Source organism: Hibiscus syriacus, unplaced genomic scaffold (genome assembly GCF_006381635.1).
Source record: "Hibiscus syriacus cultivar Baekdansim isolate YM2019G1 unplaced genomic scaffold, ASM638163v2 tig00110505_pilon, whole genome shotgun sequence".
NCBI classification, from domain to species: Eukaryota; Viridiplantae; Streptophyta; class Magnoliopsida; order Malvales; family Malvaceae; genus Hibiscus; species Hibiscus syriacus.
This window is the reverse complement of record NW_024062765.1, coordinates 2622226-2683173: the sequence shown is the minus strand read 5'-3', so window position 1 is coordinate 2683173 and position 60948 is coordinate 2622226. Positions and strand designations below refer to the sequence as shown.

Below are 60948 nucleotides of genomic sequence, written 5' to 3'. Positions count from 1 at the left end.
GGAACATTTTAGTCCCTTTACATTTGAAAAGTTAACCTTTTCATCCAAAGCACTAAAATTATTATTATTTAATTTAAATATTTTGATTTAAACACTCTTTAAGTCCCTCTCAATTTTGAACTCAAACAATTTAGCCTCTCAAATAGAAATATTATTTTGTATAAAAAATATTGAACACTTATGAAATTTAAGGGCAAAATTAATTCATATTTTAACTTCAAACTCTATTTTCTTCACTTACAATAATATTACATTTAAAAGTCGAAGCATAAAAAAATATATTTAAAATGTTTAATTGAAAAAATATATACATTAGATTTTCTTAAGAGTTTTTAGATTTGAGTTGAGGAGAAGGGTTTAATTGAAAAAAATGATATTGAAATCATAAAAATATTTAAAATTTCATTAAAATTTAAAACATATATAAAAAATATATCAATATATTGTAAAAAAGTGTTTTTATTTTAATTAAAAAATCATCCAATCCTAGTTGAACATATGTCATGTATTAACAAAAAAAGGTTATCAACGTCATAGATCTTCCTTATTTACTCACTTTAAAGATGTACATTGAATAAATTGTGCTCCTTTTTTCAAGAGGGATCAAATTGTTCAATTAAAAAATTGGCATGTAATTAAAAGATATTTAAACAAAAATATTTCAGTCAACTAACTATAACTTTAAATTTTTTGACTAAGCTATTCAATTTTCAAACGTACATGGATTAAAATAAATCAGAAAGGCTGATGAATTTAATGTCTTTTATGTTTTCTAAAACTACTGTTACGGTAATAGAAAAACGTCAAATAATCGAGCGAGGGTTTAAATTTTGTTTATTTAAAAAACATTTTATTCAGTTTATTAACCTAAAAAGGTTATTCATATTTTCATTTATTTTTTTAATCTTGATTTTGATATTCATCTGGAAACAAATTGCTGCAATGTGGTTTTCAATTCTGATAAAGCTGACTGTGATGGCGGTAATTGAGTAGCTGAGCAACCAGCTTGTCCCTACCATTCATTGTATTTTGAACCATTCCTATTTAGAGGAGGGGAAAACAAATTTTATTTTTAATAGATATTGTATCTATAATTTAGGAGAAAATGAAGGTATCAATCGAAAAAATTTTAATCATTTATTTTACAGATTGATGACATTTATTTTGAAGTACTATCTACGCTCTTGAATGATAAAGCATGGAATTAAAAATATCAAATCAATATAATTTATTTAAAAAAAATTAGGTAAACAATTCATAATTATGACATAAAATCTCAATTATTGCTTGGATGATTATATTGGATAGACTGCCAACTACAGGCATGTTGGCTCGAATGGGAATTGATACGGATGAGATGTGTTGTTTGTCTGGAGAGATAAGGGACCATCTTTTCTCGGAGTGTTCCTTCTCGAGGGTGTGGTGTTTTGCTGATTTGTAAGCTGAACTTGGTTAGCTTGGTTGGACCGAAATGGTTAGGCGGGCGGTGAAAAATTTAAAAGGTGAAGCTCTTATTGTTCGTATCCTTAAATTTGCTTGGTTGTTCGTTCAATTGATGATTTGATTGGTTGTATCGAGGAATGTGTGTATTCAGTTGCATAATTGCTGTATAGAGAGGTCGGATCGGGTTAATGTACAGTTATGTGTTGAGTGGGGGATCCATTGATATCCCCCTTTAACAATTATATTGTTGCAGCTTTGGATTAATACTATAAACGAAATTAACAATTGATCATTATTTATAAATAAATTTTAATTTTTTTATAGAAATTGTTAGTCTTATTAAAAAAGTGGAAATATTTAAAATTACAATAAGAGTTTACAGTTATCATCGTAAATTAAATACATAATTTGGACATTTTACTATAACATTAACACAAGAAACTAGTCAATTTATATCATATAAAGACAATACATGGAAAAAGTTAAAAACTCAATTAAAAGACTCAAACCAAAAATATATATGAAAAAAGCTGACTACATCGATAAACGAACTATAAAAGAATATTAAACTATTGAAAGACTACCTATATTGCAAGAACTACAAATTAGAGTCGAGTGTCGTGATAAACTATCAATGAATATAAAATCGCGTATTCAAATTTAAATTTAGAGTCTAGAATAAGAAGAATACGAAAAACGTGTCATAAATACCAAAAAAAAATGTACTACAAAAATATAACTATTCTGATTAAAAGAAAAAACTTACTATCAATATCAAATCAATATTATCGATAGCTAAACAAAATTAAAGAAGGAAAATAGATTTAATCTAAACAAAGCAATACAAACCCTAAAAAGGAAAAGGAGAGAGCCGCGTTATTTTAAAAAAAATATTTTTTAAGAATGATATTCGATGAACGTAGATATAAAAAAATTCCTTCAACTTGTGGTGCGAGATTTGGAACACGAATCATATATTCAAATCAATTATCAGATTATGTAAAATAAAAATAGTTAAAATAAATGTCTATAATTATATTTTTAACATATTTTTCTAAAAATTAATGATATTTTTTTAATTTTTTAAAAAATGATGTAATGTTTACAGCAGATCAATTTGAATTTCATTCATAAATAAATAAATATCAAATATTTCAATATATTTAATTTCATATATTTTTATATATTATATTAATATCATATAATAATATCAATATAACTAAACTAAACTCAATTTATAATTATAGTTTGAGTTAATTGCATCATATGTCATCAAAGTATGGCCTTCATTTTGAATTGGTCCTTAAAGTTTTAAATGTTTCAATTTTATTCCTAAATTATGACTATCATTCTAAATTAGTCCTTAAACTTTTGAGCATTTCAATTTCATCACCAAATTATGACCTTCATTCAAAATTGGTTCCCTAAAATTTTTTGAATAGTCCAATTTTATCAAAAACTATATGTATATACTGATCACATCTCTTGTTAATAAAATCGATAGGCCAAGTCATATTATTATATATTTGAAAAAAAAAACAAAATTTAACTTAAACTATGGTTGAAACTAATTATATATTTGGATGAATTTATTTTTATAACTTTCGTGGCACGAGGAACACCATTGTCAACAAATCACAGCCCTTCATCTTCATAATCACCCACGAGGCTTGGGGGCAAAGGCATCTCATCCATCTATAAATACCGTATCATTCCTTCTATACATGTCACACAATTTGAAAGTGTAAAACCTCAATCAAATGCCTAAGCCTTCGGATCGTAATCTTTATATGTTTCCTTGGTTCATAATATTAATCACAAATGGAAGGTTCAAGCATTGTTGATGTTTTCGATTTCGATAAAACGATTATCGATTGTGATAGCGATAACTGGGTGGTGGATGAGTTGGGTGCCACCGAGTTGTTCGAACAACTTCTTCCTACCATGCCATGGAACTCTCTCATGGTTAGTCTTTCGTTTCTTGTCTTTCACGTTGCATGTTCTTGGCTTCTAAATACTTTTCTATTGTTTTTCTTTATTTCCAATCAACCGACGGGATTTGTTGTTAATCGTTGACAAATTATCATAGGATCGAATGATGAAAGAACTTCATTAGCAAGGAGCAAGAATTGAGGATATTGAAGCTGTTTTGAAAATAACCCCGATACACCCTCGAATCATCAAAGCCATTAAAACAGCTCATGCTTTAGGGTATTGATGCACTCTTCTCTCTTCGTTTTTATTTCAACTTGCTTCAGTATGTTTGATTTTCTCGCTAGGATAGAAAAATTACTAAGAGTTTTGTTGTTTTTAGATGTAATTTTAAGATTATGAGCGACGCAAACACGTTCTTCATCGAGAAGTTTTTGGAGTATCACGGCTTGAAAGAATGTTTCTCAGAGATCCATACGAATTCTAGTTTTGTAGATGAAGAAGGCAGACTAAAGATATTCCCTCACCAAGATTTCACCAAATCTTCTCATGGATGTGTTCATCCTAGCTGCCCACCAAATATTTGCAAGGTATATACAATAATTTGAAAAATCAAAGTAAATAACAATGACACCGTATGTTGCATGAATATATATGATATGACATATGAAACAAAAGAAAATCTACAAACACTTCAAAGCTGCACTCTAAATATGTTGCATATAAATTCCAAAGTATGATTAGCTGCAACTTATTTTATGTTATCATCTTATCTTCTTTGTCATGTGATTGATTAAATATATGTGGTTAATTTTTTTTCTGAAATATAGGGTAATGTGATTGAAAAGATACAAGCTTCTCTATCCATGGAGGACCAGAACAAAACAATAATCTATCTTGGTGACGGACTTGGTGATTTCTGCCCAAGTTTGAAGCTTGGTGATGGAGACTATGTAATGCCAAGGAAGGATTTCCCAGTTTGGGACTTGATTTGCAAAAAACAGGAGTCTAATAAAGCCACAAATATGGGAATGGAGCAATGGGGAGGACTTTGAACACGTGTTGCTCCACCTTATTACCAGGATTTCCATTGACAAAAACTACACTAGTGCCGACATTGCTCAGCTCCATTCAGTTGACTGCAAGATAGAAACGATGAAGTTACCGGCCGCGGCTAACGCTGAAGCCTTCACCCGAGCCCTTCCTGTTTACCACTAGGAGGGAAATTAGTTGAAGTCGAAATGGCAGATGAAGATGATGTGTTTTTGTCTAGTAGAATGACTATTGCAGTTGCAGAAACTAAACTCTACTTTTGATCGCGTCAAATAATAGTATGGGAGTGTATTTTATTTATTTATTGAAATAAACATTCTAGTGATTCTTTTAAGTTAAAATAGTTCGAAAACCAAAACCAAAATACGAAGCCTGGAATTATAGCAACGATGTGATGGCAAGCATATAGATTCCCAGCAGCAATTTAACAGACTGTAAAGCTAGGCTCACTTTCATACCCATTTTGATAAAACTGGTAAATAAGAGAATACCCTCAGTACATACAGGGGGTGGGGGTGGGGGTGGGGGAGGGAGAAAAATCAAATAGGTATGTAAACCCAGCATGCATATTCAATTTCTCTCAGCATAAAACATCAAATATGGAATGATTTTAAAAATAATAATTAAGTAATTAAAATAAAAGTTAAGTAATAAGTAAATGATCAAAGTAGTTCACCCTAATTCCTAATATATATATATATCCTTACAAGAAGACAATGTGAAATAAAATATCCTTACAAGAAGACAACGTGAATTAAAATAGTAGGTTTTGGTTCTAGAGACATGATTCGTGGCACGCATCACAAACACGGTTCACTGTAAGCATTAAGGGAGCTTGGATCAAGGGAAAATTTATTTTCTGGAGAATAAATTTTTTTCAGAATCACATATTTATATTTAATTTAAGAATATTTTTTAGTAGTTATTTTAATTTGAATTTTCGAGAATTTCATTCCTTTTAATATTTTAAGTATTTTTCAATTTTTTTCGGGTTAGATAAAATTACCCCTAAACAAATGTATTATTTAAAAACTATCGTCTCCTTTATTCCTTCAAATCGTATGATAATCTCTAATTTTAAAGTAAGTCAAAGCCATAAATAATAGTGGAGAAAATGGGTTTCCTCTGGGTGCACTTTAGCAGGTCTAATGGCTCTCGAGATTCCTGCTGATCTCCGTCAGCCCTCTTCCGTTCGCCTTCTCCTTACTCTGTTTTCTTGTTTCTCTCTCGGCTGAACTATTTTCTGGATGGATTGGAGGAAACTATTCAAGAGTTCAGAATCTCACGACCTTGAATATTTCCCCCCAAATGTTCGTGATGGATCCCCGATAGTGCTTCCCCCTCCAGAGATACTTGATGCTGGAATCTCTGAGTGGAAACTATCACTCGTGGGTCAGTTCATTGGAGTCACGCCAAGCTTTGCCTCAGTTCAGAGAATCGTCGATAATCTTTGGAGTAAAGCTTTGCTGGGTTCACGTGTTCAGGTCAGTTCCGCAGGTTCCAATCTCTTTATCTTCTCTTTTGAAAATGAATCTGCTAGAGATTGGGTTGTTGATAATGGTCCTTGGCATGTTCATAATAAGACCCTAATTCTTAAGAATTGGGAACCGAATTCGCAAAGCCTTTGTTTTGATTTAACTAAGATTCCTATCTGGGTTCATCTATACAATATTCCATTAGAGCTTTTCTCCAGAGTAGGACTTAGCTACATCTCTAGTGCAATCGGTAATCCTCTGTCGATGGACTCTATCACTGCTTCTAAAACTAGGCTTGAGTTTGCAAAAGTATGTGTGGAAATAGGTGTTAATGATGTCATTCCAAAATTCATAGAAGTCGTCCTCAGAGATGGACATCAAACTTCAATAACTGTTGAGGTTCCTTGGCATCCTCTTTCTTGTAAGAAATGCCGAGTATTTGGGCATAATGATAAGTCTTGTCAGCAAAGAACCACTCTAAAAGTCAATTCTAGTCCTGCTCAAGTCTGGAAAATGAAGGAAACTACTCCAAGTGCCAGTCAAGTAGGAGGTATTGAAGTTCTGCAAGAACCAGTCTGTAATGTCTCAGAAGGTATTGAGGTCGGTAATTTACAGGAGGAGAAGGGAGGTGCTATCTCGAATCAAGATAATTCCAAAGGAGGAGTTGCTATAACCACTAGTGATCTTCCTAAGGATGCTGATATCTCTATTCTCCAGGAGCAGTCTGAAACTCTTGTTAATGATAAGCTCGACCATGTTGTCTCTGCTATTACAGAGTCACAGCATCATCAGGAACTGGATACTGCTGTTGCAGACCTTATTAATGCTACTATTCCTTCCACCAGCTCAGTTCCTCAGTCTAAAAAGGGAAGAGGTAAACATTTGAAGGATACTGGCCAGGGCTCTCTATCAGGATCAAAAAACAAATTTGAAGTGCTCAACTCCGTTGATGAACTTCCTAATTTAGAGAATCAACCTCGAAAGCCTAGAGCAGCATCATTAGGAGTTGCTTGTTTAGTCAAGGAGCTAAAATCAAAAAAGAAAAATCAAATTGACAAATTTAAAAGTATGTCTGTAGAAAGCCAAGGGGGGTCCTCTGGATCGCCAAACTTATGATAATCAGTTTCTGGAATGTTAGAGGACTCAATAGCCCTCTAAAACAAAATAAAGTGGTTCATAGAGCCATGCTGAACAAGGTGGATGTCCTTTGTCTGCTGGAAACCAGAATCAAAGTGGATAAATCTGAAACAATTTTTGTTCTAAATTTTCTAATTGGAATTTTTGTTCTAATTATGATTATGCCATCAATGGAAGAATATGGATGCTTTGGCGGAAGGGAATAGACATGTCCATCATTCAAGTTGCTGATCAGTGTATTACTGCCAAAGGGAACTTTCAAGGTAAACCGGTATTCATTTCTGCCATCTACGGTAGTAATGATGGAGTTCACCGTAGGCAGCTTTGGCAAAAGATAAAGGATGCTGAGTCTATTGTTGATCAACCTTTATCGGGTTGATTTTTGGGTTATTGCAAGTGAATTGCCCGTGGGATTTATTTCCAGTCAGGTAGCAAAGCAACTGGGGAATTTTATTGGGACTTTTGTTGATTACGATGACTCGATCAAGTCCCTGGGATAGAGAGGGAGCCTTAGAATTCGTGTGGGTTTGGATGTTCGAAGGCCCTTGAAAAGGAAACATAGACTAGCTTTTCAATATGAAAAGCTTAGATTATTTTTTTACTCTGTGGTAAGTTAGGTCATGGTGAAGGTTTCTACCCATTATTATCCAGGAGAAACGAGAATGTGTGCATTAGTGGGATGTCTTTTTGCGAGCGCCTCCATGACAAATGGGGATGGCTACAAGCCCTTGGTTACGGGATGATGATGTGGGTTATGGTTCTACCCAATCTTCGGAAATAATAATGGCAGTAAGTAATCTGGCAATAATTCTAAGAGCCGATCTTTTGAAGGCATGGGTTACACAATCTGATTAATCGAAGGGAGGGGTTGATGTTACGATGACAATGATTGAAAAGGAAAATCTGATGGAAAAAAATGAAAGTGCAAAAAGACAAATGAGTGTTGGTTTGGAACATAATTCAAATTTATCGACAGGCTTGTTGCCCCAGACCAACAGACAACAATGAAACTGTTAAGCTCGAATGTCCGAGTGTTGAGGATGCCTAGGACGGTTCGACATCTCCGGCATTTGCTGCGAGATGCTTAACCCTGCTATAGTTTTCTTTATAGCGATAAAACTACAAAGTTCATGTATGAGAAGTAAGTCTTCTGTTATATACATGGCATTGAAGTGGAACCGCAAGGTACTTGGGTGGTTATGTTTAGCATGAAGGTCAATCTGTGATGTCTCTTACGGTATTTTCAAGTTTCATATTGATGTGATGATGACAATGATTCTGATGGATTACTTGGAGATGCAGGGGTCTTTATGGTGCGCATGAAGAGAATCGTCGTGTAGAATCCTAGACCTTTTGCGAAGACTAAATGATACTCAGGATTTAACGTGGCTAGTGATTAGTGATTCATGAGATCTTGTTTTCCTTTGAAAAGTGGGTGGCTTAATAGTAATGAGAGACAAATAACGGCCTTTAAAGAGGTAATAGATGATTGTAAACTGTTGATGTTGGTTTACTGGAACTTGGTACCATGGGAGGGGGGACGTGTGAAATAATATTCGAGAGCACCTTGATAGAGGCCTGGCAAACGATCATAGAAGCAACTGTTTCTGGACTATTCACTCAACATTGACTCGTACTTTTCAGATCATGTCCGAGACACCTCAATACTATTTCGCTCCCAAATAGCCACAAGAGGTGGCATTTTCGTTTGAGGCTTCATGGCTTTGGAAGATTCATGTGAAGAAGAAGTCACGAGGCTTTGGTCTGAGGCAGAAGGCTAGTTACGACAAAGTTGCACATATTAGTAATGGTCTGGATGCTTGGTTCAAGCATATTGCCGCACTAAACGGATAACGACTATGGATTTACAAAAGAAATTAGCAAATTAGTGGAGCAACAACCAACAGATGAGGTCTTAGGTGAGATAGTCGATGCAAAATGTGGCTGATCTAGAAGCAGATAAGGAAGAGCTATATTAGGAACAGAGATCTATGCAAATTGGTGAAGAACGGAGAACAATACGACTTTTTCATTCGGTTGTGATGTAACGAAAACGACAAAATAAAATTCTCTCTTTCGAATCGGATGAAAGAGACCGAATTGACATGATTTGGAATGTATATATGGCGCAAGATTATTTTCAGACTCTTTTTAACACGAATGCAAAACCGATTGATGATCAGCTTCTAGAGGGTATTGAGACGACTATTTCTGTAGAGTCAAATCATTCCCTATTTCAGCCTTATGAAGATGTGACTCAAGTTGTGAACACGATGAGCACGCTGAAAGCTGTGGGGGAGGATGGTCAGGTGCCCTCTTCTATCACCGTTTCTGACATTTGATAGGGCACGAAGTGGAAGAATTTTGCATTGCGCTTATCCAAGGGCATCATAATATGCAATTGGTTAATCACACGCATATCGTTGCTATACCAAAAGTGGAAAATTTGAGCAAGTTGCCTCAGTTTCGACCAATTGGTCTATGCAATGTGCTTTTTAAGATTATGTCGAAAATTCTTGTTCTTTGAATGCAAGCACAAAGAGCTTTTGTTTTGGGTAGATTAATTTCGAACAATATTATCGTTGCTTATGAGTTGTTACACATTTTTTTGAGGAAACGAGAAGGTAGAAATGGATATTTCACCTTGAAACTTGACATGAGTAAGGCTTATGATAGAGTTAAGTGGAGTTTTGTCTGGGCTATAATGAGTAAGATGGGGTTTTCATTAGTTTGGATCAAAAATTTGAAACGATGTGTTTGCTTTGTATGTTATTCAGTTGTTTTGAATGGGGCAGACGAGAATCGGTTCGTTTCGCAAAGAGGTCTGCGACAGGGTGATCCTCTTGGCCCATATTTATTTTTTATATGCATTGAAGGTCTCTCTTCACTAATTTTCCGTGTAGTCTCATCAGGAACCTTTCAAGGAGTAAGGATCAATTGATATGCCCCACTATTTCCCATCTCTTCTTTCGGTGAAGCAACTACGGGTGTGGCGTTTCAAATTAAGAATCCGCTTAGAATTTATGGAGAATGCTCAGGCCAGGTAATAAATTTTAAAATGTCAAAAATTTTCTTTAGCAACAACGTTATTGATGAAAATAGAAGTGACGTTCGACATATACTAGAAGTGTCTAATACTTCTAATCCGGAGAAGTATCTAGGACTCCCAGCAATAGTTGGTCAGAATAAACGAGGTGACTTGTCTCAGGGTGGAAAGGAAGTGTTCATTAAAACAGTGCTTCAAGCATTACTTTTGCATGTCATGAATCATTTCTTACTACTAAAGAGTTTGTGTGTGGAGAAGGAAAGCATCATGGCTCGGTTATGGTGGCAAAAATCTGCACGTAAGAGAAGCATTCACTGGTGCTTTTAGAAAGCCCTCAGTCAACAGAAAGAAAGTGGAGGTTTAGGGTTCTGAGATACGTCGAAATTTAATATCGCTCTTTTGGCTAAACAAGGTTAGAGGCTGCTAACCATTTTATTTTTAAAAAATCTAAATTTATTATTTTCTTAAAATATATTATTATAATTTAAAATTCAGATTTAATTATATTAAAAATCTGGATCTGAATATTAATTATTTCTTATACAATATTTAAAATATACAATATCTTCGGATTCTTCGATCGGCTTAAATATACCTACCAATCCCGACGCGAAACGGCAGACTTGCGGCGTTTAGTATCTTCCTCGATTCAACGTGCTCTGGTGACATCTATTTATTTAGTATTAAAAAATGATAATAAAAGCCTTCGCACATGGAAGCTACTTCGCAACTAGAGTTGTAAATGAGATGAGATAGATCGTGAGTTACTCGAGATTCGGTTAAGGCTCAATAAATACTCGGATTGAATGGACTCGAGCTCGACTCGAATTTTTAACGAGCCGAAACGAGCTACTTGATACTCGACTCGAAAACTCTTGACCAACTCGAAAAATAATATTAAGATTTTATTTTTTAAAAAATTATTAAATATTAACATTTATGTGTTGATTTTTTTTTTTAAAATATAGGAAGACTCTTATGTATTTAAGGTTCAGGTTCGAGTTGAGTTTGAGGCTTCAATCTAGTTAAGTTAAGATTTTTTCATTTCGAGCCTTTCGAACTGCTCACGAGCTTCAGTTAAGGATTTCGAGTTCGAGTCGAGCTTAAACTTTAAGCTCGCGAGTTTTCGAGTCGATTCGAGCTTCATTTCAGGTTTTCGAGTCGAGCGAGCTCAGCAATACTCGAGCTCGACTCAGCTCGTTACACCCCTATTCGCAATGACGACACCACGCGTCTAAATCGGAAAGTTCTACAGTGCGGTACCTTTAATATACAGTTAAAAAACTATTATTGATTTTGTTATTATTTAAATAATAAAATCGGTAAAAAAAATTACTTAAAATATTATTATTTCTACCTAAAACATCAACATTTTTTAATATTTCCTGTAAAGTGCCCAACAATAATAAAAATCGATAGAAAAAATAACAAAATCGATAAAAATAATAATATTTTCAGTAATTTTTTATCGATTTTGTTATTTAAATAATAACAAATCGATAACACATTTTTTTAGTCGTATATTAAGGTTGTCGCACGTGATCATTTTCCGTCTAAACCTCGTAACCAAATAAAATAAAAAATATATATTTTCTGGTATTACAAATTATATAAAATTATAATATGCATCCTTATAAATAATAATATTATTATATAATACATATGAAATTAAAAAGATTATGTTAATTAAGTTTAAAATAATAATTAATTTTCTCCAGGTTTCTATAAATACCAAACCCTTAATCTGTACTTACTTTTATTATTTTTTTATTTGTGCGATCCCGTCTTACCATCATGGCTACGCTCGATTCCTTCTTTAACAAAGGCTTCAAAGCTGCTAATGGTATCCCTCCCTCAGTTTCATCCTTACTATGCTCATATTCATGTTTACATTTTTTGTTCAATTCATCGGATTTTCTGCTTCTTGTTCCCTGTTACTTAATCTTGTTTGATGAATCATGTTTTTTTACTTTTCGTAATTATTACTTGGATCAATTTTGAAGATTATCTTAATTGTTTCAAGTTTGATCTGTTTTTTTTTTTTTTTTTTGGGTGGAATATGCAGCAAAACTTTACTCAAGTTAACAATTCCGCGGATAAAGTTATTAAGGAACAGGAGAGAGATTCAGATAAAGCAGATGCGCCGCGAAATTGCTAAGCTTCTTGAGACTGGCCAAGAGCTACTGCTCGAATTCGAGTATGTTATTCGTCTTCTTTAGCCAGATTTTTTAAAAATATATATATTTATTTTAAATTTACAATTACTGAAGTGCAAATATAGTATTTGATAACCTGAATATGCTGTTTTATTAATTTAGTTAAGTGATTTAGGTTGTTGATACATTCTAAATTCGCTGTTTTTAGAAGGTATTGTAATTCTTTTGAGTTCTTACTTGAAAATGAGTAGATAGTTCCTTATGAAGCAATGCTTGGCGTTATATCTCAGGTGGAGCATATAAAAGGGAAAGAAAACATGATGCTGCTCAGGAGATCCTTGAGCTGTTTGCGAGCTTATTGTCGTCCGGCTTCCGGTCATAGAGACTCAAAGGTTATTGCTTGAACTTTTGGAGTTTATTTTATATTTTATTTCTTAATATATTGAATTTGATCAATGCTTGGGTCTGAACCAGACTGGTAGGATGAATTTTGCAATGTAGGGGATATCAGCTTTAGGTGAAGGATGGGGCCAAATATTTGTACAAAGCTTTGGTGGTTGAGTGGAAAAGTAGTTTGACCAAATTCTTCGATTGAAGATTAAGCTTTAGGTTGAAGGATGGGCCAAATATTTGTACAAAGGCTTTGGTGGTTGAATGGAAAAGTAATTTGATCAAATTCTTCAGATTGAAGATTATATCTACAAAGGAAAAGTAACTGAAAGCCTGGGGTACTTTGACTAGAACAAACATATCGTTTATTTGAATGTTTGATATGGTTTCATTATTTAGGAGTTGGTGAACTGCCCTAATACTGTCTTTAAGATGGTTTCATTGAATGTTTAATAATTCTCCGTAATAGTATAATTCTCATTATACCTTTCTCCTATGCTTTGCCATGCTAATATTAGAATCTGAAGTTCATACTTCATAGCATACATGAAGCATTAGCACGTTTTTGGATGTAGATCAATCTTTTCTGTGTTATAAGCAAGCACATATCACCTAAATATTGTAAAAGATACACATGATGTTCTTCACTAGATGCACTTTCCTTCCCCTCAATGCAATTCTGTCAATTTCTCCACACTTATTGCTATGACTTTGTCGCCTTGATTAATGGCATTGTCCACGGTGCTGTTTTTTTTGTTTAATTTGGACTATATCCTCACAGAAGCAGTTGATAAGTATTTTTTTAAGTTGCTTAAATAAATAAGTTAAAAAAAACTGCATTTTGGTAGAATAAAACTTTGAAGAATCATCCCTTTTCAGGGAATGTCCTCTAGATTTGAAGGAAGCGATAAGTAGCGTGTGTTTTGCTGCGCCAAAATGTGCCGATCTACCAGAGTTGCTGCAGGTTCAAATTCTATTTACTGCCAAGTACGGGAAGGAATTTGTATTAGCTGCAACTGAGCTGAGGCCAGATTGTGGTGTTAATCGTCAGGTATTAGAAGTTTGAAGGCCCATTGTGTATTTTGATTCTTCTAGTTGACATCCTCTTAAATGCAGTTGATAGAATTGTTATCTATACGCGCTCCTTCTCCTGAAATAAAATTGAAGATTCTAAAAGAAATTGCAGAAGAGCATGAGTTGGAATGGGATCCTGCTTCTACTGAGTCCGAGTTTTTCAAACCACGTGAAGATTTATTGGTAAGTAATTTTGGAGTGCGTTTTCTTGTTCTCTGTTCCCATATTGTTAAGATATCTATTTTGTTTGTCAGAATGGTCCAACACAGTTTGTAACCGAGTCAAAGTTACCCCTTCCGGCAGAGAAACATGATGAAACATTGACTTCTGCCGCTGATCATGCAGAAACCGAGCAGCCTGATTCTGATTCAGACTTTGACCTGGTAGATTTTCCTGATGTTCCTAATGTGTCATTGCCGTCAAGCACTAATGCTGCATCAGCACCAGTAACTAACCCACCTTCATCAGCTGCTCCAGAACTTGAAATTAATAACTCACCTAAACATTCTAGAGCTTCTGGTCATGTGTTACAAATGCTCCCTTTGGAGCCCGATATATTGATGCAAGAAAATACAATAGCTAAAGAAAGTGAAATGTCCGATGACCCCAGCCACAGCCAAAGAAAATAAACAGTTTCTGCCTTTCATTTCTCCTCCATCGATATCTGCAAGACCAAGCGATCCAACATCGGCTATTTCAAAACCGAAAAGTGAGACCAACTTTGATCTAGAGGATATTTTAGCTGCTGCTCAGTCAGCTGCTGAAAGTGCTGAGCATGCAGCAGCTGCAGCTCGCTCAGCAGCAAATCTTGCCCAAGTCAGAATTGCCGAACTTAAGCAGAAAAGGAATGGCCAGGACGGTGAAGATAGCTCTGAGAACCACCTTCATACGAATATTCCTCATCAACCAGCTAGTAAGGAAAACCCAAATTTTGATCATCTAAACTGGTCTAGCTATCCTGGTGATGTTTATAATTATCCAGACTCTGATGTAGGACGTCAGGATGAGGAGCACAAAGGATCAGAAGCAGCAGATCTTCCTTCCTTGAGCAAATTGAAAGTAGGTTTGGATTCACCGGTTTACAGAGACGATGCTATCGAACAAGATCAACATCAAAAGCACCGCAGAGATTGCCTTCAATGAATGATGAATACTTGTATCCAAACATATAAATCTAGGGCCAGTCCATTAGCGAACTAGGGTCGGTTGATAAGTTTCTTCTACAGGAGTAGTAGAGCAAATGGGAGCAGTAGTGGCGGAAATAGAAGCGTTTTCAGATAACGCTGCACGTTAAACCTATAGCGGCGTTTAAAAGGTTAAACGTCACAAAGAAAGACATAGAGCTTCGTGTCAACTTCCCAAATCATTTTTATTCTTCCATGTTAACTAGTTTGATCCCTTCCCACGTCTCCACAGCACCATCACACACTTGACAATCAGAAGGGAAAAAAAAACAATCCCTGCAGGAATCCTATAACTGGCAATTTGATTGCAGAACAGTTTTGGCATTTGGCTTTGAATTTGTAGTGGAATCACAGCAGCAGTACCATAATTCTTTAAAAGTATATATTATAAATTCTCAAAGAACAGTCAAGGTTTATTAGACAGTTTGGCAACAAGAATTTCCTCTTTTTTCGATCAAAAGGAATGGTTGGTTCATATTTCATACCTGCAAAAATCAAAATTGGACTTGTATGTATCTGTCATGTACGTTTTGACAAAGCCATTAAACAATATCAATAGGAACCTGCATTCACCATAGTCTTTGTCAAAACAACCCAAACCTTGCTTATTTTTGTTTCAAGAGTGAACGAGAATTGATCCGATGATGAACTAATATCTTCATTCACTTCCTTTTTCACTTTCTTTATCCACAGGTGTCGAGGTGCCAATCGGACACGCTACAGACGAGCACTGTTCCAATGCCGAAACATGATCCATGGTGATTATCTGCACACGGGGATTCTCGAGATTCTTGTTTTCCATTACCCTTTTGCATGTTTCGAACAGATCGTGAAGCTCTTTGCTTTGTTGAGAAGCTCTCGAGTAGTCGCAGGCCACAGTTCTGGCCGGTCTCGTCAAATCGAAGAACATGTTGATGAGAATGTCGATGCCTTCGGAGTACATAATGTGCACTTGGAAGCTCTCTTTCAAGGTGTTCCCCATGGCTGCTTGAGCCAAGTTGTTGGCAGGCATGATATCAATAGGCGAACAATCCAAGACACTGTCGATAAACGCTTGCCATTTCGGCAACTTGCGGAAAGCCACTTCAAGCCATTGAACATAACCGTTTCGAGTTTCCCAGCTTGGTTAATGGCCCATCCCACTCGTTCTTCCAGATAAGCCGCGTAGCTACGTAGGAACAAGAATGAAGAATTGCATAAACAGTTGGTGGCGCTTATTTGAAGATGACCAGACACGTGATCGCTATGTAGCCCTCGTTCGAAGCCACGGTTGCCTCTGCATAGGAGGCAATGGATGAGGAAGAGTATTTCGTACATGTATTTGTCTTCTATGGAACGTTATCATGGGTGGTCGCTCGGAGCACTGCACTCTCTATAACGGAAAAGGCTTTGCCATCATGGTTGTATATCATAGCCTTACCAATGGATGCATGATCCTTCATTGATCCAAGAGCTAGACGGAGCTTGCTCTGAATGTCTACCCCCCATGTTTTTTCTCCTTATTAGTATGTTTGTAGGTGATTGAGCTTGACGAGAAGCAAGTTATATAGATAGAAAGAAGCATAATTATTTGAAAACTAATCTGCAATAAGGGAATAGATTCTGTATTTTAAAATACTGGAGGCCATACAACAAGTTAATATATGTAAAGAAAACAGTGGACCAAAGAAGACTAGGATAGTACAAGAATTATACAACAAATTAAAAAAAATTACTAAGAAAAATAATATTTCTTTTAATAATTGAGGCACTCAATAAGTTCTTGAAATTCAACTTTCTGCATCAAACTTTTTCCCAATCGTAGCACCGTGTATAATAAGCAGTTTTGACTTTGCCAAATGTGGCTGCCTTTTACACGTCGATCATCTTTCTTTATGACTAAAGGATTCGATTTGCCACCAATCTCCAAATATGTATCTTCCGGGTCACTATTATCTACTTGCTCACTTTCAAAAACATACAAGAAATATCAAGAAAATAGATAGATTAATTAATTATATAAATAAGCTCGACAACAGCAATGTGTTTTAGTGATGATGTAATTCATCTGTGTTTTCATCCAGTAGGTTAAAATTATTTTTAATGAATCATTTTGTTCTCTGTTGATGATCCGGATTCAAACAACGTATCTACACGTGTGCGTAAGTTTAATCTAGATTTCTTCAGGAAAAATTACAATTCGATAATTTATGTCAACATTCCATTCAAAATTTCGTGTCTAATATACGCCTCTATATTTCTTATCCATATCTAACTTAACACAAATTATGAATTGATTGATTGTATCAATCGTATTTAGATTATAGTTTAAAGTTTAAATTAATCATCAGACTTTAAAACGAATTATTTAAATTCTTAAACTATTAATATTATTTTAATATTTAAGTCTTTCTATGAGTCTTGTCTTCAACTTAATCATAAAAAATCGTTTAAATTTTATGTGGAGCTTATTTAAAATACGTAAATTGGATTTTAAATATTGTACTCTTATTACTATTTAGATCTGATATGTTAAAACAACCTTATTGATAGGTCAAATTGGCCCATTACGGCATCCGGGTAAAAAATTTAGTTCATTAGGGCAGCTAAACATTTAATTTGGGATATATGACAAATTGAACAATTTCCATGGAACTCGTCAAGCCGGCGTGACGAGTTCTATGAGATATAATTTTTTTAATGGGTCGTATTAGATGGGCCCTACAGCATGATTAAAAAAATTCTTGAGGTCCCAATAAAAAAATAATTTTTTTATTTTGTAATTTTTTAAAAAATTTAAAAAAACAATATTTTATTACCATGGAACTCGTCATGTCGGCGTAACAAGTTCCAACGGATATAATTTTCAAAATTTTGACTGTTGGTAATCGACTGAATTTTTTTTAATATTTCAATGGAACTCGTCACGCCGGTGTGACGAGTTCCAACGGTTATTTTCAGTTTGAAAAAAAACTAGTAGTTGGGTAGAGTAGTATAAATAGAAGTTTGGTTGGATAGATTTTTCACTTGTAATCAAACATTCTACTGAGAGCAAAAACTTTTGCGTTGAAGAATTTGTGTTGAAATGACATCAAGAGATGAAATGTTACGTCTTGATGAAGTTCATATTTCGTCGATCGAGTTGACAACGGAAAGTTTAATTTGTTTTATTTCAATTTAGTTTTGACAAAATTATAGTAGTAATAATAATTGTTTTATGTAATTGTATTAAATAATTTATTTTCAAATTGTAGCGAGCAGAACGAACCATTCGTCATTGACGAATGAAGAGCCACATCAGCGGATGGTGATATATCTTTCACAATCCGGATTATATGGAGTGACGTTTCTTCGCGGATTTAAGGTGATGTCAGCACTGATATCGGCATTGATTGAGCGTTGGAGGCCCGAAACATATACGTTTCATTTACCTTGTGGTGAAGTGACGATAACTTTTGAAGATGTCGCGTATCAACTTGGCTTTCTGATTAATGATATGTCATTGGTGCTTCGCAACACTTATAAGGAAAATAATGTTATTTCAAATTTATTGGGAAAGGAGGCTCTAACCGATGTCATTGATGCGTTGCGGGTACAAATGACGTGGTTAGAAAGAGAATTTAGAGTAGATGGACACCTAATGGAGCAAGAGGTGATATATGCATCTCGAGCATATCTTTGACGTTGATTGGGGATCTTGCTACCGGATAAATCAGGCAATTTGGTGCACACCCAATATCTTCCGGTAATGGAGGATTTCGTTGTATGTCGCCAATATAGTTGGGGGTTCTACAATTTTGGCGTTTTTGTATCGTGAACTCTGTAAGGCAACCATAGTCGTTAGAGGAAAAAAACAGATGTAGCAGGTTGTTTAGTTTTGCTCCAATCATGGGCGTGATATCGTCTCCCGTTTATGATGCCTATTACATCCACTCTTATGGAGTTTCCTCTCGCCGCAAGGTAAATTCATATATTTAAAGTTTTCATATTTTATAATATTTATTAAATATTTGAAAATGACAATAAATTTTGTAATTTTTTTAGATGGCGACACTGAATAATCGATACAAAGTTGTCGGGTGTAACCAAAGTAGATATTCAGATGAGAATTGATATTGCCGGTAGACATGCAATAAATTTTCATATTTTTTGCATTAACTTTTAAATTGTCGGGTGTAACTCTTATGGATGTTTTATTATGAGTCGGAGATCCAACGGTGTTTACTGCCAAAATTATTTGAAGGAACGGTCACATGGTGTGCCATAACACCATTGCTCCATTTCGCAATTGTTGAGATCCATGCTATCGATAGAGTTTTGCGACAATTTGGGTTTCACCAACCGATAAAAATGTCAATATATAACATTGACGATTTGCATAAAGTAGATATGTGTGGGAAGCATAGCGAAGATTGGTCAAGGAAGCATTCTACATTCATATATAATTGGCAAAATAGATATTTACGATTGCCTAATCGTTCCGAGGTACAGCCCGAAGATTTTGATTTCAATGTTTCTCCCTACCTCCAAAATTATGAAGAAAATGGGAAATCATACTTGACAACGTCAAAAAAGCGGTCCGAGTGGGAAATAATGAAGGGAAAATATGGGAAAAAATCATCATCTTCGTCAACATCTTCATCTTATGCTTCCGCCAATTATTATCCATCGCAAGAAAGTTATGGTGGATATGGTGCATATCAACAATTGATGGAGAGTCGACCGACATGGGAAGGAAGTGGGCAGGATCAAGTTTCACCTTCACAATAATTTTCCTCAGAATCGGAAGAAAGAGATCCATCGGATCATCTTCTTCATCACGGATAATCTCAAATTGAGGCGATGACGTCAATGATGGCGTCAAATACCTTGAGTACTCCATCGTTTTCACCCGAAGATGTATATCAAAGTGGTGGAGTAATATTGGGAACACCGGAACTGGAAGAAGAGGAAAATGAAGAAAGTTGACGACCACGACGAAATCGACGAGCACCCTCGACATCGGCAAGAATTGCGCAAATATAAGTAATAAATTTGTTTATTTAAGTTTTTGTAGTCAATATTTAATTGTATCAAAAATTAATTTTTAAGTAATAAATTTGTTTATTTTTTAAATTATAATTAAATAAAGTGTACTTTTGTAAAAATATAAAAACTTTAGAATTGTTTAAATTTGTTATTTCTTTTTTTAAATAAAGTGTACGTTTATTTCTAAAAATATAGGTATACATATACTTTTATTTTTCATAACTTGTTTTTTTATATAACACATCATTTTTTTTGCCCATTATATTATATTAAATATATATATATAGTTATAGAATACCTTGTATTATGGACTCATATTTAGGTTTGGGATTTATTGAGTGCATACATATGTATTGTCTTTCTTTGCAGGTATAATTTTTATCCCGATTCTCTTTAACATGTCTCACAAACGTCCTAGATCATCATCCTCTCATGCTAATCCACCTCCTAACCCTCTGTCAAATCCTCCTTCCAATCCAACTGAAATGACCATATTAAATTCGTGTTTTAATGAACCGAATTGTCGAAATCTATATTCATGATATCTAAACTATTATGAGTCTTATGCTATTAGGGGTGAGTGTCTCCCCTCTCTTTCGACAATGCTAGAAATGAACTTTAAATACCTACCCCTTTTACAAGCTTGGAAATTTGACAACATTTTCAAAGTTAAACCCGTTGTCTTTCACCAACTAGTCCGCATTTTCTATTCTAATGTGGTTTGCATCCAAAATGAAGCTCGTACACAAACTAAAAGTATTCGTTCATATCTCTTGGGCGAATACATTATCATTGATTCTGACTCTACTTCTAGTGCTTTTGGTCTCGAAAACACCGAGATTGATAATGAGCAAGATATCGTCCCTTCTTCCTTAGAAGTAGGAAAGAACGCTAGTATCCTTGACTTCCACGAGCAATTTCTTCACTTGATTATCTCTTGGTGGTTTAGACCATCCGGAGGAAAGTATCTTCTTTCTGAAGAATCGACATTTGGCTGATCCATTGTTTTCAAAACAATAAAAGAGTTAATATTGCTCAAATAATATTTGGTGAACTAGTGGACACTGTGAATCATATTCCCTCTAAGAGAGTCGAGTCTTTGGTTTATGGTTGTCTTCTTAGTAATTTCTTTATCAAAGCCAGCCTTAAAGTTGACCTAGATGATGTCATCCCATTGGGTACCCCAATAGATTTTACCTCTCTTCGCAAGTTAAGATGGACTCAAGCTGGGACAAATTGGGAACGGACACCTAAAAAGATGCCCGGTGCTAGTTCTTCTCGAGGGACTCTAGCTCCAGCTCCTCCTCAGACCGATGATGTTTTACAAGATGTTGATGATCTTGTAAATCACATCCCTAACGAGCCTCCGAGCGCTAGTAATGTTATGCCTCCCTATTTGCATTCTCTGATGGAGACTTTAGATCTGAGGTTTGCATCTATGGAGTCTTCATTTTACTGGCTTGGGGACTCAACTGACCGAATTACAACGCGACACCCTAGCTCAATTCGACGCCGTGACGAATAGGCTCGATGCTCTTTCACAAGACGTTGCCTCTTTCCGCGCACCTCGTTCGGATCTCGATCCTCCATCGGATGATTGATCATGCTATTGCTTTGCTAGTTGTTCTTTGTTGGTGTTTCAAATGTCATACTTTGAACTTTCAATTTCCTTGAATTTCTTCGCATTTGATATTTTGGATTTGTTTATACTATTATGTTTTGGATGATCGGATTTATATTTATCATATTTCGCATTGTTTTAATACCATGTTACATCTTATTATGTTTATGACCATGCCCACTATATTTTGGATAGTATTTATGTTCACTGACCTATTTTGGCATATTTGTTCTTCATGTCTATATTTTATATTTTGTTTATTTTTATTGAGTCTTTTTAATTTAATAAAAAGGGGGACAAATATTAAAGTAAGGGGGGATAATTTTTCAAAGTAAATTTTTAAATTTTTAAAATGTTTTGTGATATAAAAAAAGGGAGATTGTTGAAAACACTTTGATATTTTCATATACCAAACAAAATTGTTAATTAGTTTTTACAAATTTTAAGATTATATTCGATTCAATCATTAGAACATATATAATTATTCTTTAAAGTTAAAATGTCAATTTTTACTCCTCACTCTACTGGAAAAGGTTTTGAAATAATTTTTACTAAGGGGTTTCGAACTTTAATCGAGTCAAAAATGATTTTTAAATATAGTAGTATCGATACTGCTATAACAGTACCGATATTGTTAAAGAAGTATCGATACATATATCGATACTGAAACCCAAAATAAGGAAATAGTACCGATACTGCTAAGGCGTACCGATATTGTCAAAACAGAATGCTAAAATGGTATCGATACCATATATGATATCGATACTACTTAGAATAGTAGTACCGATACTCTGAGTTATGGTACCGATACTACTCCTTCAGTTTTGAGTCAGCGAAATTCCAGTATACTGAAATGTTACTGATACTATTTACTTATAAAATTTCCATTGAAATATTAAAAAATTAAACCGTTTACCAAAGGTCAATCCAACAGTAAAAAATTTAAAAATTATACCCGACGTGACGAGTTCCATGGCAATAAAATATAATTTTTTTTATTTTTCTTTTAAAAAATTACAAAATAAAAAAATATTTTTGGGACTCGTCACGCCGATGTGACGAGTCCCTCAAGAAATTTTTTTAATCAGACTGTGAGGTCCACCTGACACGGCCCATTAAAAAAATTATATCCCATGGAACTCGTCACTTTATTCAATTTAACGTAGATCTCAAGTTAAATGTTTTAGTGCCCTAATGAGCTAAATTTTTTGCCCGGCTTTCGTAATGGGCCAATTTGGCCTTTTTGATACCTCTTTGTGAAGTTGAGTTTTAGCTGAGACAAGTATAAAATGAGTCCATTTGCAATAGGTATAAATCAGCCCACCAACTAATTAAAAGAATGTGGCCCGTCCAAACCTATATAAGAATTGCCCATCAATTCTTTTTGTTTTTGTTACTTAAATTTTAACATAATCTTTTTTATTTTGTTTGATCTCTTGGATAAATTTAAACATATTTCTATTTCGTTACATATTTATGTATTATGGGTCTCATAAAATCAATACATTATTAGGGTATTTTTATCATTTTAAGTATTGACTTTCAATAAATACTTTTTTTCAACAAAAAAAATATATACAATTTTCACGTCAACAAACTATTCCCCTAATAATAAATGAACACCCATATATAAACTTAGACACCCTCAAATAAACAATGAATCGTGTTACTTAAAAAGGATTAAGGCCTTTTGACTATGTAATAGACTCAATTTATCATTTTCGTCCCTATCATATTTTCACATCAATTTAGCCCTCAAAATTATTTAATTGCATCATTCTATACTTTACTCCTAGCTTGAAATCCTAGATTGATAACCCTAAACCCTAAACTTTAATCTCTAACTTAAAACCCTCAATTGAGGGTTTTAAATGAAGGATATGATATAGAATGATGCAATTGAGCAACTTCGAAGGTTAAATTGATGCAAAAATACGATAGACGTGAAAATGATAAATTGAGCAACTTCGAGTGAATTTTAATATTTTTAAAAAGTGTGAGACTTTTGTCTTATTTCCAATAGGAGGGAATCATTTAAGGCAGCAGCAACACTCAATACATTGATTTAAAATTCAAATCGTAGAAAATGTCAAATTAATTATGAATTTTCAATTCTGCAATTTCGGACTTTTGCTTCTTTGTTAATAATTAAGAAAATGCAACTTGCATGTGGTCATAGCCTTGCTCATTATAAAATTGACACATCAATTCAAAGCTTACATTAAACTTGATATAATATAGTTGAATAATTATGTATTAAGCGAATTTGGATGGAAATTTAACACTCTTAATACCCAATTAGTGACGTAAGAAGGGGTGGGATTATCTATTGAGTGTCACTTAGTCAACCTTAATCTATCAAATCTGCCTTTTGGACAGCCTTCCCTCCCCCCCCCAAAACACAGCCTCAAACATTTGTCCCCCCAATTTTCAAATCATAGAGATTCTAATCCAACAATAAGATTATTTAATTAGGTGTTATCACCAAGACGTTATTAGGATAATAACATAAGTTACAAAACAAATTTGCCCCAAGTTGCTAGCTTTCGTGAAAACTTTAATCATCCGTAGACATGTTTATGTCTTTGTTTAGAAGTTGTTTTTGATTTAGGGATAAACCGAAAGGGCGAGTGGGGACAATCGTCCTCTGAAAAAAAATTGTTTTTGAAAGGAGGTAATACGATTGATATAAGAAAATCATGCAGGGATAAAAACATTCACATGAACATCATTAAAAAAATCTCCTTATACCTGATTGAAGGAAAAAGTGTATTCGTGTCAATGTTAGTTTGAAATCAAAACAACGAGGAATATTTGACCACCAACTTTAACTCCTGAAAATTTTAAATTAGTATATATTTTAGATTTTACATTTTACCTTTTAGATTTTACCTTCTGTATTTTCGATTGATAATATGTTTTCATTCCTCTTAGAATTTTATAAGTTCGTCCCCTCCTAAAGTTTTAGAAATCCGTCACTCTAACATAAGATTTTGTATTTGCCCCTGTTAGATTGGATTGGATGTCCCTTGTTCCCATATGTAATGGGGTAAGGTGGAGGTAAGATAGTAGGTTGCCCCCAACACTAGGTTGAGAGCAGCTTCCGCAAGAGACCTCCAAATTATAAAATGCCCTCTATGGGACTCGATCCCACGACCTCAATGTTAAGAACCTTGTGCTCTACCAACTGAGCTGGATGATCATTTCTTTGATTTGAATTTAATGTAATTTAATCTCTTTACTAACATAATATTACTACTTAACCCAAATTATTTATGTTGCTAACTATCTCGATTAAAAAGATGAAGGTTTTTTCCCTCTTGAAACCACATTTATTTTTTAAAAAAATGTTACCATGATGAGTTGGAAAATGCTTTTATTAAAATTCAATTAAAACACATAAATATTATTATAAAATTATTTTTAAGTAATTTAACTTTATAGAAGTAATATATATATATATATATATATTTGAAATCAATAGATTGAATCGAGTTAGATAAACATCTATTTATTTGATTTTAGACTTTACTTGTTAATAATAATAGATTGATGAAATTATTTTAATTATTTAAATAACTTCACGTCACATCTTGAAAAGAAAAACATCCATTATTTGAAATAAAAGAAAGTGCGATAAATGGGAGCAGCGAAGGCTTGCAATAATGAAAATGTGAAAACAAACGGAGAATTATGGGAGTTTGATGTGATTTTGGCCGCGCAACATGGCATCACTTCAATCGTAAAAAGAGAATTATTATTATTATTATTATTATTATTATTTATAAATAAGAGTTTATCTGATCGTGGAATCTTCTAAGTTTTTTATATTTATAAAAATACAGATTATTTAACGTTTATCGTTTAAATGATTTGATAACGATGAGATTAAGACGTGAATTTTTTATATTTAGTTCATGTGTTACATTCTTAATTTATTTTTTACCGTTCAATTATATAGTTCCAATTAAATTTTCTTTTTCCTCTATGGTGTTATTATTGCTAACAATTTGTAGGTTAAATTTATTTGTATATACTGTTGCATGTCAACTTATTCAAGAATTGACGTAAGATTTTATGTTAGATAACAAACTTTTAAAATTTAATTAAGTGATAAATTTATAAAATTATAAGGGTGAAAACTGATTTTTAATATAAAATATATGAAAATTTTAAATTTTCATGGACGACTGCCCCCACCCGCTCCCCTCAATTCATCCATGATCTTTTCAATTGTAAGATTTATTTTTTCTTGAATCAATCATGAATTTTTCTAGGAAAGTATTAAGGATCTCATCGAAAACATACAACAATTTGCTGAACAAAGGTTAAGAGAAAAAAGAGAAGTGGTATTACTTGCATAAAATCTACTATTGGATTGAAAAAAGCATATGCCACAAGCAATCTGACGAATAAAAAACTAATCGAAAAAAGGACAAAATTAAAATAGATACATATCAAATTAAAGCTATTAAACATAACAAAATTTTGTTCTTGGAGATAAGTTTGATTGAGTTATTTATATGTTTTTTTTATATATATAAGAAAAAAATTGAAGAAAGAAAAAAATAAGGCAGATTAAACAATACTTATTTGGACTCACCCGGTCAAAAAGTCTTAAATTCTTATAAGAGAATAGAAGAAAGCATACTTTCATACAGTATCTTAATTGAATTTTATGTAATGATTAATAAATTCGATTTAATTCTCTATCCATACGATCATATTAATAACTAATATGTTCTCATTAATGAATGTTTTCCAAAAATATAATCCAACTATTTATATATTTTTTCAATAATTACCATTTAAAAAAGTTACACCAAAATCGAATGATTCATACAATTGTATAATAATTTAAAAACGACTTTTTAAAAGGAAAAGATAAAAGATTAGTTTAACAAAATCCATTTTAAGAATGTTGGGAAGACAATTATTCCATGATGAGTAGGGCTGTCATTGCTTTCCGTTAATACAAGGATCCGTTAATCGAGATGTCAACTCTCCACCCAGTTGTTGGTCGCCACGTCATGAGATCCGTATATTCTAGTCCACGTGGCTGACGGTGACGACAACGTTCTGTTAACTCGGCACTCCCAGAAAATCAGGTTATCCTTCCTAGAATTTTTGGATGAAAAATGAGACAGCCGCCAAATACATTTTGGACAACTTTCAAGCATTTTGCTTTGTAGTCCCTTTTCTTTTGATAATTTCCTTTTACACACAAATTTCATTTATTGATCAATTTCACTCTTGGTTCCATTGTTTTCAACATGGGCACTCTTTCTCATCGATTAATATTTGATGGTCAATTTATTTATTATACTGAAAATTAAATTTATGAAATTAAAATATTGAAAACAAAAATTATATATTTATTACAATATAGATTTTTATGATTGCAATTAAGTCATATTGAAAAGGATTATTTTAATTCTCAAATGTTTTTTTTAATTAATATAGGGTAATTGTAAGGTAATATTCTCAACCATTTAATAATGAAAGTTCAAACACCCTTACAATACCTAGTGCTAGAATAGAAAATCAATTATCTCTTTAACCACTAAGGTAACTTGATTCATACTCTCAAATGTATTCTTAAAAATCAATGAAAACATTACATAAAATATAATATAATCAATGGTAATAAATTTTCGTAGGCAGCGTGTGAAGAAGAGGTCATCTAATTATTGCTCAAATTAATATCGGAAAAGAATCTGATTTTGGCTGTCATAAATGCATAATAAGAATATCTAACGGGTTATGACCTAATTTATAGAGACGGGTTTTTTAAGTTCGGGTTGGGTTAGGTTTTTTTAAGAATGAGATTAAGTCGGGTTGAATTCTGTTAGGGTAAAAATTTGATCCCAATATAATAATATAATTCATTTATATATATATTTAGTGATAATTATTATAATATTTTTTTTTAATTAAGTCGTTATTTTATCTAATAAAATTGATATATGTATATATATGTTTTGAGTTGGTTTGGGTTAGGTGTTGGTTTTTACTTTAAAAATCAAGTCGGATGAAAGATGAAAGAATGGTATAATCGGGCAGGGTTCAGGTGGGTAAAAAATATGATCCGACTCGATCCATGATCTTCCCTAGATAAAACTTAAATGTTTATCCATGTTTACGATTTCAAACATAAGATTACGATAATAATGTGATATATTGATATTACAATTTTTTAATTTCACAAACATGATTAAAGAAATTACGTATCATTAATTGATATGTAAAATTTTTAACAATTTCCACTTAGAACAGGGGAAGAGGAATTTTACTCTTAATGGGGGTATTGAAACCACAACCTAGGAGCGAGAAAAGGTGTTAAATAAGAACTTTTAAAATCTACTCGAGATATCGTTGACACTAATATATAATTATTTAAAAAATAATATTTGACAATCAGATAATTATTTATGTAGTTAATTTTTTTTACTTGAAATGATTTTCTCATTTAAACATGGTTTGATCTTTTATTAAAATCCCTAATATAATTAGTAATTTCTTATGATCTTTGTAATAGACAATTGATATAAAGGATTGGAATTAATCAATTAAACTTATTTAGCCAATTTTTCTAATATAGGCTTAGCTCATCGACAATCATGCATCATGCTTAAACACAGCTCATTCATGCATATATAAGAAAAGATTTTTATTACAATAAATGTGTATCTTCCTCAATTATTTAGACACAAATCCAGATCTACCATTACTAAATTTTAAAAGTTCCAAATTCAAAAAAACAACAGTGAGTGGAGCCCACTCTTAAATACCTTTCTTCAAATTGATTTCTCTCTTCATTGTTTCCTCAATTCATTTATATTGTGTTCTTTGCTTTTATTTATTCATTTATTAAATATCCTTGCTTTCTGGGGAGAGAAACAGAAAATCATTATGCTTGGGATTGGATTAGAGGTCATGATGCCCAAATCTTTGTTCTTTGGATTGCTTTAACAGTAAGTAGTTGTATTTCTGACTCATTGTTTGCATATTTGTTGCCTTAATCTTTGGGTTCATTGAATTGTTTTTAGCTAGATTTAATTATAATTTGTCCTTATTGTATTGTTAAATTCTGCGCTGAAGTACTGGTAGCTTTGCTTTTTTCGGAAAAATTTAAAACAGTTGCCGGTTTTCGGAAATTCAGAAGGTGATGTTTTGCAGACTTTATCCGTTTTCCAGATCAACCGACTCTGAAAGCCAAAATCCCTTTTTCTTCTTTTTTTTAAGATTACGATTCAGTTTTGGATGTTGGTATTATCGTTTTCTTCTTGTTATGGTGTGTGTATATTTATTGACTTTTTTATAATTCTGGAAATTGTAGTATGTTATCACTGTTTCCAATGAACAATGTTTGATCTGATACTGTGTTCTCTGTTTACTCTATTTTGTTTAATTGTATTTGATTGTTTTAGAAACACCAATAATTTTCAGGTTTAGGACTCTGATTTTCTTTTTGATATAACTGAAGGGATTTTTTCTCATCTGATTGTAAACAATGATTTAGTGTAAGATCATCACAATTCTTTGGTAGTTCATTAACTTGTTTGTCTCCCGAATTTCTGGGAATTTATCCCCACGCTTTATGTTCCTTTTGATCTCCATAATGTGATGGATTCCTTGTGTTAATAGCATAAATACTTCTAAAGGGGGAGAACTACTCCTTAAAATTACCGATCCATTTTTGAAACGCGTGTAGACTTGCAGGTTTACCTCTGAAAATCGATAGGAGATTTAGAAAATTAGGACACAGATATGGTGGGATATGATAATAAAGATTATTTTTTATGCAACATATATACAATGGAAATGTAAAATTGATACTTGTCGGATAAATATACACATGCAATTAACTTTTCATTTTCTTTTTGATTCAAAACTTGTAAGTAGATTATCTAATGTTTGAATAAATGCACTACGTTTAAAAATTTCTCAGAGAAATAATTTTAACCATTGTAAGTAGATGTGAATCTCATTGCCTTACTGAAGTATTTGGTTTACTCAATATGATGATCTCAATGTCTGAATGGAGTTAAGTGATTTAGAACGATTTACATTATTTTCCATAAAAAACTTATCTCCCCTTCTTATCCAGTAGGTGATTGAATTTTCTGGAGTTATTATCCCATCAGATTTGTAGCATGTGTCATAACTGTGGTGCTGAACTTACAAAGTCCAGTAAGGACAAGAGGAACCTGGAGAACGGTAATGCTTTAATCTCTCGTAAGGGAGACCCGATTCGGCCGTGTAAATTATGTTGGGAGAGGCAAGGAAGAGAATTTGTAAACCGTGAGTGTAATACTCCATATTCAACACCATTGATCAGTCCAGCTTCTTCATTGTCTAGCAGTGATCGTTCATACTCTAGCTGCAGTTAGTATCCATCTATTTTTTGTTTGTTAAATTAGTTTTATCCCATCTTGTGATAACTATTTTAAATTTTGTATTCTGTTCTGTCAGGTGATTTTTCAGTTGATATGAACTCATATGATCGGTAGGTGCCCTTCTGTTCTATTATGTTGCTGTTATACTTCCAGTCATTATTAGTTGGAGATGTGATTATATATTTGTCTGACCATGAATATAAATATATACACACATGTACTTATTTATATTTGATATTTCTCAGGGTTGAGGGTGAGCAAGAGCTTGGTCCAAAAATTAGTCATGGGGAGCTCAATTGTCTGCGAAATGGACACAACCAGAGCTCAGAAGGCCTTGGGGAGAGAGTTGATAGCTTGATTATGATTACAGAAAGCAACTTGAAGGATGAGAGGAATGGCAATGGTATGGACGTAGTTAGAGATGGTGAGAAAACAGAAACTAGTAATGAGCAAGCAGCAAAAGAAAATGTTACTGAAAATTCGCCTAGGACCTTTGTCAAAGAAAGTGTATTTCCTCAATTTAGTAATGGTGAAATATATAGTCAAATTTGGGAACCTCCCGAACCTGAAGATCCAGATGATGATTTGGATAATACCCTGGCTTATGAAGAGGATGACGAAGATGACGAATGTGATGGCATAAAATGGGGGAAACCAAGTTCCTTGAGTCATACAGATTTGGGCGGTGGAATCTACAGGTTTAAAGAGGAAAAACAAAGGGCAATGAGAGAGGTGATAAATGGGAAGTTCAAAGATATTGTCAGTCAACTTCTTAAATCTGTGGGTGTTGCCTGTTCCGTGAAGGACAATGATGGTTGGGTGGATGTAGTTACTTCTTTATCTTTGGAAGCCGCTTTCTTTTTGAAATATGATCCCATTGATGGTAATGCAATGGGTCCAGACGGATGCGTGAAAGTGAAATGCATTGCAACTGGTTCTCGCTGTCAAAGGTGATACAATTTCAATATACCGTTTAAAGTTATTTTGAATGAATATGTTAGAGCATGCATGAAAATCATCTCTCGTGCTGTATTTGAAACACCTCATTATAATAGAAAATTAATGTTATTGCCGTTATTCATCTCTTGAACCTATAATTTAACATTGTTTTTTGCAGCCAATTAATCAAGGGTTTGGTCTTCAAAAAGCATGCTGCTCATAAGCACATGCAAACTAAGTTCAAGAATCCAAGTTTGTTATTAATTCAGGGAGCCCTCGGTCAGTCCTCAAGTGAGTTGTCTTCATTAAGTTCACTAGATGAGGTACCATGGCAAAAATGAATTCCAATTTTTGTAATACAGAAGTTTTTTACTCTGTTTCTGATCATTGACCGTGAAAAACAGGAAAAAGGTCATATGAAAGCTCTAAGCGAGATGATCGACATGTGTCGTCCAAATGTGATATTGGTGGAGAAATCTGTTTCCCGTGATGTTCAAGAGTGTATTCTTTCCAAAGGAATCACGCTGGTGTTTGACATGAAGCTACATCGTCTCAAGAGAGTTGCTTGCTGTACAGGCTCAACAATAATAATGTCCGATCATTTGATTAATCAAAACCAAAAGCAGAATGACTCCTATAAGCAGTGCGATTCATTTCACATTGAAAAGTTTGTTGAAGAACATGTTTGCTCTGGTGAAGGGGGAAAACGGCCAAGTAAAACATTGATGTTTCTTGAGGGTTGTCCTAAACGTCTTTACTGCACTGTAAGTTGACGACATATTCTTCTGTTTCTTTCGTTCTTTTTATTCTGTTTCCCCTGTAGTTATTATGCACCAGCATGTTTTTGTGCACATGCAAATACACATGCACATGTGCGTGGGAAGCAAGATAGAGTTAGATAATGAATGCAAGCACGGGTAATATGGTCTGAGTGGTTTATATATGGAAAAAAAGTACTGCAGCTCTAATAAAAAGAATCATTCCTTTAACAGCTTATTTTTTATTTCTTTTTGTCGTAAAACTTCTAAATAAGAGGGCTTTAGACGTTTTACATTTTTTTACTAGTTCTGACATTCATGGAATAGGACAAGGCCTTCAGCTTCAAACCTCATTAACCAAAGCTATTAAAATATTCAACTATAATACATATTAAATTAAGTACATACATTCAGCTAATTTGTTGTATGTTACATTTGTTAATTAATTTGATTTTCTCCTAAGCATCTGAACTTTAGTCAAATACATTTTAAAAATGAAGTTCATTTATAAGTATTTTACACATTACCAATTTATAGTTGTTTATGATTAGTGTTGTTACGGGGCCGTTACTTTTGAGGCTTGGGTGTCTTCCACTCGGTTTCTTTGCATCATTAATTCTTATCCCCCTATTTCTCAAAAATTACTAATGGTAATATCTGGTCCTAAGATGTTTGATCTGATGCTATCTGCCGGATAACAGGCTTCTTCATTTGTTTCTTTTCTGGTATAACTATGGTAAGTTCCTGTTTGTGTACTTCCTTGTTAACTTGATATCATGATGTCACAGATTTTGCTGAAAGGAAGTCATTCTGAAGAACTGAAAAAGATTAAGTGTGTTGTTCAGTATGCTGTTGTCATGGCACATCATTTAATTCTTGAAACTTCCTTCCTTATTGATCAGAAGGCAATGTTCTCTACAATTCCTTTAACTGGAATAGCAGATGTGTTGCCAACAAATCAGGAATCCCATACATTGGAGATTTGTAACACTAGTGCTACTTGTCTCGATGACTCTATTGCTGAAACTGGTTCAAATGAAATTGACATTCCCATCTCCAATGGATTTCATGAAGAAGGTTACCATGTAAATGATGATCAAATTGCGAAGTCAGGATTATATGATAGTTCTGCTTTATCTTTGGAGCCATATAATCCAGCCATTTTCTCTGGGTTGTCATCTATTTCCGCCTCTCTGAAGAAAGTAATTGGAAACAATTTTTCTCTTACATCTACTGATCCTTATCGGTCATTGTCTACATATTTTGGATTAAATCAGGGGGAGACAAAGCTCACAGAAGCAGTTCTCTCAACGAAAAGTTTAGAGGTCTCAGAGCAATATGATTCGGAATCTAAATGTGGTCATGATGAAGAGAAATCCCTTGATGATGGACAACCTCAATCTTTTCCGGCTTCCTCTGAAGCTCTACTTGACTTGAACGCTAATGGTGATAATAATGAAGATAAAATACAAAATAAGGAGAACATCAACACAATGTTGGATTCACAAAGTATTTTGGTTCATATGTCTAGCCGAAATGTTTTAAAGGGGACTATGTGTGAGCGAAGCCGTTTTAGCCATATAGTGTTCTACAGGAATTTTGATGTTCCTCTTGGGAAGTTCCTTCGAGATAATTTACTCAATCAGGTCTCTGGGATTTCTTTTCATATTTTTTTTGTACAAATTAACTTGAGCAGTTTTCTCCAGTATGTAATTCTTAACTAGTCGCGGTATTGTTGAGTTTTCCAGTCCCACTGATGGAAGTTTTTGCCTTTTGCAGAGAAGGCAATGTACAATATGTGGTGAACTCTCAGAAGCTCACTCCTACTATTATGCACATCATAATAAGCAGCTGACAATACAAGTTAAACGGCTTCCTAAGCATTTACCTGGGGAACCAGGGGGAAAACTCTGGATGTGGTGTCGCTGTGGCAAGTGCCAAACTGGGAATGGAATGTCAAAATCTACAAAAAGAGTTTTAATTTCAACCGCCGCACGTGGTCTCTCATTTGGAAAGTTCTTGGAGTTAAGTTTTTCAGAACACTATTCATCCTTCGGTTTATCCAGCTGTGGCCATTCTCTCCATAAGGACTTCCTATATTTCTTTGGGTATGGATTACTTCTTCCATTTTCATTTAACAATAATAAATTACTTTCAAATGTATTATTGAAACATGAAACTTTGTCCTTTCTGTTTGAGAGGCCTTTTATGTTTTATAGTAGCAGCTTCTGATTTTTAAATGTTTATGACAATACCTATTAGCTAGGAGTTGGGAAGGTTTATAGTTTCTTATGCTCGGAGACTTGTTTTACTTAGATTTCTTGTTATGTTAATGTAACTGCAGGTTAGGCCCTATGGTTGCAATGTTTAGTTATTCTACAGTTGCCACTTTTACCGTGTCCATGCCTCCACAACGACTAGACTTTAGCAGGTCAATTAGACCAGATTGGCTGAACGAAGAATTTGAAAATGTATGTGTATACTCTGTTCTCACTGTGATTTGATTTCAGACATTATTTATTCCGTGGTAAAATACATATCCTCCATGTTCTCTCACCAACACTCACGCATGTTAATATGTTTGAATTGGTGTTGGTATTTTCTTTAGGTTTACACAAAAAGAAAGCAAATATTTGGAGAGGTTGCATCCTTTTTGGATCACATAAGGTCTCAGTTTGAGGGCTCAATGTTAAACCTTAAAGGTTCCTTAAAATTATTCTCTGATGTTGAAGAGATGCTGAAGCTGGAAGCTTCTGAATTTGAGGTTAGTTTCTCTTCTTTCTGATATGTTATTGGGTGTTCTTGACATCACTTTTTATTCATCAATTTCCTACAAGCAAGCAACTATTTATCCTCTTCAGTACTGTGTGAGACACTGTCATTTTTATTACGAGTGTGTGCTTTTGTTTGTTTCCCTGTTTCAACAGATTGTTATCTCCAGTGAAACTTGATTGTACTATAATTTTCAATAAACGTGATATCTATTCATCAAAGAAATTGTTGCTCTGCCATGTAGTTCAAAATTGAAATCACTACTTTAATTGATATTTTTTTTGGCTGCAGTATTTAGTTGAGCTAATGTGTCTCTAATTCATATGTATCATTGGAAAAATTGCAGCTAAGCATTCAGAATGCTGTTGGAAATAATGGGAATGTAAACTTGGGTTCTCGCAAACTCCTCAGCTTGAACAGAGTAAGGCGGGACCTTCTTCTGGAATCATTCATTTGGGATCGACGCTTGCATTCTCTGCTGTTGCCTGATCCCACGGTGGTAGTCATTGGTGCCAACAACAAAGCGGTGTCAGAGCAACTGAAGTTGCATACAAATAGTGCTGATGGAGAGGACAGTGATGGAGAAAATAAACCCACAGATGATGATAATGCATCTGAAAATACTGGTAATCTGAAAGTCTATTCAGATTCATTTATTGAAATAAATGAATTTTCAGGTGATGAATTATCTTCAAACATTCCCGTTAAAAAATATGAAGGATGTGACTGCGTACACGGCAGTTCCACTGAGTTTGAAAACATTGAAAAGCCAACAGCAGATTGTGTGTGCCCCACGGAATCATCCAAGACAGAGTCCATTGTGGCACTTGATATTTCTGTTTGTCCCAATTTTGGTGACGAAAATCATCAAGAAGAGGATGCACCTATGTCAGGTCATTTAAAAGTGGATAGAACAATCCCAATTTCTACAGATCTTGACTACAATGATTCTATAGTTGATTCAAGTAGGAGTGGTGGATCTCCATGTTCACTGCTATCCAGTTTAGAAAACATAAATGGTTGGTTCTGGATGCCTTTTTCTGAAATCAGACAGATATATATGAAGGATCTTCTAAGAGGAAATGTCCCCAAGTCTGAATCCATCAGAAGTTATACTCCATCACAACTACCCACAGGCTATCAATTAATCAGGGATGAAGCATCAAGGCTACACATACCTCTAGGAACCAATGATTATATAGTGTCAGATTATGAAGGTGAACTCTCAAGTGTAATTGCTTGTGCATTAACATTGCTGAAAGATATGCCTGCTGTAACAGAAGAGTCCAATGAGGATGGGAGGAGAGATAAACTAATTGAAAGTTTACGTAGACTAAGTCGAGCTCCTACTATAACATCCCTACATTGGTCGTCCACTGGTTCCTCTGATTCAGATTCTACCTCTAGTCTGAGCATTTCTTCAGATGAGTCGCGCTTCTCCAGCTTTGATGGGTTAAACTTGTTGGATTCTCTAGTTCCTCCTGATGCTCATAACATAGAGGTTTCTCTAGGGGTTTCGGAATCACTTGGGAAGGGTAAATACTCGGTATTTTGTTTATATGCTAACCAGTTCCGTGATCTTCGAGAGCGGTGCTGCCCATCGGAGCTTGATTATATTGCTTCTCTTAGCCGTTGTAAAAGTTGGGATGCCAAAGGAGGGAAGAGCAAGTCCATTTTCGCTAAAACACTTGATGACAGGTTTATCATAAAGGAAATCAAGAAAACGGAGTATGAGTCATTTGAGAAGTTTGCTGTGCATTATTTCAAGTACATGAATCAATCATTTGATTCCGGAAGCCAAACTTGCCTTGCTAAAGTTCTTGGGATATATCAGGTTTCCTTTAATTTTCTTTTATAATTTTTAAAATCTGAAATCACTTTTATTCTTTGCTCATTTCCTTGAATTTGAACATTTTGCAGGTGATAGTAAGACAGCCTAAAACAGGGAAAGAGTTGTCAAGACATGATCTTATGGTGATGGAGAATCTTGCCTATGGAAGAAATCTTACTCGCCTATATGATCTTAAAGGGGCGTTACATGCTCGATTCAGTTCAGCTGCCGAGGGATCCAGAGACGTTCTTTTGGATCAGAACTTCGTCAACGACATGAATTCCTCTCCATTGTATGTTAGTAACCAAGCCAAGCGTTTCTTGCTACGGGCTGTATGGAATGACACAACTTTCCTCGATGTGAGCTTTAACTTCTTTTGGAATTGATCCTTACTCTGACCAGATACATTCTTCCTTTGAATAGTTTTCAAGATATATATATATATATATATATATATATATATATATATATATATATATATCCTTTGTAGGTTACATCTCACAAATTTAGAATGAGGTATTGACTGAATTGTGTTATCGTGTTTTCATTTGCAGTCGATCAACGTAATGGATTATTCTCTACTTGTTGGGGTGGATACGCAGGGGCAGGAGCTGGTATGTGGGATTATTGATTATCTCAGGCAGTATACTTGGGACAAGCAACTGGAGACATGGGTCAAGTCTTCATTGGTTGTCCCTAAGAACCTATTGCCCACCGTGATTTCTCCTAGGGAATATAAGAAAAGATTCAGAAAGTTCATGTCCACTTACTTTCTGAGTGTTCCTGATCATTGGTGCTCACAGGGATCCAATGACCCTATCAGCTTTGTGGCAATACAGATGATGCATTTTCCAAACCCAATTCCCTAAATGGTATTTATGCATAGTTGTTGTATTCTTTGTTTCTCATTTTCCTTGAACCAACCTTCATTTTTATAGTCAGTTTAAGATTGATGTGTGTGTACATCTAACCCAGTTTCATGCAATTTTTAGCAAATTTCTGGGGATAGTTTAAGCTACCATTCATCTTATTATGTTCATAAATTTGAATGGTTAAGTGAGAACTGTAAAGAGCCGATGTTATGGGAAGACTTTGAATGTGAAATCAATGAAAAGTTTCAGCTACCAGATGTCTTCTTGGTGCCTTATGTTTTGTAGTATTTGTATGTATTTTTCTATTAATATATTAAACATTACTATATAGTATAATTTTAGTACCTATAAAATTCAATGCTAAGATTCAATTCTTGAACTTTTATTAATTTATCAAACACTACCTTAAATCTATTCACGAACTAAGAGGACGAGTAGGCTGAACTTTTACTTCGAACCAATCCAATCTGATTTGAGTTGCAACTAAATATTAAATTTCTTTTATTTGAACTTAATCTCGAAAATATACAAATATCATCATACAAATATATTTTTAAATATTTTATAAAAGAGGGACAATATAATTATACAGTGTAAAAATAAAAAAGAAATATTGACAAATATAAATTGATGGCCGAAATTATTCATTTTTTAACGTAACAATCTCATTCGGAGACGGAGCTCTGTTGGGGCCCAAACGGGCTTCGGTTTTTGTAAAAATTTTATATATTCGATAAATTTTGATCTAATATTAGTTTGGTTCATGTAAAAATAAGTATTCAAATTAAAAAATATAAGAATTTATTAAATATTTAATTAAGTAGGGCCAAATTAAAGAAAGATAATGTCATATTCTCAAACTTTTTAGTCTAATAACAATTTAGGTCATTGTAAATTTAAATATTAGACAAATAGACATTGTTTTTGGAATTTTGAGTTTAAATACCTAATAAACTATTGTATTTTTCTTAAAAAGTTTAATGTTTCGGTCCCTGCCAATATTTAATCATGGTTCTGTCCATGATCTCATTATTTTTAATTTTTAATCTCAATCGGTTTTCCATGTAATTGGATCTACTTCTTTGTAAAATATGAAAAGCTTAATATTTCGACTCATGCTAATATTTAATCCTGGCACGGAGTGTTTTGCTATCAATTGTTTTTTCTCATTTATGTTGTGTGATTGTAAGTTGGTATGATGCCGGTTGGGACACTCTTTTTCCTCCATTTAGGCATAGGGAAAGTTTTTAACGAGACCCCTCCGGCTTCATTATTTTATGTGATTTATATCCTTAATCCTTACAAAACCCCTTTAAAAAATGAATAGTTAATGAGCCTTTAACCTGTGCTAAATCTAAATCTTAACATATTTCTTTTAGATTAGATTCATAGTTCAATGCGACTTGATTCATGAACAAATAATCTTACAAATTTTAATTATATTTTACAATAAAATATTTATCAACTCCAACATATCAAGTCATCGTTGAAAGAACACATTATTAATGAAAAATCCATATTGAATCACTTATTTTAATTATAATCAAACCCTTAACATTGGAAAGTGTAAAACTAAAATCAAGTACTAGTGTGGAGCAATAATTTCTTCAACGATTTAGGGAACTTGTGGGGTTCAATTGTTTCAATCCATGAAGAAACAAGTAATACAGTCCGTTTCGATGAAGCCATATTGCTGTTGGAAGTGCAATGTGCTTCGACGGTCCTGGAGAAATGTTCTGTTATCATTAATGGTAGGGTTTTCTCCATTAAAATTCTTACGGAGGTTCATGAAGAAGAAAGAGAGTTCATTGATGGCACTTCGGCCGGTGGTGGGGCGGTGAATCCAACAGTAGACGGTGAAGAGAGTTTTCCTAGGTTGCAGGAGGGTTCCGCTGCAGATACTGGTTTCGAGGTAGACTTTATTGAAGATAGTTTCAATGAAACTCAAAGTAAGATGTGTAAAGATGGTACTCTGACATGCAGGTTCCCGCATGTTGTTCCTTTTGTGGGAAATAAGGAGGTTGTCGGAGATGGTTTATTCGACGTGCCCATATTGTCTAATGATGGGCCTTTAAAATTGTTGGTGGATGATAGCATTGGTTTAGTTGGTATTTATCGATAGGCAGCCCATACTGGATTGACCCAATCTATCTCCGGTAGTTCTAGATGATTAGAAGTTCCAATAGTAGAAGTTTCAGCTCTTCAAGGCAGAGTGGAAGGAAATCGGGTAGAAGCATCTTTGGTTATCAAAGAGAAAATCCCTTTCAATTTAGAGGGAGTTATAAATTCTGCTGTGGGCTTGGCAGAGAACGGTGGTAGCAAAGTTTCTCTTCTACAGATTGGTAGAGAGGCACATTGTCGAATTAATTCCTTTAGAAAAAAGAAGAAGAAGAGTGCGAAGGATAGGAGAGGACTAGTTCCGGTAATGCTCAGAATTGGGTTGGTCCTTCCAGAGGGGTTAATTTCGTTCGGCCACTTGGGAGTGAAAACGAAGCTGTGGCAACCTTAGCAGTATGGATTCTTTGGGAGTGCAGTTTGGAGCTTCAAGGAAGAGGGTGCTTGAGAGATTGGAGTCCACTTTTCATTTGGCTGGTTAGTATGGAGAAGTATTCATTCCCTGGAATTTTGTTTCGGTCCTTGTCCGAGATTACTGGTAGCAATTGCAATTTGGGAGTTGTTTCCTTTGGAAGTTCTGCAAGCACTTGATTCCCTCTATTTTTTGGGTGACTGCAAGCTCTAATTCAAGCTTCAAGGCAATTTTTTCTTGGATTAGGGTCAGTAAGTGAGTATCCATTTCTTAGTGTGTTGCCTTCGGTCAAGTTCTGGGTGATTTTGCTGTTTCATTCTGTTGTTAAGTTTCATTCCAATGGTCTTGCTGTGTGTATGTTTCTCAGTGTGTCCTCTATTCATATTGTCCGTTTGTCTGTGTTGGTCTTATTATGTGTCGGATTGGGGTTTGTGGTTGAATGATGTAAGAGTTTTATGTGTATTTGATCATTACCACCAAAGGTACACTCTTTTTCCTCCATTTAGGATTAGGGAAGTTTTTACCCTTTTAAAAAAAAAAAAAAATCAAGTACTAGTGGTGGTATATCGTAGAATTCCAGCGGTAGAACGCGTGGTGTCAGAGGAAGGTCGAGCAGTGATGTAATAATGCCCCAGATTTTGGTTCGCACACAACAAAGCATCAATCACTTGGTATGGAGCGAGGGTTAGCGAATTTGTAAAAGACCGTCTGCTGTAAGCCCCTCTTTGTCCAACAATGGTCAGGCTGTGGGATGCGATACCGAACACCATTGTTTCATTAACAGCATTTATTATGCGAACAATGTAAAGGCCCTGGTAATCTACTTGATACTCAAACATCGTATCTGCAACATTCAAAAACAATTATCAAAGTTGTCGGATTATTACAAGAAAAGTTCATGCATAGAAAGTGTAAAACAATAGTGCATATACGTACCGTTGCTGCATCCATTTGTTTCTCCAGTATGGTCATCGATCGTGTAAACATCGGATTGGCCAAGAGCTATGCTTTGATTGGCTTCCGTTAACTCTTCCCTGAATCACTCTCCTGAAACAAGTGTTAAGATTCAGACAAGCTTAACTTACAAAGTATATGAACAAAACAATAATACATACATACATATATATATATATATATATACCGATTATAATTGTTTTATCCGAATCAGGCGTAGGGAAAGGGTAGTCTTCATTGGCTGCCGGCAGAACGATAAAGGCGCCGTGGACGGTTGCTCTAGCCCATGCACTGGTAGCGTGCCACCATAGAGTCCCTATCTTATCGTCTAATTCGATCTCGTAATTGAAGTTTCTCCCTGGCTGGATTAATTGATTTGAACCATTATTTGAATCCTCAATGCCTTCCCTACAAAAACACATATTTGATTAATCATTACATCAGGAACTCGTAAAAGCTGGCGGAAACTGTGTAAACGTTGTATATAATCTTACCACATGATGGAAACAGCGGTGTTTCCTTGATTGTGGACATTGACAAAAACTGTGTCCCCTCTACGAGCCCGAATCTCAGGTCCTGGGAAGCTGCCATTTACGGTCAAGATGTTCTTCGTGCTGCACAGCTTTGTAAAGTTGGATTCTTGCAACTGATTTAAACACAGATACGAAACCAACCTAGAATCAAACTTCTGCAATACTCGTAAATAACACAACAGAAGAAGGATGCGAGAAATTACTTACAAAGAATTCGTAATGGTGAACATCAGCCATGGATAACACAAGGATATTAAGGAACACGAGCCCTGTTAACCACATCAACCCTTGCTTTTGAGAACCCATTTTTTTCTATGTATCTGTGTTCTTCAGTTCTCCCGTGTTTTTGTAATATTTATTGGTTTTGATTGATTTCTTAATTACTTATAAAAGAAGAGCCGCTGGGCCAAGTCTTTTTGTTGGTGCTGAGGAAGAGATGAATTATTGAGTGAAAAGAAGGTGAAGTTTCTGAAATCAGCATCCCAAATCTGAAATTTTAAAGGTCAACAACATTTGCGAAAGCGAAATGATGGTCAAATCAAACAAATATTTAAGTTGATCCTTTACTAATAGTTTGTCCTTTGAAGGCTTAAAGATCTTATTTTTTTTAATAATATACCCAACAACATGGAAACCAGTTGGCTGATATTGTAGCACTAGCAGCTTCTTTTTGGTTTTTCGTATAAGTTTATCGATTTGGTTAAATTAACGTTGTCCAAACACCCCACCATAATCATAAAATTAAAAAAGGTTGATTATTAAAAGGGTAAAGTGTATAAATAGTCCATTAACTTTTAGTACGCCTACATTTTGCTCACCCAACTTTTGAAACTTCTACACAATCATCAAACTGTTACTTTGTTTTTAGTAAGATGTAGGCCGTTATCTCCCGTTAGGGTTAGCTGACATAAGACTTAACGGACATTAACTCCCTCTTCATCGTCTTCTTCTTCTTCTCCCTTTTTTCCTTTTTAACAAACGACAGGTGGAGGCACGACCGACTGGGTTTTAGTTGGAATGGCATAAGGAATCCAACGGTGGTGGCGGTGTGGCGAACGGACGACCCAATCGACCAAAAATTGATGAAAACTAAAAAGGGCGTTGGGATTTTCCGACAAGATTCTGGGCCCTCTCTACGGCAAACGGAGGTGAGTTTCGATGAGTGGCTAGCGTGGTTTTGGTCGGAATGGGGCGGTGCTCCTATTGGTACCAGATGTGAAGGCCACCGACGATTGACAACAAAGATCAAGACGAGTGTTCGAACGATCTTCTTGATATTTGGGATGAAAGGTGGATGGTGAGTATGAATCAAGGGTCGGGAGGCGACGTCGGTAACGATGGTGAATGTGGTGTGAGCCATCGCTAATCGGAGGAAGGATGAGAGAAAAAGAAGAATAAGAAGACGGGGATTAACAAGAGTTCAGTGTTAGCTAAAACTAACGGGAGGTAACGACATGGACCTTACTGAAAGCGAAGTAAAAGTTCGATGATTGTTTTGTAAGTTTAAAAAGTTGGGTGACCAAAAACATTTTTAAGATATATATATATATATTGATATAAAATTTATTAATGATATAAAAAATTCAAATTACATGATGGATACAAACCATATTTTGAACAATAGAAAATAAAATAAAAAACTTAAGATGAACATTTGCTCATCCTAATTTACATGTGTGTATACCATTGGTTGGTCTAGTGACAAAGATACGTTAATCCTCCCTCCAAGGCCCAAGTTCGGTTTCCTCAACTTTCCCTTCTTTAATTTATTTTCCTTCGATTAGATAATAAATTAAAACTAAAATTAAATTAATACTAAAATGTATAAATAATAAGAATATAAATAAAAAATGGAATATATAGTGAAGTTAATTAAATGTTTATGTAAATATAAATATTTTTATTGACGTGATATTACACATGGACATGTCATATATGTATTTTAATCTATATAAACATGTCTCTTTAATAAGAAGTATTGACTGTTAGTCAATTAACGATTTCTATCTAATCATGAGATATTTTGTCTTGAAATAAAACGTTGAGAGTCTAAGTGCTTTAAAAAAAACAGTATATAGGTCAAACTGAACAATTTTATTAAACGTTAGGTACTAATTTTATTATTATACCTATTTTTTTAATGTCGAAAAATATAATGCAAATAGGTGTTACTTCTTGAATCTGATACTGCCACTTGGAATGAAGCATCTTCAAATTTCAGGGACTCTGGGCCTACTTAAAAGATTTCTAGTAATCATGTCTTAATTCAGTGGGTATATTCCCCGCTTTGAAATCTAAGAGAAAATAACTGAACTATCTGTAGAGAGCTTGAGTTGCAGCGCCGTGCTCAGCTCCGTTTGTGGTCACTCTGACTTCGATTACCAATGTATGCCGGTGCTCCGTTACGATCCAGATCATTTCGCATTCTTCACCGTCGCCAGCTGTTTCATGGAGAACCATCCATTATCTACCTGTAATCCAAGGTGATCTGTCTAAAAACCAGGAAAATTTCACACTTTCAGTTTCGAGTGCCATTGTGACCATTCATCTCTTGATGTTGGTGGTCGTTGGTAAAATGTCGTGGTGGTGGTGGTGCCTGGTGACTCTTCTCGTTCCTGGCGTTTGGTGGAATTCAATCTCTCGAAAAGAAAAAAGGCTTTTGAATGGAAAAGTGAAATAAATTAAAATAATAATAATAATAATAATGGTGGCAGCCGACGAAAACCGATAGTGCTTGGCGACCATCGATAATAGGAGATTTTGATCGAATTCATTAGTTAAATTAATATTTTATTTAAATTTTGATAGTTAAAATGATATGCCATTTAAAGTTTAGGATCAAATAATATTATTTCTAAATTTAAGAGTCAAATTAAAAATTAATCCCTTTTAACTAACACATCACATCATTAAATTATAATGAGGTAACAGTTCAAAGATTAAAATATAACAATCAATAAGAATATTAAAATTTAATAAATCGATAAGGTAAGTGATTAAACTTTAAATACTTTAAATTTAAGGAGTAAAATAAGTAAAGTGACCATTTCAATCTTTAATGGTCACGTATCCATCTTATCTCTATCATCAGGGTTCAGGGAAGCTGCAGGGGCAACCGCCAGCAAGTAACTTAAAATATTATGAAACAACTTAGCAGCCACGACAAGATATAACACAAGCTTAATTAAGATAAAGAAAACTACATTAGTGAAGCATCGTCAACAACTCGACATATATAATAGGCTTACAGCTGACATTTTCCCATGGTCCAATTGGGTGTGTAATGATCCAAAACCTAACTGGATACATGCAATCTGATGTGTACTTTTCTGACCCAAAATCAAATTTTAATATGCGCTTTCGAAGATTCTTTCTCTTTTTCTCTCTCTTTCCGAAAAAAGAAACCAAGCTTTCTTCTCTATAAATGGTTGGAGTTCATGACCCAAAAACAGAGACAAGAAAAGTCAGGGACGAGCTAAGATCACATTGGAGAGATCGAAAAGAGTTTACAGAAGCTGTGTTTTCTGGGGGTTTTATTTCTCAGCACTTTGTTCCTCTGCAGTGCCGATGTGCATCACTATGAATTCTTCGTGAGTGTTTCCTTCCCTTCACCTACTCTTAAATATAGCTTAATCACTATGAATTCATAAAAGGACTTCAATTATTGCCGGTGCGAGAGGCAAACTTTACGAAGCTATGCAACACAATGCCAATGCTGGTCGTAAACGACAGCTATCCTGGACCTGAGATTCGTGTTCACAGAGGTGATACTGTCTTCGTTAATGTTCATAATCAGGGAAACTATGGTCTCACCATTCACTGGTAATTGACTTTTTCTTTTTTCCAATGGTATTTTCCTGAAGAATTCAAGTAATAAGTGATTAAATTAATCATGTTGCTGCAGGCACGGTATGAAAAACCAAGAAATCCATGGTCCGATGGTCCCGAATTCATAACTCAATGCCCAATTCGACCAGGAACCAACTTCACGTACCAAGTCATATTGTCGGATGAAATAGGAACCCTATGGTGGCATGCTCACAGTGACTGGACTCGCGGTTCCATCCAGGGAGCCTTTATCATTTTACCAGCCAAGTACGAAACTTATCCGTTCTCCATACCTGATGCTGATCAAACAATCATGCTTCGTAAGCATATCCTTCAACTTTCCGCTCTGCGATCTTAAGTTCTTTACAAAATTATTATATGAATCTTTATTTGATTGTTCTTTTTTAATTCGTATTGACAGAAACATGGTACAATAAAGACTACAAGTAAATGATTGATGAAGCAGTTGCAACGGGTACCACTCCTCGCCAACCAGATGCTTATGCCATCAACGGACACTTAGGTGACATGTACGGATGCCCCAATGGTAAGTTCTAGCATTACTGAATTCAGATCGAGATATAAACCTTGGAATCAGTTGTTCTTAATGTTAATTGAACTCTTATATTGGCTGTTGCAGATACAATATTTCGTATGCAAGTTAATTATGGGAGTACATACCTTCTCCGCAATGAATGAACCAAAATTCTTCTCCATCTCGAATCACACCCTCACACTCGTCGCCCAAGATGCATCCTACGTTAAAAGATTTACCAGCAACTATATAATGATCAACCCTGGACAAACCATGAATGTTTTAGTGGTCGCCAACCAAAACGTCGGCCGATATTACATGGCTACTATGCCTTTCTCCGATGCCGCTTTTCGGCCTGTCGACTTCATTACTACAGGAGTTTTCGAATATACAAACAGTGCGGCTGGATTGAATGCTTCCTTGGTAACACTTCCATCAATTAACGATACGGATGCTACGAATAGATTCATCAGCCGAATTAGGAATACGAGGGTCCGTCAGAATCCTCGATTGAACGTGCCGAAGAATTCCAGAATCAACAGACGAGTTTACATTGCAATCGCCACAAACAACTTGCCTTGAAACACCTCACAGTGTCTTGGACCAGATACACTTGCTGCAAGTTTGAACAATGTCAGCTTTGTTTTGCCGCGTACTGACATTCTCCAAGCATACTAAAACAGGTATGTAGGCATAGTTATAGCAATTTTGGTAGTTTCATTAACTCCTGCTAATTCTTAAAAAATATTCTTGCAAATCCAGGAGCATCAATGGTGTTTATACCGAAGATTTCCCCCTTAATCCACCGGAAGTCTATGATTTCACCGGCAACGTAACTAATACTGTGAATAGGCAAGCTACTTCAGGGACGAGGGCTGTTGTGCTAAATTACGGCGATGCAGTGGAGATTGTGTTTCAAGCAACCCAGCTTGGTGCGGGTGGAAGTCACCCGATCCATTTGCATGGTTTTAGCTTTTATTGGGTGGGAACCGGTACCGGAAATTTCAACAATGGGACTGATCCAAGGACCTACAACTTGGTTGACCCACCACTCGTTAACACCGTCCACGTTCCTCGTAGAGGATGGGTTACCGTCAGATTCTTTGCAAACAATCCCGGTTAGTTTTCATTTAGAAAATCTACAGTTTTTAGAGTATATATTCAAATTGATAGAGATGCATGATATATATTTTCAGGCGTATGGTTTATGCATTGCCATTTCGAGAGGCATAGCAGCTGGGGAATGGACACTGTTTTCATCGTGAGGAACGGAAAGACCAGGAGAACAAGCATGCTCTCTCCGCCACCTGGCATGCCCCGTTGTGCTTAGAAGTACAAGCATATTACTTGGTTGATTATTAATGATTTGTGTTTTAATAAACGAATTTATTTCCAATATCGCTGATAAGAAATTGTAATTAAGATTTAGTTTTTAAGAGTATTTGTTTCAGTTATGAGTTAATCTTATTCTTTTTACTTTTATACATGTAATGATCCTATTTGATTAAAAGCATATATCATTTGCATTTTTTTCTTTCATTTAAAAGTCCAAATTTTATATTTCCCAATAAACATCATCCATAATATAAATATTCAAAACATTCTAATATAAATGTGGAGCTCCGACTCATACAATTTAAAATAAAATAACCAATAAATTTTAAACATATTCAGATCTAATATTAATTTGGAACTTGGTCCATATCGATACACGTACCTTCTACAAAAAATCAATAATGTACTATGAATATGCGGATTCCGGAATTTCTTGAATGATGTACGATACTCCCTTTATCTACTATCTTAGAAAATGATAAATAATGAAATAATGAGCCACGATAGCCTATTAATGCCATTATACTGCTCGATCTGGCTCCAACTTTTGTCGAGCCACCATGTTTCGGTTTTCTTCTCTTCCCCCCTCTTGGATTGGTTATATTTAAATCTTCCTAACAGTGTAGGTTTGAACACTTTGGAGTCAACTGTTTGGAGTTGTAATTTGGAAGCTGTGGAAGAATCGAAATTGTTTTGTGTTCTAGGGAAAAGTTTGGTCTGCCATAGACACCACCATCTTGTCAAAAGCTTGGGCAGTTCCATGAAGAAGTGTCGAACCACCCACGCCGCTCGCCTGCACCTGGAAATGTCAAGGAGGAGGTGTATAACTCCTGCCCGTGGAGCTCTCAAACTCAACACCAACGGTGCTAAGAATCCGTCGTTGATGGCAACTGCTTGCGGTGGTGCTATCCGGAATATCAATGGTGAATGGATCTTCGGTTTTTGCAGGAACATTGGGCAGTGCTAAGCATTTCATGCCGAGATGTGGGCAGTCCTTGATTGCCTCGAGATAGCTTGGTCCCTCGGTGTTGACCAGTTTCGGTGGAGACCGATAGCAAAGAAGTGGCCAAAAGTCTTGACTCCCCTCCTGTACTCAATGAACCCTCACTCATAACAGAGCCTCCTTCAACGCTAGTGGAGAGTTACAGTGTGTGTTTCATCCCACGTGAAGCAAATAAGTTAGCCGACAGCCTTGGCAAAATCGGCTGGAGAGCATCCCTGGGACGAACGGTGTTCCATCAACCTCTGTCCGCATTTTACGAGTACTAAATATGAATGTGAAGTATATACAAGTATACACAATCGAACAAGTAATAAATTGATGTGTGAGTATCGTCTCCACAGGAATTGGAAGAAATTTATAAGTTCAATCAAAGTAAAGAACCACTTTATCTAAGTATAGTTGGTGTGATGGTATGTACTAATGAGAATGCTGAGACAATGTGAAATGTATGTTGATGGGGATGGAATGATAGTGTGGCGTGGCAGCAAATGGAGACGTTGTAGCAAAATAAATTGTGTGTAAAAGCAAAACAAAATGTAAACACTGGATTTGAATAAAATAACTTGATACTCCTCACACAACAAGCTGCTATGGGAATGAATGATAGTGGTCACTTAGGAAATTTAAGTATATAATCTCAGGATAGTCTTACTTCTATGCCTTACTTGCCCGACAGAGTTTACTAAAGGTGCCCTATGCTATCTCTAGGCAAGAGACTCGACAGATTGAGAATGCCATGGTAATACCTCTCGGCGTTAGCAGGTGTAGGGACCCCATTAGTTCAAATCAACAGAATATGGCATGACAATACCAGTCAGCATTAGCACTAGCATTTAACCTCTCGACCGAACACTACTTTTAGTCGATTGAAATCCTAGTCTTATGTCTAAAGGTGAATTAGGTCTAGTTACTATCTAAAACCCATTGCTTATGTTAATCATCCTTAGTTTCTCTCGAACACTAAAGATGAGTTACTTAGTTTCTCTCGAACACTAAGTAGTCTCCTAAGGAATGACTACTCTCATAGCTCCTACAACCTTAAGTCATTAAGCACCATAAGCAAAACAAATAAAAACATAAAAAAATAATCATCCACTAAAGAAAAACTTAAGCATCCATAATGAACTCCCACAAATAAATCTAGTTCATAGTGGGGTTTGAATATTCCATGAAACAAAACATGAAATTCATTCGTTCCATACAACCCAAATACGATAAATGATAAAAAAAAGAAAATGTATGGAGGAAAAACCTTCGACGCGCGCTTCCAGAGCTCCCCTCGACCACCACGAACTGCCCTAGCTTGCTAGCTCCTCTCGGATGCCTAGCTTGCCACTCCTTCAATCTTGCTAATAGAGGAACACCACGACAAAGGTGAAGGAAAGGAAAAAGGTGGAAGCTTTTTATTACAACCAAATCTCCTCTCTTTGCTCAAGAATTTAAGCTCAAATGGTCTAGAATCAAGTCTCCAGAATTTGGTGACCTCATTTCCTATTTATAATGAGGAATAAACATAAAGATTTATGTCAAAATTACCATGATACCCCAAGGTTCATCTCCTTCACGTGAGGGGTGGTACAAACGTGGCAGTGGTCCCTTCTTAGGTGGCTAGCAAATGAGAGCACGTGAAGGCAAGGGCAATTGTATTTTATAAAAATATCTTCTTTTGTCTTTTCTGATCCAGAAATGCCATCCGAGTTACCGCGACATTCTTCTCAGCTTTCCCTATGCTCGTTGTTTCCTGCACATCACTAACCAACCACACATTTCCCATCATATAGCACCTTAACAAAGTAAAAATAACACAACCACCACAAATGCAACTACATGAATCTAAAATGACCTATGTGAACTATTAGACAAACAATAACTTAAGTGAAAAAGTCCTTAAAAGTAACATTTTTATGGAGTTATCAACCTCCCTCGGAGATCCTTAGTATTCTTAACTATGATATTCTTGAGCTGAGGAGAAGAACTTCCCACTAATCTTAGTGGTCCCCTTTGTTACAAAAAAAAAACACTTTGCCTTGTCAGTAAGTCATGTACGTATTATGTGTGTTTTTTTTAGAATAAAGATGATTTGCATTCATTCGATTCTATTTGCTTCCAAAATAACATCATTCGAGATATATCGAGGATAATCACTAATAAACCATAAAGGAACATTACAATTTAACAGTGCCCATTTGACTAGTTCATGAGCTGCTCGGTTAGCTTCTCTTGGAGTGTATTCCATGGTGAGAAGCGGGAATTCGGCCAATACTGTTCGATCAGTTGAGCGGTGAATTCCCATAATAAAAAGATTGGCCTCTTTGGAGCAAAATTTGTTGATTACAGCAAAAGTGTCACCCTCTATGGTCACCTTAGTCCATTTTTTCTCCTTAGCCATTTCAATTCCTACTCGGAAAGCTTCATCCTCTGCCAGTTTAGCTGTGAGTGTGCCGCTAAGTTTCCGAGCATGCCTTCTCACCACATGTCTTTGTGATCCCGACCGATGACACTAATTGTCCCTTGCCCAATACTAGCGATAAAAACGTCGTCAACATTAACTGAAATCAGCACTCAGGAGCCAAGCAGTTTGACTGCATTTCTCTGTGTGGAGGAGGCAGTTCTTTTCCAAAAGCTCGTAGCAGAATTGAAATCAGCACTCTGAAGCCAGGCAGCTTCCACCACCGCTCGCGCTGACTGGAAAACATCTTAGTGCACTTTTTTGTTTCTTCGGTTCCATATATTTCAAAGCAGTAGCAGCAATTTGGAGAAGTATTCTTCAGTCATATTTGAAGCCATCGCCTTGAACCACGCCTTGCTCGAGAAAAACTCGCCTGAATAGCAGCGTTAATCTAAACCTGACTGTTGTAAAACCTCACTCATTTTCGTGCAATCTTTAAAAACATGAAGCATCATTTCTTGATGGTCATTACATAGAGGGCATTATCTGTTGCCAATTCCGTCCAATTGAAGTTTTGATCCAATCGGAATGGCTCCATAACACAGCCTCCAGCCGAAAACCTTCACTTTAGGAAGAGTATTGAGTTTCGCGATGTTCCTCCAAACCGGTGATGAATCCCTCTGCTCCTGCAGTTATTTAAGACGCCAGGAGTATCATGACTTGGTGTTGTACACACTGGAGCTATGATGACCCCAAATGATACAATCTTCTTCGATTGGGGAGATAAGACACCTGAGAATAACGATTGCATCATCAGCTGTGAACACCGCTCTTATCTTCTCCTCATCCCAAACTGGCTCAGTATTAAGCATAAAGTCCCTGCATCGAATGGGATTAATTGTGCACTCCATGTAAACAGAGGAAAACCTTACTGGGTGGATGCCTCCCAGATTAGAAGCATGAACCAGTGGTTGTTGATTCTAACTCACCAGAAATAACCATCTTTGAGCTTGTCTCTAGCTTTGACAAAGCAGTGGGGTTGGAGCCATGACTCGCGGTGAGAAGGTCACTGTTAGGGAAGTATTTGGCCGATAATACTTTGGACAACAAAGAATTTTTTTGTGCAGTAGTCTCCAAATTTTTTTCCCATGAGGGCAAAATTAAAGAGATAAATATCTTTAAGACCAAGTTTTCCAAATCTTTTCAGTCAACATATTCTCTCAGGCGACGTGAGCCCATCCTTTCCTTTGGCCACCCGACCACCAAAAGGATCTCATAGCCGAGATGATAGCCTCAATGATACCTTCGGGGATCAAGTAACAAGTCATAGCATAAGTCGGCAGCGCCTGTGCTACTACTTTTAGGAACACTTCCCGTCCCCCATCAAGAGCATATTCTTTGTCCAATCCCGAATCCGTTTACACACCCTATCTCGGAGGAAACCAAACGCGTTCATTTTGTTTCTACTGATGATGATCGGGAGCCCCAAATACAGTCCCAGTTCAGATCCCTCTCGAACTCCCAATATAGAAGTGATGGTTCCCTTATCACTTTGTTAGGTATTGGTGCCGAAGTAGATTAAGGATTTGTCAAGATTAACCTTCTGCCCCGAGGCCCCTTCATATTCCTTGAGAACAAGCCTGAAACGACAGGTCTCCTGTTCCGAGTTCTTTATAAACATGAGGTTGTCATCAGCATACAGGAGATGGTTAACTTGTGGGCCTCGTAAACTTGCTCGAACCCCTTTGATGCGACCTTGACTTTGTTCACTAAGCAGCGTCGCGGAGAGACCCTAGGTGCAAAAAATGAACAAGTACGGGAAAAAGGGTCCCCCGTCGGAGGCCACGCTCGGGTTAAAGAAACCTGAATTTTGACCGTTAATTCTCAAGCAATAAGATACAGTGGAGATGCATTTCATGATAAGGTTGATAAAAGAAACGTCAAATCCCAAACGATACATCACATCATAGATAAAGCTCCATTCAACTCGGTCATAGGCCTTTTTCGTGTCGAGTTTAATTGTTTGTTTGGATCATTTTTAGACCCTTTAAGGTAGTGAAACAATTCATGTGCAACAAGGAAATTGTCTGAGATAAGGTGACCTGGAACAAAAGCACATTGGTTCTTCGACACACAAAGAGGCATAATTGGTTTAAGCCGATTTACAATAATTTTAAGAGACAATTTTATAAATCACAGTACAAAGGCTAATGGGACAAAAGTTTTCCATTTGGACAGGGTTATCGATCTTAGGAATAAGCACAATTACAGTTCTATTAACATCATCAAAATTAATCGACCCATTAAGCAACCCTAAACAAATTGAAAGGACATCATCAAATAACACATGTCAGAAAAACGGAAGAAACTAGTGGTAAAGATATCGATACCTCGTGCTTTTTGAGGATTTATTTGGAGAAAGGTTGTATGGACCTCCTTTGCTACGAATTCTCTACATAGGTCAATGATAACTCCATAAAAAGACTCTATTTCTAGTCTTTTTACTTAATTTATTGCTCGTCTAAACAAAGTATGCACATCATATTAGTTGCATTTAGGTTATATTTATTTGTGGTGGATAAGTTTTGCTTCTGCAAGATTTATTTGGTTTGATTGATGATGCTGGGGAGAAAGGGTCTGTGTGGATTGTGTATGTGCATGGAATTTACTTAGGAATAACATTTCAGTCGCGACGACGTAATTTGTAAGGGCCAATGGAATAGAGAAGTTAAAGAAAATGAGGAGCAAGTTTATCTCGCCAAGACAAGGTTTATCTTGAAAGTCTGAAGTGGATATGATGAAATCGCCTATTTCACATGCCAGCAGTACGACTTCCCTCACGTGCAAGCAAGCCCTCAAGATTCTGACAACAACCAGACGCCTTTCCTTTTTCAACCTGGACAAGACAATAACGAGTATCTAGGGAATCTTCACTTATGCGAAACCCTAGGAGAATTTCCTTTATAAATACCCCTCCACAACTGCCAACGAAGGAGGTAAGGAAGTTAGGAGAGATTTAACTTGAAGTGTGAGCAAGCAACTGCAGTGCTTCCCCACCGTTTACCAACCGACCGTCCTTGGTGTCCTCCATAGCCAGACTGTAACAGAGCGACGGTCAGGCTTCGAGAGAGGTTGGCCGCCAGAGCAGGCGTGGTGTTGATCAGAATTGTCACGACAAAGCTCCGGTTTTTGGAGTCGTTCTTCATTTGTTCTTAATTTCTTTACTTATTTGGGGTTGTATTAAAACGATGATACTTTGGTTGACTTGTTGATAACACCATGAACTGTCTTACTTGGTGTTAATCTTTGTTTTGTCTAAACATTTATTTTCTGCTTTATGAATGATGAATTATGATTTTGCTCATGACTGTTTTGTTCATTATTTTAATATTTTGCCTTGACACTGTAAGAGTGTAACACCCCAATTTAGGGGCTAAAATTAAGAAATTATAAAGTGGCGGATTTAATTGATATTTTGAAAGAAACATTGGGGATTAAATTGTAAAGTTTTAAAGTTGGCAGACCATTTTATAAAGTGTAGAAAATTCAGTGGCTAAACCCATGATTTAACCATTTCTTATATATGATGAATTATAAGCTCCTCCCCGTGCACAGGTTTCATATTTTCCAGATTTCCCTTCTCCAACAACCCAACTTCCAACTCCGATCTACTCGCCGTCCGACCTCCAAACGACGAGCCGAAACCACCATCGTGTTCGTTGTCAATCGAGGAACAAAACCCCTCAAACCTTTCATCGTGAATCATCGCCGTTCGTCGTGAATTTCAGTCGGAAGTATCGTCGGTAATAACTCGGTTTTAGTTGGTTTTTCATCGATTCACGACGATCGGGTCATCTGTTTACGACACCTCCCGCACCATCGTGTTCGTTGCATCGTTCCGAGTTTGCCGGTGTCATCCTTGGTCTCCGTCGACGGCAGCGCGTGAGGAGGTGAAACGGTCAAAGTTTTCGATTTGTTGAAATCGAGCTCTCCGCCGTTCAAAATTGTGAACCGAGCTTTGTAAGTATCTCGAAATCGCTCAAAATAATTTTTAGAAAATTTTTCGAGATTTTAGCACTGTTCACGCGCTCCCACGCGCCGCCACTGCGCGTGGGGAAGAAAAAAATGATCGGTTTAACCGGTTTTGGTGCATAGTTGACCGGTTTGACCGGTCACAACCCGACCCGACCCGTTGACTCGACCCGTTGACCCGTTGACCGTCGTTGACCACTGTTGACCAAAACTTTGACTGGCTTTGACCGGGCATTAAACGACCTTTGACTTCGACCGAGTATACCTATACTGACATTTTTCGACGTTCCAAATCCGATTCTGCTGTCCGTTTTTCGAATTTCGAACCCGAAGGCCTCGAAATTGCCGGTCAAACCCGTTGACTTTGATTTTGACCGAAAATTCCAAATTTCCGAAAAGTCACATTTTATGCTTTCGACGTCCTGAATCCGAATCCGAAGTCCGTTTCGCCAAATTCGAACCCGGTAAGTGTCTTTCACTGATTTATCACCCGATTTGATCCGTTTATCGCAATTAAGCTCCGTTTATGATATAATTTATGTTGATATGTATCTGAGGAATTATTTGAAGTTGAATTGAAGATCAAAGGCATTCGAATGGAATTTTTATGGTCGATCGGTATTGCACGGAAATCGAGGTAATACTTTACTACCTCTTTATGCTTTATGGAACATGTTGATATTGGTAAATGCATGAATAAGATAATGTTGGTCACTTTTGTGGAGTTGAATAATTTATTCACTCGATATGAATGTGGTAGAAATTATGTAACTGAATACGGATCGAATGACTAAGATAAGAGATTGATAATTGTTAGAATTAAATTACAAGTTTGTGATTGGTGATAAAGAAATCAGCTCTGGATTTGTAACTTATATTTTGTATCATCAAGGGTTAAATGTTAAAGATACTTGGATGAAAAATTATGAGAATACTCCGATATGGTAAAATTACGAAATTACCCTTATGTTGGAAAATGATAAGAATTGCCACTAGAAGTTGGTTAATAACTCTGAAAAGACATATTGATCCGATATAACTACTGATGTGCATAAGAAATGATAGTTTTATTTGGAAATTATGGATAACCGGTTTTAATCCTATGAGAGTTTGTGAAGGAATCATTTCAAAATCAAAGAATGTTCGGGAAAGCAATTGATCATAGGATCTCTAAATTATAATTATTTTCGTTAAGAGCTAATATTGAAATTATCTGGTTAAGAAATTACGAAAATGCCCTTGAGAGATAAAATAGTCTGAATTGACCCTGAATGAGAGAGTACTTTGAGGATTTGTACTTAACTCAATTAAGTACGAATTTAATTGTTAAGATCCTATCTTTGTACAGAAAAATTTATAATATTCCGTTTGTAAAATCTGAGAAGACACTTGACCCGAAAATATTTGAATAAGGAGTAAATACTTGAAGAGTAATTTATCGGAGGTATTCTGCTGACAGAATTGTTCGAAAGGACTGAAGTAAATGATAAGATTGAATTAAATAATAAGACCGGATGGAAGGAAATGATTGAAATATTCTAGAATTATAAAATGACCAAATTACCCCTGGAATGGAAATGACTCAAGAATATCACCAAGCTCAGGAATGAATGGATATACTCAAGCTTTGAAATGAATAGAAAAAAATGTTAAGCATCAAAATGACCAAAATTCCCAAAATGCCCTTATGACCTAGAATAAGTAAATGTCTTGGATTAATTAATAAATCCAAATAAACATGGATGTTGTGCTACCAGTAAAAGTTATGGAACGCAACTTAAGTGATTAACCAACGTTAGTACTATATCATTACCTGAATGATATAAGTATCACTTGAATGTTTGTTCATCTTCTCAAATTTGGATCGATGATAATTCTGGAAGTACTTGGCGCAACTCAACTCTAGAGCGCATACAGTACTAATAAGTGGGTAGTCGTTAGTCAAATCAACCACGAATACCAGAATGACTTTATTATATGAATAAATTGAAATGAAATGAAGTACAACGTGTATTTGAAATTCAGAAACGTCTGAATTATTCTGGAAAACTTTAAAGTAATCGGGATAGACTTGCTTACCAAACGAACTAAGTAACATCAATGACTAAGGATTAAATAGGTGATTTTATGAGTTTGGAAACACTGTTGAACTTACATGATGAATTGTCATTATGGGTTATGAGCCATGGATCAAGTACGTCAGTATTTCCTGATATTGTTGAAACGTGGAAATGAAATAAAGACCGTTGGAAGATTTATTCAGTGATGATTATGGGGATGATCTATGGATCTGCACTATGGTATTAAAGAGTGAATACACTGGAAGGATAATGAATTGACTTGTTGACATGCATCAGTTTGAGAGTTGTGTAACTCGAGTTGTTTGATAGTATGATCGATAGTCGTAGATTGTAAATGACTTGAATCTTCGATTCTATATTTCATCTAAAATCACTTCGGTCATGTTTGAAAAAAAAACAAGTAACACAGATGGAAAAGATTCTGAATATCTCATTTGGTTCAATTGGGCTGAAATCCTATGAATTTAAAGTATATTCCTGAATACCCCTTATTGTTTGGGTAATGGAATCACTCGCAGTAAATCTGAATTTAGAATTATTATGTATAAAGGTTCCTGAACGTTTTCCTAAAGCACACGAAAATATAGTGGGATTCTAATGTATCAACATTAAATGTCTGGCTAGATCGGTTAGTAATCGATTCTCCTCAATAGGACCTTGTTCCAGGAATTCGTTCAAATTTCATAAGTTTCATGTTATCCAAAATGATAACTACAATGGCCTCTGGAAATATTTGGATTCTCTAGTGTGTTCCCTACTTATTACTGAACTGTTTTATTGGTTTTAATATGTGGTACACCGAATTCATTGGTTATTGTTTTATGGATGCACCAATTTAATGTGACAATTTATGGAATATAGCTGCTATCTAATTTTTTTTGAAATGGTATATGATTACCATGTTTTTGGATTTATGGAATTTATGTCACGGTGCAATTGAATTTTGGAATTGAATTACGATGGAATAGCTCTGATCAAGCTAAATGGGCCTAATGTGACTCTTGAGGGCCCCAAGATGTTTCATTAGGTCGGCTTTCCTTTGCTGTGTGCTTAGGGTAAGCTATATGGACTTATTGACTTGGGCTTAAGGATACAAGCTTCATAGCCTATCCTTAAGTCGGCTTTCTTTTTGCTATGTGCATAAAGTAAGATATATGGAAAATAATTTTTGGGAACTACTGATGGTGTACCAGAAAAGGGTTTAAACTATGATTTTCAAAAGTTAAACTCTTTTACGAAATTGTGAGATTTACTGGACTATGATTTGTACCTATTATGATTTTATTATACTGTTGGAACACACTAGACATCCTATTCGATCTCCTGAAAATGTCATACTTTGAAAGGTTTCTTATGAACTGAGATTCATGGCTTCTACTCGATGAACTTCTAAGGGAACCCCAAATTATTCTGCAAGCTGGTATACGTATGATTCAATAAGGAAATTATATGGCTTTCCATTTATCTACATGTCATGTAGCATCATCTGGTAGTTCTGTATTACCGAGCTTTCCAAAGCTCACTCTATTACTCACCTTTTCAGGTTAAAACAATTGTACCAGTGCATCTATCGACTTCAGTAAGGGAGTTCTTCCGGCGTGGTTGCAGAGTATGGTACTTGTGATTAGGGGGCATGTAATTGTATTTTGATTTATATACGAGTTTGGAAATCTGTTTTATTTTTAAATAGTGATAAATGATTTTATAAGTTTACATGTTCTGATAAAAAGTTTTAAAATTTCCGCTATTTTTACGGTGGGTCGCTCCGGTGGCCCTAATGTGACTTCTCGAATCGGATCGGGCTACCCGCATCGGTTTGGGGTGTTACAAAGAGCTTCGAGAGATTGCCTTGGGTCCAAGTGAAACACGTCTTGGCAATGTAATAACATCTAGAGATTGTAGTTTGTTTAGATATTGATTCTTAGATTTGAGAGAATTAAGATAGATCTACATGAACAAAGGAATGGATTCGGGATGATGATGTTCTAACTTGTCTACCTTATAGATAAGGAGCGGGTTTCAATCGACTAAAAGGGATAGACGCTAGAGTAGGATAGACAACAATTATAGTTTTCACTGAGAGGTATTGCTGCAATAACAGTCTGACAAACCAAGGGTTGTGGTTAACGCTGAGTAGTATTGCTATAACAAACGTCTAAGAATACTTAGTAATCCTATCGGGCAGCTTAAGCATGTTATAATAAATCCATTCTAGACTTAGAATAATTGCTTGACATAACAAAAGATTAGCATGAGTGATCTGTGATAAGTTTGAATATGTGAGGTTGTTTTGAATATATTTGAATCAATGTTTATCTTTGCTTTATTTTAATTCGATAATTTTGCATATTTATTTTGTCTCGACCATACTTTTTGCAATTATACTTTATAATATTTCCTTGTTTTGCTTTATTACTAATAGTTTTCTAATTTGACAAGATTGTAGGAATTAGCTTATGACAACTAGTTCTGGTTGTGGTGAAGCTTAAAAATATTCGACCAATCCTTGAGGATACGATAACTCACTTACCCTATATTACTTGATTCGATTGTGTATGCTTGCACATAATTGCTTGCCTTAGCATATACATTTACAAGTGATCAAGTTTTTGGCGCCATTGCTGGGGATTGGCAACCGACGAAATTTTTATTTTTCGCCATAACAAGTTTTTCTTGTCACCTTATATTTACTTAGTTTAACGTATTTTATTTTTTTATTTTCTTTTGTAGGTTTTTATCATTGCATGACCCTGAGATCTGTTGGTAAACCATTAGAACCATTCGACCTTGAAATTGAGCAGTCGTTCAGACAAAGGCGACGTAACCAACGAACCAGAGAGCATATGAATCAACTACAATATCAAGGCAACAACATAGGAGATCAAGCATATCCTAATGCAACAATTAATCTTCAAAGAGAAATTGCAAGACCACGATCAATATGAGATCACTTGAACCCAATTCTTGATGATCTAAATCCAGGCATCGTGGCACTGGAGATACAAACAACCCATTTTGAGCTTAAACTAGTGATGTTTAACATGTTAAATTCTATCGGTCAATTTGGTGGTTCACCCAATGAGGATGCTAGACAACATATTCGTGCCTTCCTTGAAGTGCACGATTCATTCTGAAAACAAGGTGTGCATGAAAACGTTCTTAAACTTAAACTTTTCCCTTATTTCTTACGCGATAGAGCAAGAGCTTGGCTTAGTGGAGTCCCTTCAGGCTCAATGGAATCTTGGGCGGGTTTATGCAAAAGTTCCTACTTTGATACAATACACCCAATATGAATACACAACTACGCAATGATATTGCAAGTTTTCGCCAAGGAGTTGATGAATGAATGTACGAATGTTGGGATAGGTATAAAAGTTTACTTTGTAAGCGTGTGAACCATGAATTTCATGATTGGTCAAGTCGTGATGTTTTACAATGGAGTTAATGCACCCACTCGAATGATGTTAGATGCCTCAGCAAATGGTACCTTACTTGATAAATCACTCGAGGAAGCCTTTGATATCCTTTACAGGATAGTAAATAACGACTATCAATTCCCAAATACAAGGCTAGGAACCGACAGAAAAGTATCTGGAGCATATGAAATTGAGGGTAATGATTCAGTAGCTGCTCAACTTTCTGCCATAACTAATATGTTGAAAAATTTGCAGCGTCCTAATGAGGTGAGAGAAGTCAAGGCAACCAGTAATGCATGCATATTTTATCACGACAACCATCATGAGAGCGAATGTCTAGAAAACCATAAGTCTACCAATTTTGTGGGTAATTACAACCATACTCAAATACATACAATCCTGGTTAGAGACAACATCCAACTTTTTCATGGGGTAATCAAGGAAACAATAACAATCAAGCAGTGAATTACAATAGGCCACAACAAAGTAACTCGGACCAGCAACATTTGTAGAATCAGCATCATCAATTGCCTTGACAAAACACTAAAGGTACATCTTCTTCCTCTAATACCAACTCTAATTATAACTCATTGGAAGTTTCATTGTAGGAATTCATGGCCTCGACAAAAGGTTTCATGGCTTCAACAAAGACTCTGATGCACGAGCACTCATCAACAATAAAAAACCTAGGAAATTTGTTGCAAAGTCAAGCGACTCTTTTGCAAAGCCATAGCTCATCCCTTAGAGCATTGGAGAACCAAGTGGGCCAAATTGCCACGACATTACACTCCCACCCATAAGGAAATCTCCCTAGTGATACTAAAATTACTAAACATCTTGGAAAGGAGCAGTGTACTTACACTAAGGAGTGGAACACATGTTAATCAAAATGAAAAATTTGGGGGAGAAAAGTCGAACAATTCTCACCAAGGCATTACACAACCAGAAGATCAAGTCAAAGATGTGGAGAAGGATAAATTGTACGATGAGAAAAAAAAGGATAAGGGCCCTGAAAATCATCAACCAAATAATGAGAAATTTATGGCCAAGGCCAGAAATTCTTCAGCACCAATAGCATATGACGTGAGACATCCGCCACCATTTCCTCAACGATTAAAGAAACATAATGATGATATTCAGTTAAAGAGATTTGTTGATTTCCTGGATCAGTTGTATATCAATGTGCCTTTACTTGAAGCCATCGAGCAAATGCCTTCTTATGCTAA

At 35.4% G+C, this 60948-nt stretch overlaps 3 protein-coding genes and 4 pseudogenes across 4 annotated transcripts; 5 read left to right on the top strand and 2 right to left on the bottom strand.

Annotated features, from left to right (window-relative positions):
- The first annotated feature begins 3213 nt into the window (after positions 1-3213).
- Positions 3214-4593, top strand: LOC120129902 (annotated as a pseudogene).
- A 1082-nt stretch (positions 4594-5675) lies between these two features.
- On the top strand, positions 5676-7019 carry LOC120130013. Its single transcript, XM_039147372.1, has one exon. It carries the CDS (start codon positions 5676-5678, stop codon positions 7017-7019), a length of 1344 nt encoding a protein of 447 aa, XP_039003303.1.
- A 5492-nt stretch (positions 7020-12511) lies between these two features.
- On the top strand, positions 12512-14642 carry LOC120130012. The gene is made up of 5 exons (XM_039147371.1): positions 12512-12532; positions 12597-12634; positions 13512-13683; positions 13749-13889; positions 13961-14642. Exons 1-5 carry the CDS (start codon positions 12512-12514, stop codon positions 14333-14335), a joined length of 747 nt encoding a protein of 248 aa, XP_039003302.1. The 3' UTR covers positions 14336-14642.
- Positions 14643-15311: 669 nt separating this feature from the next.
- LOC120130011 lies at positions 15312-18704 on the bottom strand (annotated as a pseudogene).
- Positions 18705-28339: 9635 nt separating this feature from the next.
- LOC120130074 lies at positions 28340-42662 on the top strand (annotated as a pseudogene).
- LOC120130077 (putative laccase-9) lies at positions 37044-41476 on the bottom strand. Of its 2 annotated transcripts, none has more exons than XM_039147419.1 (4): positions 41311-41475; positions 41065-41216; positions 40730-40978; positions 37044-37173 (listed from the first exon to the last, which is right to left on the bottom strand). In XM_039147419.1, exons 1-4 carry the CDS (start codon positions 41407-41409, stop codon positions 37161-37163), a joined length of 513 nt encoding a protein of 170 aa, XP_039003350.1. In that variant the 5' UTR covers positions 41410-41475; the 3' UTR covers positions 37044-37160. The 2 variants fall into 2 exon arrangements, with proteins under 2 accessions (XP_039003350.1, XP_039003351.1); XM_039147420.1 differs by having other exon boundaries at positions 37048-37173; positions 40738-40978; positions 41311-41476.
- Positions 42663-44161: 1499 nt separating the features above from the next.
- Positions 44162-46847, top strand: LOC120130009 (annotated as a pseudogene).
- The last annotated feature ends 14101 nt before the right edge of the window (positions 46848-60948 follow it).

What these genes read in the sequence shown, in the direction of transcription:
- LOC120130013 (XM_039147372.1), top strand. Translation starts at nt 5,676, where the DNA reads ATGGATTGGAGGAAACTATTCAAGAGTTCAGAATCTCACGACCTTGAA.
- LOC120130012 (XM_039147371.1), top strand. Translation starts at nt 12,512, where the DNA reads ATGCTTGGCGTTATATCTCAG. An exon ending in ATTGTGGTGTTAATCGTCAG is followed by an intron (nt 13,684 to 13,748) that starts GTATTAGAAGTT and finishes TCTTAAATGCAG; the next exon opens with TTGATAGAATTGTTATCTAT. An exon ending in AACCACGTGAAGATTTATTG is followed by an intron (nt 13,890 to 13,960) that starts GTAAGTAATTTT and finishes TTTGTTTGTCAG; the next exon opens with AATGGTCCAACACAGTTTGT.
- LOC120130077 (XM_039147419.1), bottom strand. Translation starts at nt 41,409, where the DNA reads ATGGGTTCTCAAAAGCAAGGGTTGATGTGGTTAACAGGGCTCGTGTTC. An exon ending in TTCACCATTACGAATTCTTT is followed by an intron (nt 41,217 to 41,310) that starts GTAAGTAATTTC and finishes TGTTTAAATCAG; the next exon opens with TTGCAAGAATCCAACTTTAC. An exon ending in ACCGCTGTTTCCATCATGTG is followed by an intron (nt 40,979 to 41,064) that starts GTAAGATTATAT and finishes GTGTTTTTGTAG; the next exon opens with GGAAGGCATTGAGGATTCAA.